This window comes from Telmatherina bonti (assembly GCF_933228915.1).
Source record: "Telmatherina bonti genome assembly, chromosome: 1".
Lineage (NCBI taxonomy): Eukaryota > Metazoa > Chordata > Actinopteri > Atheriniformes > Telmatherinidae > Telmatherina > Telmatherina bonti.
The window spans coordinates 15,034,855-15,106,943 of record NC_136619.1 but is presented as its reverse complement, the minus strand read 5'-3'; the positions used below and the strand labels follow the sequence as shown (position 1 = coordinate 15,106,943).

Below are 72,089 nucleotides of genomic sequence, written 5' to 3'. Positions count from 1 at the left end.
TAAAAATGAGCCCTGATTTTATTGTGATAATGGAAAAGTAGACTGCAAAAGTGGATTTGTAATTGGTTTGCACAAAATATCTTGTGAAATAAAAATGAGATTTGCAGCCATAGGGGAAAACAAATCAAGATCCTTTCTTCAGTTATTGGACCATGGAAGAGAAAATGCAGCTATTTTAATGTAGCTGGAAAATGATGCTGTGTTCATAGTGCTCATGCACTGTGTCCATCTAGATGCTCGGAGTAGGATGTGATTGCCAGGCAACAAATGTGTCTGTGCAAAGATGGTCATAAAAAAAAAGAAAAAATAGCCTGTCAATTTCCATTCTGCATATACATTTACTTAAACGTAAATCCAACCCAGAAGAAGGAAAAGTACATTTCTCCTCGGTTTACTTAACTCATAATCCAAATAGCCTGGTATCCTAAACATGAAACATACTAGCAGTTCATAGCCAGAAGCCTCCTGCAGGTTCAAGTCTGTTGCAGTATTATTTGTATGCAGTGGGCAATATGTAGATTTAGATTTGTGTCTCAGGGCAAACAACCCTCAAGCGGAGCAGTATTTCATTTCATGCTGAGCATTCAGTTGCATGGGGAGCATAAATATTCATGATTCTCCAAACTCATGATATAAACATAAGAATATGGCCAGTGACAGGCATTACAGAGTGGTCACACTGGATCAAACAGAATAACCTGTCTTTGATGCTGTGAAAGTATCAGGATTATTAATACGATTAGAGGACATGCTATGTTGTATGTGAGGCAGAGAATGAGTTGTTAAAAATGTTTGCCTCTCTGTGGCCTTTTTTGTTGTTTTGTAAATAAGTTTTGCAATAAGGAAGTTTACGTGTCTTTAGATGATTAAAGTCTACAGTCAGCAAATTGAATACATCAATTATAATACAGTAAGGGTTTTTCTTTTCTGGACTTGTCAAAATGTGTGTATTATATGATTTTAAACATCCGCAAACATAAATACTACGAGTAAAACTCCTAAATAGTTATTTCAGGCAGGCAATGCTTTCCTGCTGATGCTGAAACTGGAAGTAATGTGGTCAGAAAATATTGTGCCAATGCAGTTTTAAACATGAGATGTGTTACATCACACTGTGAGAAAGATGTTGAAGAAACCAGAGGAATTAGGTTTTTTTTTTCTCCTTCTAGAAATATGGATATTATTCTGAATCTGATAGAAAGTCAACATTTTGTCAAGGTTTTTCACTTCAAGGCAGAAAGTCATCTATAACTAGAGGGAGCCGCTGAACGGCATCAATACAATTCATCCACTGACCATGAATGTCTGTACAAAATGTGCCAATTAAGCATCAGTTACTTTCACATTTCAACGCGGAGAGCCGCTCTGCGAAGAAAACTTCAGCTAAGAGTCGACTTCCTGAAGCATTACAGAGTGAAGTTTTACTTTTTATTGTTTTGTTTCAGGGAAATGCCAAAGCCACAACGCTTTGCTGCATCAATATTAAATGAGTGTGGACCTCTCAACCTTATTTCCTTTGCCAGCATGCAGCGCCACTGCACAAAGTAGGATGCCATTTATCTTGGGAGGTGGAGAGAAAATGTGAGGATCCTGTACAGCGTTGTGTATTTGTTGACTAGATATGCAGTAAACACAAAGGAAAGTTAGTTCTGCAGTTCTACGGTTTCATATACGAAATCAGGATATGTGGATGAATCGATGAATCGTGGCCTTCCCTGATCTTAAAATGAACTTTGAGTCAAAATCACAGGGAGTTCTTCTATTTTGCAACAAGTAAACCAGCCCAAAAAGACTGCTGGGATAGACTCCAGCTTCCCCGCGACCCTTCAGTGGAGTAAGCGGTTAGGATAATAATTGAATGAATGAATGAATGAATAAACCAGCATGCAGAGGTAATCAGCTAAATAAAGTGCATCACATCATTCAGCAGCTTGTAAAACCAACTGCAGCTGCAGTAACATCAAGTAGACTTGTTGCTGTGTTTATGACACAATCAGTCTTCTATCCTTGGCCCTGAATGTTTCTTCACTGTGAGGATTACAATCTTCAAGTTACACACAGACCTCGTCATTTCCCACATCAGCGTCTCCATCAGGTTCATGTCTGGACTGTAACATCTTGAGTCTTTTCTTTTCATCCATTCTCTTGTGGTTCTGCTACCATATTTGGCATCATTGTTCTGTATGACGACCTAATTTAAACCCAACTTTTGCTTTCACACCTCATATTTGACTCTCGAGCTGACAGCAGGATTTATTCAGAAGAGTTCATTGTTGACTTGATGCTGCAAGATGTCCAGATCTTGTGGCCAGAAGAGAAGCCAGACGTCATCACCCCCTCCACCAGCAGGCTTTGTAGTTTGTATAAGGTGTTTGTGCTGATATGCTGTTTGGTTTCATCCACTAAGCTGTGCGTTATGCTCGCACAACTCTACTTTGGGCTTATTTGTAGCACATGGTCCAAGAGGTGTTTAGATGCAACTTTGCAAATTGATGCCGTACTTGCCTTGTCTTTTGAGAAAAGAGGATTTCTCCTGACAACCCTTCCAAACAAGTCCGACTGGGTCAGTCTTGTTCTGATTGTCATGTCATGAACTTTGACATCTAATATGCTGCGAGATGTAGTTTTCTTTTCCTTTTCTGTTTCATTTTAGCTTAAGATTTCGCTGAGCATTCACCCCTCACCTCGAGGTGAACTTGCAAGAAAATTCTCTGCTGCAAACACTGGAAACTGGCTTGAATGTTTTCTACATGTAAAATAGTCTTTCTCACAGCACAGTGGACTGTAAAGTAGTTTGGAAATGGCCTTAAAACTGTTCCAAGACTGATTATTACCAGCATTTGCTGTTGTTTTCCGTTTTAGACATTTTTTTTAGCACACACCTTTCCGATAATTGATTGATCAAGTACCATTGATCAGCAATCTCTCTTATGGAAACAGTTCAGGTGGATTCAGATTTATCTTACAGTACTGGCAACGTCTCTGTTAGTAGGTATGGAACATGGTGCAATATGCCATGTATTTTTTTTTATCTCAGCTTATGTTGATTTAAATTAATTCATTTAGCAGAAGCTTTTATCCAAATCAAAATTAAAACCTGGTAAAAAAAAAAAAAAAAAAACAGATTAGTCTTTTATCACATTCTTAACTGTAAAGCTTTATTATTGAAAAAACACAAACAAACATGCTTTATTTGACATGTATTTAAGAATTTAACAGATGTGTCTCCAAAAGCAAGATTTCTTATGTTCTTTTAATCTTTATCACATGCATGTTTACACAGAAAATGTATTTTTTTACTATTCCGTTACTAAAAACAGTCAAACCTCTGCAGCAGAACCCCAAACTGCACCACTCAGAATAATATTCAGCTGTTCAAGTCACAAATGAAACCATGTGATGAATCTGGTACTGTTTCTGTTTCTGCTATTCTATATGTTGATATTCTAATAACAGCCCTTTGTATCTGGTGTATTGATACATCACTGATCAGTAAGGTGACTCTGAGTTTTAAACAACTTAAAAAATGCTCAGCCATTATTGTAATGAGCATCATGAGTCCCAGCCTATATATTAAATCAGATTCTCTTTTTCCATTTCCTTGTTCATTCCTGACCTTCATCGTGTCATAACACCTAAAATCTGCATGCCAGTTTGTCTTTTCATTACATGATCAGGTGACAAACATTCTATTATAGTTGTGATTTACATGTGAAACAAAACAGAGAAAAAAAAAACTCCTTCTGTCTAAAGACTACAAGACAAACAAAGAAAAAGAGACTATTAAAGAGCACAATGCAAAATAACAGCTAACAGGGCTATAAATCATCTAGCATGAAACATTCATTACAAAAATCTCATTACAGTGGACCATTTAAAATGTGTATAGCAGCACTATGGGATCCATTTATAACACTTTTTACGAGCAAGTCTTTCGGCGGTAACAGATGTTCTCTTGAAACACAGTGATGAACATTTTTGTGGCATCTTTTTTTTTTTTTTTTTTTTTTTTTTGCATCAAAGTAAAAATTTGAAGCACCAAAGCCGGAAGACTTGCATGCACAAAGTTATGGTTATCATTTCACCATATGAAGTAAAACAGAAAAGAAAATGCACCTTGTGTTATGACATATCACTGGCATACTAATGAGAATGACTTGTTTGCATATTCAGTAGTTCATTTCAACTATGTCTCAGCTGATGAAAGGTGTTTATATGATGCTTTACTCTCCACATTCCCAACTCAAAGGGAGCCACAGTAAACATGACATTATAAAAATAAATGTGACAGAAATATATAAATAAATAAGCCATATATGTATTAGTACTTATGTGCACATTTCTTGCCTTGTTTTTCTTTCCTGACTAGAACCAACTGAATGCTGCTGACAGAGAGCAACAAACAGAAATGCTCTACCAGCTCAAGCTAAAGATGCATTTAGGCTTTTTGTGAAGCTTTAAATTGACATGTGAATAAATGAAGTGAAACATTGACTTCACACTGGAAAAATAACAGACAGACAAACTCGTTCCAAAGTCACGACGGCTAAATTATTGTATTTTTCTCCCCAGTTTTGGCTTTTTCTAATTACTTTTCAAGTAGTGCAGTGTAACGTTCAAAGGCTTTTCTCATTAATTGATTCAGTGTGCTTCGGTGTCTTGTATTTTCTCTCTGATGCAGTGTTGATGTGAATAAATCGAACAAAATATTGAAAAAAAACCAAAAGAAATCTGAAATTATTAAAAGAAAGCAGAGGCATATAATGTAATTACATAGCAGCTTTAAGAAAATGTCAATCAAGGGCATATCTTGGAATCACTTAATGGGATAAAGAAATATCCCCATCCAGCATGTGGCACAGAAGGAAGTGCTAATTAGTATAAATGAAGAGTGCTAAGATGACTAATGCTGCTGAGGACAGCTTTTAATTGAGAGTAATATCATGAAGTGCCCTGTAGATTTTCCTGTATGTAGCTCTTGGTACCCAGTGGTCCACATAGGCTAAAAGCCACAACAAAACAGCAAGTCTAGAGTCCTGCGGCATGTTTCGTCCTTGTATTTTAATGTTTATTTTATGTTTCCACATGTTTAAAACATTACTAATTCATGCAGAGCAGAGTGCATATCATTTAATTTTATATGCAACTGATTAAACAGTCTTACCCTGCCATGGATGTCACAGTATAATGTGTATTAGGTTCAGCAGAAAGGGGGGACTAGAGTTCAGAACATTGCACAATATGCACCAGTTGTTGTTTACTCGTAACACTTGGTTTTATAAGCCTGTCAGAATGCAACAAACAATATATTATAAAACATAAATTGCTAAACTGTTTTGCTCTTCATCCGTCTATTAAATTCACATGCATATTTAAGCAGTGATTTAAAAAAAGAAAAGCTCATTTATCACTCTATCAGGGCTGACTGGACTTGTTTGGATGTTGTTTTACTATATCAGCATATTCCTTTGGCTTTTTAATAGTTTCTTACTTCATCCATTCCTCACTATACATGCTAAGTAGATGTAAAGTCTCTCCCTGCAGGATTTAGGACTTGCTCCAACAGTGCAATGACTAATTTGGTTGTCCTAAGAAAATCTGAAAACTATGTGATATAGACCAGGTTGTTAATTAAAAGTAAGAAATTTCCTGCACACAATAATGTGAGACTGCTGGTTAAAGAGAATAATAACAATGATGTATTATTAGGATAAGTAAAACAGCCTTCTCTTGCTACTGGTCAAAAAAGTGGCTAACAGTCATCGCTACCATCATAGTTGCAATGTTAAAAAAAACTTTAGCTGACATTCAGCCATTTGTTCATTTTTTTATACCATTTAGTCCAGTTGAGGGTTCTTAGGAAGCTGGAACCTATCCCAGTCATCATCAGGCGAGAGGCAGGATGCATCCTGGACAGGTCGCCAGTGTAGTACAGAAACTAACATTCAGTCCTGAGTAAATAACAACAAAAAACATGACTGAATTTAGCTCCTTCCAGCCTCAATGGGAACATAACACCCAGGATGCAGGATGCTACAATTAAAGCAACATGCATGCCAGATTCTCTTCCAGATTGTGGAACCACTGGCGAAACTCTTTATATGTTGAACATTGACCATTGTGGACTACCTGTTGTGTTTTCTTTTTTCATGTGTTTTTTTTGTTGTTGTTGTTGTTGTTTTTGTGATTTGGATCATTCTGGGTCTGAAATAAAGAATAAAGTATATAATTAACAGAGTGTCATGATTTAATTACCAGAGTTATTGAGGCCGTAGGTGTAATCTTGACGCTGGGTGTGTGTGTTTTATTGTATCAACATTTATTTTGCAATGCCGTGTGAAATTCAGTAAAATTTTATTTTATTTTCAATATTGACATAATGGGCTGCACAGTGGCAAAGAGCTTAGCGCTACAGTCTCACAGCAAGAAGTTCGCTGGTTCGAGCTTCAGCCTTTCTGTGAGGAGTTTGCATGTTCTCATATCTGAGTGGGTTCTCTCCGGGTACTCTGGCTTCCTCCCACCATCCAAAGATATGCATGTTGGGTTAATTGATCACTCTAAATTCTCCCTAGGAATGAATGTGAGTGTGAAAGGCCCTGCTGTGGATTGGGCTTGTCATGGGTGTACCCTGCCTCTCGCCTGATGATTGCTGGGATAGGTTCCAGCTTCCCTGCGTCCCTTAATTGGACTAAGAGGCATAGAAAACGAATGAACTTCTGTAATTTTGTGAGTTAAACATATCTGTTGGGACAATTGTTTCACATTAATGTTGTACAGACAAGAAATCCATTTGCACTACAGCGCAATCATTACAACTGCAGAAATACAACTTAATCACACAGTACAGAAAATCAACTACTTCAACTCAAAAACTAAATGAAGGAAAATGTAGCCATTAAAATATATAATTGCTACCACAGTGACAAACTGTTCTTATAGCTGTAATAAATCTCTTAAAAAAAGGAAATGTATGTGATCACTTTGACGCATTGTAATGTAATAGAATCTGCTATATTTGAGGGAATAATTTTACTTTAAAAGAAAAAAATATTTAAATGATTTTTTTCCCCTTAATTTGATCTTTACCAAAGAAAGATGAATTTTTCAGTGACAGTCAGGTAAACACTCGCCATATAATGATGCCATATAATGATGCCATATAATGACACTATATAATGACTTTTGAATGTTTTTCAGTTAGATAAGCAGCCCAAGTCACAACACTGAAAATATAAGCTAGACGTCTCTCCTCCTGTCTCAGTGTCTTTCCTCTCTGGCATCTTTGACTCTGTCACCTGATAGAACAACACATTTATTCACATAAAAGAATCAGCTTTTTTCTTACTCTGTAGCTCCTATTGGAAAACAATTTCTTTATGCCTCAAGCGTTCATGATGACTCATTTTATAATAACTCACTTGTCTTTTCTTTGCTCATGAAGTTCTAGCTGATGACACAACCATCATTAGGACCGTTGTCTGCCGGCAGCCAGAAGCACTGCATCTTCTAACAGACTGAGGGACAGTAAGGACAGCCAGTTATGGTGGCATGAAATGGAAGCACACATCCAATCATATCAGTTTAAAAAAGGGTTATAAGGCAAGTTTTATAACAGGAACCTTAAACAGACCACACAGATCCATGAGTTCTTCTGGGTGTTGGAAAATATAAAGGACATCTCAGACTATGCTGGACTTTGCAAGGCAAATGTCACTACCATTCCTGCCTTCCTCCTACCTCCCACTAAAGCCACGCATGTTGGGTTAAATTGGTTAATCTAACATGTCCCTTGGAGTGCGTGATTGTTCGTCTCTCTGTGTTGGCCCTGTGATGGACTGGCGACCTGTCCAGGGTGTACCCTGCCTCTTGCCCAAAGACAGCTGGGATAGGCTCCAGCTACGCTGCGGCCCTTAATCGGACTAAGAGGTTTGGATAATGAATGAATGAATGAATAATGATAATAATAATAGACTGGATTAGTAATTGGTTTTCCTGCTGATGGCATTTAAAATGCTTTATCTCAGAAAGTTACACCGAGCCTTCAGGATGAAAAATAAAGCCATCCCTTCATGGTAATGACGTGCCTGTTCTCTGAGAGGTAGCAGTATACCAGATAAATGCTCCCTTTTGGGAAAAAAAAGGTAGAAATGCGAAAAACTGCTGATTATTATTATTATTATAATTTTCCCAGCCTTTCCCCATTTTGACCTTGCATCCTTTTAACATTGTTAACAAAGTGTAGATGGCGACTGAAGAGCACTGTTATTATCATATTTTATATGGGGCATGTTTTCAGAGCAGCAATGACAGTTGTGAGTTTTCTATTGATTTACTATGAGGGTTGGAGTGTTTCCCCCCTTATCATTCCTGTGTTTAGCTGCAGGCCACTGTCTATCACTGTGGGTGTCAGACTTAAATTTGTCAGTGATGAGTGCGCTTGTGTTTGCAAGTCTCAGTGGAGAAACTATGTAGAAAATACTCCTCAAAAGTGACTGTGTCAAGTAGCCACTTCGCTCCTCCGGTGGCATGTATATTTGTCTATGAGGAGGACTCTTGTTTCTGGTTTCAGTGTGCCGTGCTACTTGTATTGCAAGCTGCACACTCTAGCTAATATTAAAAAAAACAACAACTTTTAATACCCATGAAAGGAATAAATGGCATTCTAGCTAGCTCTTGTGTGATCGAAGCCTCTGACTGTTCTTTCAGTGGGAAAGCTCTGAGACTGGTTTTCATTGCTCCCACTTCAAAAGTCATTTTAACAGTTTTTATGACAACATTTCAGCCGACATTGCAACCATGTCTTACTTTTCTGATAATTCTGCTGCTTTCAGCCTTAACCAGGAAACTAATTTATCTTTAATTAACAGTGGGAAGTCCAAAGGATAGAATACAGAAAACGACACCCGGCTTGTTAGTTACACAGGTGATAAACTGGCATGTTGGTTGATCACACAAAATTTTACCACTGAATGTTTGAGCATAAATACTTTTTAGTTGACAGCAAGCTTACCGGTACTTCCTTTGCTTGATTCCAGTATTGAAGGTCTTTTCAAAGGGCTTGAACTTTGACTCTTTGGTTGATTTGTCTGCAAGTTTTTTGGGCAGTATTGCTTTTTATTTCACAGTACTTGAAGGAAACATGGGAAGAGAAAAAGACAAAAGGATTTCATCCAGTAAAGGGCCACAGGTTGGGATTTGAAACTAGGCTGGAACTTCAAGTATCTCTTTGTGGGGGATCCTAGCTCAGTCAGATGAACTGCTAAGTCTCTTTTGGATTTTTATTGCACCTTCATTGCAGTTTATCATACCGTAAATTCATAATATTTGTCACTGTAGAGGTTTTTATTAGCAGTTTTTGGGCCGTATTTTGTATTAAAAACAAAAAAGAAAAAAAGGAAACTAACACAATAAAATGCTGTCAATTTGCTCTAAACCAAATAATTGAAATATAACCTAAATATATGTTTGCCAAAAAAAAATCTCTTTTACTGCACTACATCTCTGTCTTATCCTGATGCATCAGAAGAAGCTCACCTTCGAGAAAAAGCAGCTTCCTTCCAGAACGAGTTGAGGGAGACTCTATTTTGAGATAATGATGTTTTCTCAACTCAACAAACAATTTTCAATTTCTAAACTTTAAACTGTGTGTGCCAAAACCTCAAGAGAGAGAAAAATGATACCACAAGTGGGTTAAAAATATATTTGAAACAAATTAAACATGAAAATAATTGGGTCAGTGAGGACATAAGGCCCACCCCCCCCTTTCCCCCATACCCTCGAGCTTTGAAATATGGACATTTTTTAGTCTCTTAAAGGTTTCACAAACTGCTGAGAGGCAGCTGAAATTAAAGCAAAGCATCTTGAGTCCAGTCTCACTATAAGAATGATGTAGCTATGTGATATTTCCAGAAAACCAGACTTATGGATTGAATGACAGTACCTCAGCTGAAGTTTCAGGCACCAAGTGACATTCAGTAGTTATGATTTGTGTTGAATGAGCAGGTGCTGTCAGTGCTGTAATAAAAGTAACGTCTCTTTTTCCCCTCCTATGTTTTACCAGGTATTTATTGGTCTAAGTAAAGATGTGGCTTTGGTCCAAATAAAGTATGTATACAAAGAAAATCTTAGTAAAGAACAGCTTGGAGCCTTAAAATCCAAACACCTTGGTCTGTGCCGAAAAAACAACATGACCAACAAGTTAGTCGTGCATTTGCCCCCACATTTACACACATAGATAAATAATGAACACTCCAAGGTTTCTCAATATTGTGTGTTTTTTTAAACAATGTAGAGAACCAAAAAAAATCCAAGTAAAATAGCTGCATAAAGACAGAAGAAATTAAAGGTTTTCTAAAAATTTTACACGCCAACGTTTTCTTCTGGCAGCAGGAAAGGCATCAGAATTATTATGTGGGATGTTCATCTGGCTGTTTTGGTTCACAAGCTCCGTACTGATACATATAATGGTTTCCCAAATTGTGTTCTGGTGACTTTGCAGCTTTAAATATGATTAAAAAGAACAAGTGAGCATGCGAATGAGGTTTTTTGTAACACCCAAAACCAAACCTCAGTGAAGCCTTGCCCAGAGACGACAGTTGTTTCGTGGAGGTGTCGCACGCTGACGCAGTCACACACTTTACATGAAGGGGGGTTGTGCAATGCATAAAGATTATTAGGTTAATTAATTATTTTTGCATTATTACTCTTTTGTAGCTCCGTATAATTACTCTGCACTGCCTTAATTGAATCTGAGCAGAAGCCAGCAGAAGATAATTTGTTTTCATGTTACCAAATGGCTCCAGTGTTGCCAGGCTGAGAGGAAATGACATATAGCAACAAAAAAAAAAGAAGAAAAAAAAAAAGCATGATTCATCTGGCTGAGACACTGACACCCAGCCATCAGAAAGGAAATTAATTCCATTCCCTGGCTGCACAGGCAAACAACATTAAGAACAGGAGTAAATAACAAAAGCAACCACGCTGAATTGGGAATGAAGTGGAGCTTGCTTATCTGATATGTGGTGTGTGGGTGACTGTGTGGGTTTCATTCTATGTGTCTGTATATGCATGAGTGAATGAGATTTGATTGGTGGGCGTTTCGGCGTGTGTAGTATGTGAAGGCATAGTCTGGTTATGCATGTAGGAGGCTGTATCAAACAGGAACATGATGAAAAATGGTTTGCATATTCAATCAATGTGTCCATATTACAGACTAGATTTCCTGGCGCCCATCACGGATTGTTGACCATCTCTAAGCGAGCTCTGGAGAGCACTCAAATGAGGATTATCTCCAGCAGCACAGCATGGCAGAGTTTAGCACTGAATGTCATTGATTAAGCTTCATGTATATTACATGCCAACGTGCCTCCCACTTCCACGCTTTTCTCCTCCGTCGCATGACCAGGGCTTGAACACGCCCTACCGAAGAAATACAAACAGGGAAATTATCTGAGAATTGCAAGAAATGAATCATAAAATCAGAAGGGCAGACATGCAAGTGATGGTTGCTCCACTGAACCTCCAAAAAGTTGTTAACAGTGTTGCAGAGCATGAAGTAAAACTGCCATGTAAACACCGCATACGAGACTGAACGATGGGAGAATGGCCAGCAGCGAAAAGAAACTAATGTTCACATAAAACGGGTCGTGAAAACAAAACAGACTGTGACGCATTGTATAGTAAATATTTTATAATAAATAAAGAAAATCTGACATTTGCAGACAAACAAGGCTTAACAGCAGAACCTGGCCTATGTATTCTCATGGCTGTTAGCATTGATTTTCATGTTTATTCTGACCTCTTCCCTCCACTCTGGAGCCGAATGTGACAAGTGAATGAAAAGACGTTTTTTTTTTTTTTTTTTTATGTGCACTTACTGCACAAGCAGGGTCACTGCTAGCAGAAAGTCTCCAAATCTTCTATTCATTTCTGTATTTACTGTGGATATTCTGGTTGCTTCCACCATTAATAACCTGACAGTTCATGTGAGGTCGTTTTTTTGCTTTACATTTGTTCTGAAATATCTTAGAAGAGAAGGCAGATTGGTCATTAATTACATTAATATAGCCTGGGTGTCATCCAGGTAGGTATGTTCCAACACACTGGTATCATGCATCATTTAGATGACTTACTGGACAAATTTGAATGTCCTGAATTATGCCACAAAAGAGAACTATGTCGCCTTTTCCAAAATGTATCAAATATCTGCTGCCCTATTTAATTTTGGTCAAAAAGTTTCCAATTAGAGCAAAGTTCTGCTGCAATCCGTAACATATTTCATTCAGCGTTATTTTTGCCTTTTCTTTCTATTTTTCCCTCCACATGCAGCTTTCCTTCACACCCACTACAGTTACACGTAAACATTATCACATAGTCTCTCGGTAGGTGGGCCTCCCTGATCCCCGGTGCACACGTATTTTCCCTTTAATGCTGCGAGATTCTTCTATTCAAAAATAATACCTGTGATCTGATTGTCTGAAAATAACACTTACAAAAAGCGACTTCAAAGTAACACTTGTACAATCGTATGTTATTTCTCTTGCAGAAACAGAGTTGGGAGAATACACAACACAGACTGTGAGTGTATAAACTACAACTCTTCGGTGGTTTGATCTTCCAGCAATGCTGCACACGATTACCAAACCAGCTCTTTCTGCTTTATATTACACGCATATCAACTGAGAGTCATTTAATTCCAGGTACTTTCAGGGAATGAGTGAGATTTGGGAATGTTTTACTCGAGCCAAAACCATTTTGTCAGTCATTCAAAAACAGAAAAATGAGCCATAAAAGGCTTAAAATATGAGGAAATGACAAACGAGATGTGGATGACTATTTCTACACATTTGCATTTTGCTGGATTAGATACTGAAACATTGTTAGCAGCAGGGATAGGACTGTGTTTGGAGAGATCATCGCTGAAATTAGCAGCTGGAGTAAAAACATCCCTGCTTTAGATTAGAAGTCAGATGTGAATTTCTATGGACGAGGAATTTCAGGAATGTAACATTTTGTTTGGTGAAATAAGACGTTTTTGTTCTGTAAACATCAGGCTGCAATCAGGAATCTCTTGCTGTTTGTGTTTCTATTTGCCTTCATGTTGAGAAAATGAGAAATCCCATTTCCAGCTTTCAGATACTGACTTTGAGGCTGTGCTTAATTATTATTTTTTGGTTACTAGTGGGTTTGATAAACTTCTTTCATCCATAAGAATGCAGTGGATTCAATCAATTTTACGCTGCATGTTGATCCCTTCGTAGGGCTGATATAGTTTGCTAGTTTAAATGAATGTCTCTGCGAGCAGAATTTATAGTATCATCTCCAAGATCCTGTATATCAAAGATGGAAAACGAAAATATTTTTGCACCACATGTTGACAAGATAACCAAAAACCTGATTGCCCAGCAATTTAATAGCACTTTGAAGAGCTAATAAGATGAACACGTTTTAAACAGAAGTGGATTTGTCATGAATTTGTGACCCAGACACACAAAACTCGTAGTTTCATGACTAAACACACAAAGGCCAAATTATGCATACACCTTTTATAAACAAAGCATACATGGGTCTTTGAAAATCTTAATCATCATGAGAACAGGCATGTGTAATTTGCATATGATAACACTGTTCTCACACCAACTAAAGCAACAATATGATGAAAGGAACAGGAATGAAGAAACACTTTCTTAAAAATTTAAAGACAAAGTTCTTCTAGGTAGAGAGAAAAAATCTGCTTTTTTGTGGTTTCAGTTTGAGACAATCACGAGAATTATATTAATAATAATAATAATAATAATAATAATAATAATAATAATAATAATAATAATAATAATAATAATAATAATAATAAAAAAATTGAAAACAGGAGGGATATTTAAAAAGAGCTTTATGCAGACTAGCATTCTGGATAGCTGCCATTATTTATAGCATCCATGACTAAATCAAAGTATAGACCTGATGACATTTTAAAAACAGATAAGGACAGATAAGTCACAATCCCGTTTTAATGCAATTCATTCAAATTTACAACATAATCTTGGTTAGTCCAATTTGCAACAATTGTTTCATGTAAAGCAAATCAAATAAAAAAAACAAACAAACAAACAAAAGAAAGCTAGCTAGGAAGTCATCTCTTTCATTCAGTCTCCTGTACTGAGCATGCATGGTCCTGCAGGTGAAGGGGACAAACAGAGCAGAACCAGACTCACTGTGTCACTTGCTTCTGTCCCTCATATGTAAGATTAATCAAACCTAACTTTATTAATCTGTTATGCAGGCAGCCTTTAGATTGATTACCTGCATGTTCAGCCCAACAACAAACTTACCTGCACATCCAAGACACAATTTCATGTACAACTTATTAGTATACCATGATCCACCGTAGCTTGTTGTAAAGATGATGATGCTCTGAAAGAGGCTGTTTGGTTTAGCCCATGTTTCTCCAAAACTTCTGCTTCCCTATATTAATAAAGTATGTTTTATATGCGTCTACTGGATATAATCCTGTGCAAAATGTACAACAATGGACGTTTTTCATGATAAGGTTGTTACCTTACTAGCAGCTCACACTGAGAATTGACAGTTTGGGTTCTTTGAATCTGTAAAAACACATTTTAAAATTTCCTACCCATCGAAATCCATTAACAACAAAATCACTGGCAGTGTTGTGCTGGTGACTAAAAAAAGTAACTAATTATAGTTACTTCATTCAAAAGGTAATGCAGTTATAGTAAATTACTTACACCAAAAAGTAATGTCACTGTTAAAAGAAACTTCTGCATGGTGAGCCCACTCTTTCTCCTACTCTTTAGTGTTTATGTTTTAATTTACATTTTTCCTTAGTTGTTCGTGCATGTCTCTCTGCCAAGTGGAGTTGTGTGTGTGTGTGTGTGTGTCTAGAGTGTAAGTTTCTTTGAAGAACATGCCGGCATAAAACTTGATCTAGAGGGATTACATTTGTATCATGTGTCATTTATAAATTGCAGTCTGCTTTAAAGGGAAAATAAAGCTGTGTTTCGGGCATATCAAGTAAAAGGAAAGGAAGACAACAAAAATATACAAAGTTTAAATATAAACATAGATGTTGTAGCTCTTTGAGGTTAACAAACCCAATAAATATATTTTCTGTTGTGGGAAACAATCAGGACAGAGTTAAAAAGAAAAGAAAAAACTGATGTTTTCTCAGCCAAATTAATGGCAGCAACCTGTTTTTTTTAATTTATTTATTAGCATTTGTGACACGAAGAGTTTGAATCGGAACAAGAATAATGCAGATTGAAATAATAATTAAGGAAGACATGATGATGATGTGTGTGGGTGTGTGATGAATCTCTGTGCCAGCATGTCACATGGACTTAAATGCAGTGTTTTCATGGGAGTGGCTTGGTGTGTTTGGGGAGTGGCTGGCTTGTTCGCACATTTGCCTTGTTCATCAGCAGGACAGGCAGGCAGAGCCGAGGGCTGAACGGAGGAAAGTCAGTGTAGCACACGTTCACTAATTGCACCATCTGTGGAGTGTTGTTCTGCTTGTTTTACTGTCGCCGTGTTTGGCAGAGGAGCTCGCGCGGCTACTACTCTCCAGCTCCTTCACACCGCTTCACCAGCTAGTTTTATAAGTTGGAGAAATAAACTTCTTCGGAGAAGCGGCGGAGGAAACGCACCCATTTCTGAACTCGCATCCCGTTTTGACGTGAGGACTTCGCGGTTATCGGTTTCCTCTGTATTGTTGTGTCCTCTCTTCTTCTTCGTTTTTTTTTCTTTTTACTCTTTTTTTTTTTCTCCTGCGTCCGGAGGAGGAGGAGGAACGGGAGGTGGACCCGCGCGCTCAGTCGCCGGTCTCGTGGCTTCTTTGTATACAGCAGCAGCTGTGTGTAAATGCATGGACACACAGCGTCTGCTCCTCTGTGAGGGACAGCTTCTTGGGCAGCCTCCAACCTTCACGCAGGCTTCCTCAGAAATGAAGCAGGTGTAGAAGAGGAATACCGTAACTTTTACCTGTCCCCAACCCCACCCTCCCCCACCCCCCTCCCCGCCACCGTAGCCTACTAGCTTCCCCTTGCCGAGCTTGGGTGAGTTTCAGAGCGCTTTTTTTTTTTTTTTTTTTTTTTGCTCCATCCATCTCTGAGCGCCTGGATTGTCAGCAGCAGAAGCAAATTGTGCTCCTTTCAGAGCAAGCTTCAGCTACAGCTGCTCGGCTCTCCCCCCCACCTCATCCACACACACACACACACACACACACACACACCATGGATGTAAGATTTTATCCGACTGCTGGTGGGAATTCTATCCCAGGAGATCCAGCAACCCTGGACTTCGCCCACTGTTTGGGCTACTACAACTTCAACAAGGTGAGAAATTGCCCTGCTGTTGTACTGTTTGGTGTTTGCACGCTGGAGTTAAACTCTGCACAAGGCTGCTATGTGGATCCTGACTCTCTTAAGAAGTTCCCCAATGATCACCCTCCCTTGTCAGAAACTTTTTGGCTTGTGCATTAGTAAATGGGAATACTGGACAAGTGTGGTATCACTTTTGCTTCAGCCTTGTTTAAAAAAAAAAAAAAAAGTCTGACCAGAGTGAGGTGATACCCAGGCACGATCGCTGTTGCTTTTATGGTTTCATGTTCCTCAACATTACCGGAGGATCATTGCATCAGCACCCTGCACCAGTTACAATATGATGAAAAGGGGGGGGGGGGGGGGGGGGGGAGAAATGGCATCAAGTGTCAAATAAACCACGCTTCCCCACGAACCTCTTCACATGATGCAATTTAATTGCATGTTATGCAAATATCTTTTTGCCCTTTAGTTAATTACAGGGTATTTAAGTTTATTTTTAGTGTTTAACTGGCCTGAATTTGCAGTTTGATAGGTTTTGCAGACACTGCTTGAAATGACAGTAGTGATTATCGAGTTTCAGCTGAACAGGTTTAATTAGAGAAATATGTGCATGTAGACTGGGGAAAAGTTGGCTCTTTCTGCCACACATGGCATCAGTTACTACCACCCTTCACTGTCATTTTCTGCAACACAGTTTCAACTACTTATTTTTTATTTGCCATAGCATTCATGTATTCATTTTCCGAACTGTTTATTCTACAGCATTATTATTTTCTAATGTTTCATTGTTTAAAAGTTGTTTCCCTTTCTCTATATTCATACAGTTTTGTGTTTGTTAGTTCAAACTAGTATTAGGTAGAATACAACTGTGGAAAAAGTTTATTAGCACTCAACTCCAAGGTACATGTCAAGCTCAGTTTATGGCTTTGGGGGTATTTTTATTTTTTTATTTTTTTTTTATCAGTGATGCAACATTTAAACAGCTTGACCCATGATCCATCAGCAGCATGACGTCTATGTAGCCCAGCAAGAGGGAACAATTATGACAACAAAAATCACACAGCTGCTGTGAGTTTTCTTTCTTTTTTTTTTTATTAAGTCTAAACAATGGCACCGCCTTCATCCAACCCGTCCTGCAACACCCCGACCCCTCACCCCCCATCCAATTCATTCAACCTTATAGTGCAGCTCTGTTTGCGGTCTGATACGGCTCAAAACAGTTACCAGGTTTGTCTGACTGTTTCATCAGCTCCTTTGTCATGTGGCCAAGTTGTCATATGTGCCCAATTTCATCATGTCTTCATCAGCCTAGAAAAACTTTAACTGCATTTCTTTGAATTGGTGCGAGAGCTGAAGAGCGATTTTTACCCCTGCTCATAAATTCCCCAGGTCAAGTGAAATTTTCCATATGTAACAGTAATTGGCCTGAATGCAAGGAGAGGCAAAAAGAGAGGGGGGGGGGGGGGGGAAGCAGAAGCGAGAGGGAGGGTGGTGAGAAGGTGCTTATCCAGTATCTCTACCAGTTATGTTGGAGAGAGGGAGGGAGGGAGAGTACAAAGCATGCATTTCATGCTAATTACAATGCCTTTCTACTGTGAACAAGTAGGTTCTTTTGCATGCATCTTTCAAATAACCCTCCAATTTATTTGAATCCGCTTGCTGAAAGGCAGCACAATGCAGAGTGGTTTTTCATCCAAAAGATGTTGCACGCTTTCAGGTTACACAGAGATTAAGCGTTACTACTTCAAACTGTTTATAAGGTGCCACAGAACATTTTGCAGCTGGCTAAACTTTCATTAGTTTTGCCGTTTTTAATTTACTAGTAAATGGTCGTCGAAAAACATAAGTGCAAGAAATGTTCAGTTTAATGTCAACACATACAAAAGAGACACTTTGAAACACAGATTCTTTTAAATAAGAAAAAAAAATCCAAACGAATGGCACAAACTTAATTAGGTGCTGCAGTCATGACTAATGAAGCTGGCGCTTCTTGGCGCTAAGATGAAGGAGAAAGAAGAGAAAGAAGTCAGCGCTGCTGAATAATGCTCATAAAATCTATTCAGCAAGAACAATCTGGTAGAATTGTACACAGTTTTTGTAACAATACTCCATGTTTTCAGGTAGCTAGAAGTGCCAACTGCAGTGCTTGGGTGGCTTATAGGGTTACTGTGGGGTCCATTTTTCATAACTACCTTTACTGTAGGTGGAGCATAAATATGCTCTGTAGAATACAGAGTTGTTACCCCCATCGTCTTTCCTTCACATCAGGTTTTTGGCTTGTGTGATTAGGATCTTTGCTTTTCTTGGCTCTTTGTCTTCGTAACACCTGCTTGTTGTCAGAAGATTTTATTAGCTGGTTTGGAAAACTCATACATGGTACAAACATGATTAAGCAATCTCCATTTAAAAAAAAAAAAATAGGAGGAGGAGGAGGACTCGTCAGTCATGCATTGCATCAATGACTGATAAGGAGCTGCTGGGATCTGACTGGGTTTGGTTAATGTAACAGTAAATATGATTGACTTTAATGGGTTCATGAAAGAGGCTCAGTGTTGTTCCCATATTTATGGCCATCTGTTTTTTTTTTTTCCTTTTTCTCCCAAGGTTTAATAGGGTTTCATACAATATCCATTTAGTGTAGGCTTTCATTACCTTAAGGCGCCTAGAAATCACCAACAGATGTTAATACAAACTCTTCACCTGCACTGGCGCTAAAATACTAAGTTTATTTGTAAAGCTAGTGCCAGCACTGCTGAGACACCAGAACTGTTTGGAGGTGGAAACTGGCCATACTTTACTTTTAATGGCACTGCTGCCCTGGTATGTAGATAAACACACCGGTAAGTTGCTTCATAGCATAAATGTGGCTGTTAGTGTGCAAACTGAGAGCATCTTAAGGGCATCCTCTGTGGGACTGAGATATCATTCAACTGTTGTGATTATTGAAGCACCAACATTGGATGGGAAAGGGTAGATCTGTCATTTTGTCTTTTTTCTTTTAAATGAATGATAGCTTAGGACTGTTTTAAGGTTTTTAACTCAAATATGTTTCCTTGAAAAACAGTTACAGTGTAAGTCTTTTTTTTAATGAAGGAGATTTTATTGGCAAAGTCCACATTGGCCAATCTCCAACTGAATTGAAGAAATGCAACATAACTTGCTCAAATTGAGTGGCATCAACTTGACAGCATAGTATTATGAAGCTTGTGCCATAAACTTGGTTGTTTTGTTATAAGCAGAATAGATGCTGTTTTTTGCTACGAATTCACAAGTCTTGAAGTAAATGTTGGATAAACAAACAAGTGTTCTTTGTCATGATTCATTTTCAACTAAAACTTTCTTTACATTAACATTGGTCATGTTTTTTGCCACAGAGGTGGAAATGTGACCAGTCCTGCCAGTTAACTGTGGTACCTCAAGATGTGTGTCATATTTTATTCACCGACTTGATTGTGTAAATAGGGGGGGAAAAAATCAATATTTTTTTTGCAAAAACTGATGTCTGTTTTTATAGTGCTGATTCCAGTAGTTTCTTCCATGCAATGTTTTAAAATGTGCCTTAAACATTAAGATGAGCACTATGGTAAGTTAAGCTACTTTGCTCTGTGGTTATCGTTGGTCAACTCCTTATTAAAACATTACAACAGTTTGGATGGTTGTGCTGCAAACAGATCCGACGGTTACTCCTCTGACAAAGCAGCTGCTCAAGCTGTGTATCTGTAGCATTAAACCAGGCGTTAGTAACAGCGGACACAACCAAGTCAGAACTAAAATCATAAGGAGTGCACCTCTGATTTCTTCATAAAAACGTCTGTCTTTCGCTCCAAATGTTCAACTTTTTTTTTTTGTTTGTTTAGCTGTAGATAATATGCTCTAGGGGATTTGTTCATGAGCTATTTTGTATTTTTACCATCCATTCACCTGTAAAATATAAAACAAACTGGGCTTCAAAACGACACAAAAGTTATCAAGAGTAGTTATTGAGACTCAGACTCATGCATACGTAAAGACACAAAAACAACAAAGATTTAAGAACCTTGGGGGTGTGGAAGTTTTAGTAAGTTACTGTACTTCCCCAGCAGCAAACCCCTGGGCTATAAGCTCTTATTGCGTCTATGGCTTCTATTGTCTTTGCAGTCCTTTCTGCTTTTTGGGAAGGGGTTAACACTCAGCTCAACCAGCGGGCTATGTGCGTCTCTCCAGTGTACACAGCTGGTGCCATTTCATCACACACATTCTAAACATATCCAAACACAACTTCAGATATGTGTGTGTGTGTGTGTGTGTGTGTGTGTATGTGGTAATGAAAGTGTGTGTATTTGTTAGGGAGGAGGGGTGTAACCTTAGAGGCCTTCTGCTTTGTCAAACTCAGCAGTTGATGGATATGACTCCAAGGTGCGTATTAAATGTTTAAATGTCCAAGAAGTGAATAGCTGATGTGTTTTGCTGAGTCTTTTAATTGTAGCTTGTCAGGAGATGTAGTTCAGCAGATTTATTAAACACCTAATTTTCCCACTGAGACCACAGAGTGTTATTTTTAGTCTGCCTGCTCGAAGAAACACACTGTACTCGGAGTTCTTGCCTTTAAGAATGACTGCTCTGTGTGACAGACCACACTATAAGCATGTCTACATAGGGTAGATGTTCACATTTTGTTCATGCAAAGCTCTCCATTTCCTGGACGGTGTTTCTTCAGAACTGATTGATGATTATTGAGCTCCAACAAGGATGCAGCTGTGGTCGGGGCACATAAGCCTCACAGTAACAGTGTTATTGCCTCTTATCAAAGCATCAGCCTGTCAGATTCTGATTTGTGCAGCATCGTATTATTGCAGCTGTCATTCTTTGTTGATCATAGTGAAGGATATGCAACAGTTTTTTTTGTGTGCATTGTTTTGATTTATTTCAGTTTCTAATACAAAACGGTCTGATGATGTAGACCAAAAGTCCAGTCCTGTGGGAAACATAAGACCTGGTTGTCTGGTCTGTTTGTGAGGTGGATGTGACAAAAGCTTGGAAATCTCAGACATACATAGACCATTTCCCAGATCAGCACTCGTAAAGACCTTCTGTAATCCTGCCATCACTGCTCATAAATCCACTTCATTACATCTTCCTCATGCATTGCTCAGCTTGGTTCATTTAGGAAAACCTCACACTTTGAAGTTGTTTCTCAACTGGTGGGCTGTGGAGCCAGTGGGGCACCACTAAGGTGTCTGACTTGGCAGATGAGAGAGGTCAACTGGGTTTCCTGAAGCGATCTTATCTTATGATTTCATGACCCATAAAATCTAGAGGCCATATAGTTAAACCCATTAGATAATCCATACTATGCTGATTGATATTATACAGTCAGACTACAGTAATTTTGTGTTTTTCCACGACAAAAAAAAGAAAATCTCTTTCAATGGCATCAATAGGACAAATATTATCACAAGGGGCAGAATTTACAAGATTTTTTTTTTTTCTATTTCTGATCCACTTTACTGGACCAAATAAGAAATACTATATTTATGACATGCGAAACAGATAAAGTGTTATCAATAAAAGTGTTTACCAGTTGGGACAGTGGTGTAAATGACGTTTGGTTTCCAGCAACCTTTATCCCTTTACTTGCTGTACTTTTGCATTTTTCTGTACTACTTGTGTCCATTTCCTATTTATGATCCCACCAGTGTATAAATGGTTTTCTATGTGGCTTTTAGTCATTCAAATTATGTCAGAATATAGTGAATGTCTTTTATGAGCCCACAAAGGTAACATTCAGTTCAGACTTCATAGATCTGGTCAGACACGTAACTCATCTATGAGATAGTTGTTAACCTGTCTGTAGCGCTCTGAAAAGTAGGAAAAGATTTTGTCCAGGGTAGTAACGAAGGGTTGAGGTTTTAGGATTTGATGATATTTAGATAAAACGGAGATTCTACTTAACACAAGCGCCAGAAACACTTGGCTAAGAAGAGTTATGCTTTGCTGTATAGACTGCATGCCACTCTCATGAGGAAAGTAAATCTGCAGTTCAGGTTAGTTTATCTTGTAAGGTCAAAAGTAAATAACCTCCAGGAGCAATTTCCAAGGAGCCATTTGATATGTTTGTGAAGACGGTGCCCAGTTAAATGAAAGCAGAGCTCACACAAGTTATATTTTTCAACTGTGATCAACTTGCTTTAATCTGGTTTTGGCTCACTACATCTTTGACAGGCTCACCCCTGCTGACTTTTAAAATGGACAAGGGTGGGGGAGACTCCAAATGCCCAAGAAAACTGCTTTTACTGTGAATTAAGCAGTTTTCTAAAGGAGCAGTCAATCACTTCTGCTTGGCTGATTCAATAAGTGTTGTGTCCCTTTAGTGGTTAACCTCGCTGTTAAGACACATTCATTTTTAAAGCTTTCCAGAGAGGCAGCCATTCCATGTTTCATAGATTCAATGTCCAATTCTCTTAATGGACTCACAAACTGTATCTAAACACTCTTCTGTTTTCCTCTTGGCTCTTTTCACGAAGCAAACATAACTGACAAACGCCCACCTTCTCACACTATCAAGGGTAATATTTTAAAGCTAGGACCAGCTGAATGTGTAGCTTCTAACTTTAATATGAGATTACCTCCTTCTAGCTGTTCCTGCTTTTTTATTGCTTTACTTTGCTCTAAGTGAGGTCTCCAGCTGAGTAAATGTAGAGTGTTTTTTTTAGATTTAAGATATTCTTTCTAAGAAGCATGCATCATCCTAATTTCGTCTGGGAAAATGATTTAGAATTTACACTCTACTTCAGCTGTGAAGGGTCCAAACTGAAGCAGCCTGCTCATAGAGATGAAGCTCATTGTGTCAAAACTTCTCCTTGTATCAGGCTTATTTTAAATTTCCCAGTCATTACAATAGCATGGGCTGCAGGTGTGTAGTATTGCATGTTACACTGTGTGATTAATCCTCTTTCTCCTGCCCCCCTCCTACATCACACATTCCCATAATGCAGCCTGTTACCAGGTTGCACTAAAAGGACTGACAATAGTAGCAGGTGTGCAAATATCCCCTCAGACCCTTTGGACAAAGAGCTTAAATAATGCGGGTAAATAAAACTTTTATTTGAATAGTCAAATAGTTGGCTTGTGGGAGCAACCTGCTCTGGAGTTCAAGGAAGATTTTAAACAGCCTCTGTCTCTGACACAACAGAAAATCAGCAGGCATTACTTTAAAGTATATTTGTAAAAAAAAAAATAAATAAACAACCTTGGTTCTGTTTGTTAAATTTGTTGTGGGTGATTTCCAGTAACTCTCCTTTAAAAACAAAGTCTGTTGCAGTTGAATGTAAATGTCTGTCTGAGCAGTAACAACCAAAGCAATAATACAGCAGCCTATAAACCTGCTTCATCTCCTGAGCAGAGTTTAATAGTCTCCCAGAATTGGAAAACTGCCATTTCAAGCTGCAACACTGTGATTGGATCCCTTTATATACTCGCACTACACTTGATAAGAATCATTCAACACGAGCTCTTTCCTTTTCTTTTATCATAACTGTTCAGTTTGAATGATACAGAGATCTCAGCACACTGACAGATGTTTAGTCCTGGAGGAGAAGGAAACAGCTGTTCTTAGAAAAATATGTTTGCACGTAAGTGTTGCATCAATGCTGTGTTTTGTCAGAAATGTCTGTACTGTGTTTGGAACAACAGTAAGTCGTAACAGCAAGTTATATTCCTGTTCTCTAATTTCCCATCACCCCATCTTCTGTCCTCAGTCAGTAATTTATCCCCAGTTTTTACAACCTTTTGTGCCATTTCTCACCATAAAGAACTTTTGTGTTTATGCAGACTGTGCAAACGTGACCTGAGGCTTGAGGCACGACACGTTGAGCTTTTTCAATATTGATTTAAGATTGTAATCTATTCCTAACCCTCAACCAAGAGCTTTTTATGGTCGCCTTTACTCAACCATAAAGATGTTAATCATGGTTTAGTTGTCAGGACTGGATCCTGTAGAGACTAAAAATCAGAGATGCTCTGCTTTAAACAAAGAAAAAAAAAATAGAACAAAACAAATCCTAGTTTACTCATCAATCTTACATCATTCTTTTGGTGATAATTGCCCATCAGTCGCCTTTATTTAAATGAGCACAGCACTCAGCATGTTACTGAAATATCACTGCTTTCAGAATTCATCTGAGAGCTTTTCCATTTGATGAAAATCATGCAGTATTCATGAGCCTGTCTAGATTTTATTCAGTTACACAATCAAAAGGAACAATGCACATGGCCACAGTAAAAGCTCTTGCTATGTTAGAAAGGTCCGATCCCTAAAACCTCAACTGGGATGATCATTAAGGTCTGTGAAATTCTTGAGCCGACTTCTAATATTTTTTGGAGTTGAGGCTGCGTATCATTCACAGCATGCCCTTGTTTACTGTGATGTGTGTGTGTTTCTGCTGGCTTATAAACTCTCACATGTGGTCATACTGTGGGATGGCAAAAGTAGAAACAAGATCAAGGTCTGTGGGGCCTCGGCATTGGCAGGGTTTCCCTGGCTGGACAGCCGCTGACAATCCTTTCAAATGACATTCCTTCCAGGGAAACTGATCTACTTTCTCATCGCTGGAAGTTCTGACTCATTGTGCAATTTTTCAAATACCTGCACAACCTCGGGAAAGAATTTATTAGTATTTGTATTATTAGGAAAAAAAACAAACTCCATATTTTCTTGTCATCCCCTGCTGATAAACAAGAGTAGAAAATAAATGATTGTAGTTTTAAAGGCGTTACAGGCAGCTGATTAAAGAGTTGGGTTGGAGTTAGCCAAGGTTAACCGTCCATAATGAAACACTTTGAAAATAATGATACGCTGCATGGTTTTATGAAGGTTTGTGGCTGCTCAGCTCAGCAGTGCTGACCTTCAGCAGTTCCACAAGCTAATCGTAGCGATCCTTCTGCACCCCTGTAGTTTCCAGACTCCATTAGCTTCTGATGTGAATCCAGAAGAGCAGAGCTCACACAAGCTCTCTCTCCAACAGCCTCCTTGTATCTGAGGTTGCTGCCCATTTTCACTTTCAAGTGCCTTCATGAGATATGTCTTTTAGCTCCTGCTTTGATTTGTGAATGTGTATAATGTCGTGCAGCACATATAACGCTGCAGTCAGCTGAGACTCCTAAAGAATCATCGTACGAGCAGTTTTAACATCACTCCCGAGTAGTTGTCATCTCTTATTGCAGGACTTGTGGCCAGTTCTGAAAACAGCTGCGTATTTTATACCTGGATAGTTTTGATCAGATCCTTGCCATCATGCACTGAAAGCTGGCTCCTGTCCACACTGTACCATTACTGAATACATGAAGTGTAGAAAAAGAAACAATATTAGCCTTGGCTAACAGTCCTGTAAGATGTTAGATAACCTTGGAAACTGAACAGATTAAGTTGCAAGTTTGTATAAAATGATATATTTATCCTCTCATGATAAAGTGTTTGCCTAAGCAACTTTGTATGTGGATAATTTGTCCCATTTTTCTTCCTGTAGATTTTATGTTGCTATTTAAAAAAAAAAAAAAAAAAAAAAAAAGCTTTTCTTAATGTTTTATTTACTACTTTATTTGCTGATCTTTATTTGAACCATACTGTGTGTGTGGTGGGTATTAGACAGAGGTGGCAGACATGTGAGTGTTTGCACTTGTTGGCATACAAACAGAAATTCCTATCTTTACCTGAATTAGACATTTGTTTCCACCCGTTATTGACATACCCGACATGCAAACAGACAGCTGAGTGCTCTGCATCCATGGTGTAAGGTGTTGACATTTTTCTGAAGAATATGTCCCCAACAAGAACTAATTAACAAATACGAATAATTGCCAGGTTCTTTCATTCATCAACACAGTATCTCATCACAGGCAAGCTTCAAGCAGGAACAACAAAGTCGTACATAAATCAAAGTAGTTTCCTTTGCCAAGCCAGAACCCCCTGGGAGGCACCTTGGTGCTTAATTAAAATCCAGAAGGATCATGTTTTAAATGTAGGTGAGCGATCACTGAATAACAATGACAAACTATGCCCCAGAGCATTTGTGGTGTGTTTTGGAAAAGAATAACAATGTCTTTCTTTTTTTTTTCTTCCTTATACACAATAAATTATATTTAATGTGAAAGGGGTAAAATTTGTTTTCAGTGCATTGCAGCATGGGGACTGTTTTAGATACAGCCTTTACTGGCTCCAGAACCTGCCAAAACCAGGACTGATATATTAATCTCATAATTACCCATGCAGGATTAGAATGAAACAGCTCATTATTAGACATTATTTGATGGCTTACCCTTTCAGTGCACTGTTTATCAAGCCTTTTCTCAATCCAGTCTTTTCTTTTCTCAAGCATTGCAATCACTCACATGTAGAAGCCAGCTGCAGTATAGAACACTGTAATTGTCAAAATGTCACAGAGCATCACCCTTCAAACATATCTGGGCAGATCAGCAGGATTTGTGAGAGGAATTACAGAAATACAAGAGATGGTCATGGAAATGGTTTTCTTTTTTTTTTTTTTTTTTTTTTTACCTTTATGCCAAACAATAAGAGATAAGGCAACTGGCAATAGTCACAAACAGTAAATGCGCAATAAATGTTAACACTTGTTATAGGAATCAAAGAGAAGAAGTGGGATTTAGATGTAAAGTCATGTAAATCTTGTTAAAGTCGCCCAACGTGAGCCACCACAAGCCACTGGTCTTAACCAACAAAGCCAGGCTGTTTCAGCAAAAGCCCTGAGCATATTAGATTGTGCAATGATGCATTTAATTGCCTGCAAGTTTAAATTTAATTGATAAGAAGTTGTCTTTTTTTGGTGTCTTTTTTTACCCTGGTTTACAGCATTGTATCTTTTTAGAGCCAAAGTAATGATGCTTTTAGTGTAATGAGATTTTTTTTTTTGTTTTTTTTTGGCACATAAACGGTCTGAGAAAAACTCTCTTAAAACAAGCAAAAGGTGCCAAATGATGGAACTCATAAAATGATCGCAAAATACTGTTATACCTATAAAACTTCATATCCTATAACTAAATTAAAAGTGACACATATACATTTGTATTAGCATTATCTATATTGTGTGGGTTTCTGTGATGGAGACAGTCGTGGTCCCTGAGGCTATACTTGTCTCTGATGTTTGAGTTTCCAGATCTGACGTTTGTGCTCTGACTGGTCTCTGGGCTACAGCCAGTGATATGGTGGAAAATGATCAGATGAAAGACGATGTGGAGTCACATTTTCTACAGAGGGCAATTGGGATATAAACTGTCCTACATTCTGCTGTTTCTGCAAGTGTCAGAATTCTGATGTGCTCTGGCTTTTAAAAAAGCAAAAAAAGAAAAAAGCAAAAGCATTATTTATTTTATTTTTTTTTTTTTTATATAAAAATGGAAGATGTGTAATTATCAGCAGGACGAAGAAAAGAAAACCTTTCCCAAGTCAAATCTGCTCAATTACAACGCTCTGGAGAGCTATCCCGATGCAAGGCCTTCCGTTGGCTAATCAGTAACAGCAAATTACAGTGGTGAATATCTCAGACTTGAAATAAAGACATGATTATTTCACTGTTGTACTGTACACTCCAGTAATTCTTGAGGCCGTCAGCTGGAACCTGTATAAACTGCGTAACTCCTGATTTAAGATGTGAGGGAGAAAAGTCAGGGGAGAACAGCAAACACAAGGGCTGTCAGTCAATGTGGCGAGCTAATTGGGTCAATCTCTTTAGTGAAGATGAATGAAGAGATTAACTCTCCCTATGTGTCCAGTGAATCTCCCCCTCTGGCTGCAGGTAAATTAGCCGATGACAAGTTGACAGTGGGAATTCTGTTCCTCACTCTGACTTAAAGCTGCAGTCAGTGTTTTACAGCATGGCTCCCCCTGCTGAAGTCTCGTGTTTTTTTTTTTTGTTTTTTTTTTGTTTTTTTTTTCTCATCACAGTTTTTTATTTATCTATTGATTAATTGAATAAGTGACCATTTTTCAGAGTTTCTTGACTTAAATGACCCACCAGGAAAACTCTTTTACATGTTTTTTTTTTCTGACCAATAAAAGATGCGGTTTCAGTCATTCATATTTTGTTGCTAATCTGTGCATGCAAAGAGCATCATGCCTCCAGACACAGCACATAGCGATGCTTTCTGCAGACTGTATATAGTGGCAAGGTATTGAAGAATCGGGTCAAACAAACCTAATGAAGACAGATTAGGAGTGATAGGAGAACATGTACACGGGAAAGTGCGGGTGCAGAGCAAACTGTGCCCTGCTCTCATTTACTGTAGTAAAGAAACTCACAGCATGGTCCTAAAATAGAGGTCAAGGCTCAAATACAGAAAATGTCAATGACCTCCTTTTTTTAGCAGCTTGCACTGGAGAAATGGGCTTAAAGTGCTTGAAGGGAGCTTTGATCAAAGGAGGAAATCCATAAAGCTACAGATGTACAGATACAAAGAATGTGATTATTTCCAGTTGTATGAAAAGAATAGTGTTATAATTATTTGTACACGTTTGCACACCTGTACTCTCTTTCCATGCGCTCAGCAGCTTTGTGGAAATAATCAAGTGGAAGATTTTTGAGAAAATTTGAAAAGATTTGTACTGTACTGATACAGAACTGATTGGCCACACACCGGCAGTGTCTTCAAACAGAAATAATTTTGGCATCAAGGATTTTTTTTTATGCTTCCCCCCCCCCCACACACGACTACTTTGCTAGCTCACACCCTTCAAAAAAGTGCTGCTGTAGCACACAGCAGGCCTGAGGTTTTCATGTTCCTTTGATCTACAGACCTGTCGTATTACACAGTGGAAAGACACGATTTTGCATAACGACTAAATGATGTGTATTATCTCTTTGTTCCCAATCTCTATAACTGTCATTGCAATGATATGGAATCAAAGTTGAAGCTTAGTGTTTGTAATTACTCAAAGCTAGCATCTTAATCTCCAACTGCTTTTGAAACAGGAAATGTTAAAGTGACGTTTTAAGTTTAAATACAGTTAAAACACTCATGAAGCACTTAGCCTGATGGTGGCTGTCACAGGAAAAACAATGTCTGCGACTCAGCAGCTGTCAGGTTTGCTAATGATGTCCTGGTGTGCTGTCAATCTAGCAGATGAACGGACAATAGTATGCCAAGGAGAAAATGCCTGAAACAGCTAATTGCTTCTAAGAGCTCACTCAAGCATTTGGTAACTACTATGTGTTCACAGATGTCTTTTCCAGCTGCTATTTCATTATAAACCTTAAAGACATTACACAAACCGTGCATTGGATCTTTTTTTTACGAGCCTACGTTGTTGCACATTAAGGCTTTATGATTATAGGTACATTATTGCAACCGCATTTGGGGAAAAAAAAGAGGTGTGGAAAGGGCACAAGGCACAGCATCTATATCTGTGCATTGTCATTATTTCACCTAATTTGCTCCGTTGTTCCGTTAATCTCTGCCAACTTGTTGATTGTCAGTTTTGGAGACACATTTCTGGAGAGGAGCCCGAGAGTATTTGCAGCCGGACCTCTGTCAGTAGCGCCAAGCAACACAGCCACAAATTGGAATGTGGTACAGTTCTGGGAAAGCAGCCAAGATTTAAATTAGACAATAACCTCTGCTCTCTCTATATTGCCTCTCTTTTCCAGCTGCAGGCTTAGCTATTTGTTTAATACAGTCAGCCCTGTAGTATATAATAGACTGATATATGAGTCACCGCTCAGCAGTTTGTGCTTTTCAGATTTATAGAGATTGAACAACCGGCTGGTTTGTGCTTACTGTGGTCCTCTGGTAAGAATAACAGGAAAGACACAGGTTGCACATTTGTTTGGAAAGTGTGGCTACAATACACACAGGAAGGTTTGGAAAATCTGCAACAAGGCTATATAACTTTGATTAGAAAGTATGAAGAAATTAAATGACTTCCAGCTGAAAGCAATCGTACATTTCACTTTTGGTGAAAAATAATTAGATTTTTTTTTCTTTATACAATATAACCTAGTTTCTCACTTAACGTTGTCCAGATGTTGATGCTGTTGTTTCTTGCCATTGTGTGGTTCGCTGCAGAAGAGGAATGGTTCCTTAGTGGCTTCTTGTTCTGTCAACATTAAATGTGTAACATAAATTATCATTTTATTTAAAGTCAAATATGGTCATCTTCTGACTCTACTAGGTAAGAAATAGATGACTGCTTTGAGTCCATCACTAAAAGCTCTTGACTGTGCACTTTCCCAAAGCCATTTATAATTAGAGTATTATCCAGTAATGGCACGAGGGGAATAGAAAAATGCATCAGAGCAATAAGAGAGGACTTCACTCCCTGCAGCTTTCAATGGAGCTTTATGTGAATCCAAGTCCCAAGGTTCATAGCCAGCTGACAAACCAGGAGAAGTAGCTCAACCATCACCATTACTACCACCCAAAACAGACGTGTTTCTCGTAGTAGAAAGCGGTTCTCCTCCCGCTTGACGTTTAACCATGTAAGTTTTAGTTCTTAGCTTCCCTAACCACACAGCAGCCTGCTGATCTGCTGTGGAAGAATGGCAAGCAGAGCAGAGTATGCTTCGGTTAAAATCCACACCTCCGATACCATCTTGAGTTGGAGTTGCATCAAAGCTGCTGAGAGTAAACAGCCTTGAGACATGGCTTAACAGTAAAAGCAAGACAACACCAGCAAGCCAAGCCTTTCTCATGTTGCTTCCTCAAGAGCTGCGTGTCCATGCAACAGCAGTCTTTGTGAGAAAGCTACACCATGTTTCTGAGGCCCTCTCCTTTGCTTAAGCTCCTTTGTGGCTGTGGGCCAATGGCATTGCACCCCACCAGATCAAAGATGGAACCCCATTTAGCTTGTGCTTTCTTTTAGGATTTGCTCTTAAGAGTAAAGAGGAGTTTTAACAGCTTGGGGAAAAATAGCGGCATGTTGGATGTTGACCTGCATAGTATTGAGACAGCTTGGCTCAGAGTATTGGTCCCTTATGACAAATGTGGAGACCATCTTTGTTTTGGCAGTTTTTGCAGGGCTTAAGCCTCACAGGAAAAACAGTAGCTATGGGGAACGTCTGTGTAATTGAGTGTGTTGTGCAACATGGTGGTGTTGGTTGTGGCTCTTTGTCAAAATGAGATTTTTACCTTGACTGTAACTCAATATGTTTGTTGTTAAAAATGATGATCCAAACTTTCAACCAGTGTGAAGAAGCTATAGGTATCTTCATGTGTTGGACTTTAGTATAACTTAATATAAACATATTATTTGAAGTCACACAGGCATTATGGTCTAGTGTTAGTAATGTTCTGCTGTTGAAGAGTCAATCCACTCATTTGGCCTTGACTGAATTAGTCCGACTGTGGAATGGATTGCTATGGAATGGTTTTTTTTTTTTGTACATGTGGATGGTATCCAATGAATGAATCCCAATGAGTGACAGGTTTTCAGTACTGTTGGACTGATGATGCATTTTTGTACATTTCTGTTTCCATTAGGGTACATCGTTAAAAACCAAATCAGCATAATCATCAAGACAATTTTTATTTTTTGCATTCAATACTCCAATACTTTACTTTATCACCAATTTCTTGTTTAAGCTTGAATTTCAGCACTTGAAATGGTACATTCTAACATCATGCCTGCACAGAGGCATGTTTTCTTTATTAAACTGATAGCTTGCAGATTTGAGCCCTTAAAACAAATCAATGCCTGGATGCCCAAATGCACCTTGCCTGACTGGCATGCCTATTGGGAGAACCATTATTAAATGTCCATTTTAAAGTCCATAAACGCTTATATGTGTCAGTCATTGCAATACCCACTGAAGTGGAACTCCACTGTAGTCAAATGTGTTCGTACAGAAACGATTACCAAAACAAATTTAGTGTGTTAAAAGTTTACTTTTTCCTGATTGGCATTTCTGCCTGAACTAACGCATGAACTGAAGCAGGAAACTCAATCTATCATTTTCAGAAATACTTGAAAAGATATGCAAACATTTCACAAATGCTTTTTCACCGTGGTCTAGTTGTGTCTGTGTGTTATCACTCTCGTACACCGAGTCTGTGCTGAATATAAATTTAGCCCTGAGGAATATGCTGAAAGCCCAAACTATAGTTTGCCTTTTACTGTCTTTCAACGCTGCCATAATAGCGAGCAAGCCTGAAAAAACACAATGTGCATTTGCTGAGCTGTGAAATCGCTTGAGTTTTTTTTTCTCCTTTATTTTCATAGTTAAGCTTGTCATTTTAGTTGGATATGCAAACTTAAGTTCATATGCCGTGACGGAATTATAATCTTCGTGTACCATGAAGAGTAATTTGAGATATGGAGGCAGTGCTTTGGGGTTTGCACGTGACCACCTCAACTGTAACGTCTTAAGTTTTAGAGAGCTTTATGATTGTATCATTTAAATTTTGTGGGTTCAGATTTCACCTAAATAACCTGTCTAGTATTGTCTGATTACCATTTAATAAATGTAGTGGATTTGTTGAGGGGGTTCTTTGCAATGTGGTTGGCAGGAAAGTGTGGTAATTTTCTGGAAGCTGTGATTGCTCTGCAAGGATTTAAAGTGTTCCTCCAGATTCATGTGTACTAAAGTTTAGGCAAGCTGTGAAGATGCTATTTGAAGCTGCGGTGGTCAGTGTGGTGTATGAGAGGAGAGATCACCACACAGCTTGAACAACCCTGTCATCGGCTTGATTCTGATCCCACATAAGACTTTTTTCTCCCCTGCACTTCTGTACTTGTACTACTATTGAGAGGGAGATGCTTACAGTGAACTTCCCTCAGTGCTATCTAATGTAGTTGAGGACTAGCAGTCTTAATGCTGGAAGACAGTGCTGGGCTATGGGAGTAATGATTTTTAAGCTTTAAACTGAATTACCAATCGATCGGCCCGCAGATCAGAACACAGCTTGTGAACTGACTGTGTGGACACGCTGTGTTGTGGAGTCACTTTACAAATTGACTGCTGCACACATAGGCGGGAATATATCTATATATGTCAGCTTGGCGCTGCATGCGCAGTGGCGTGCTGGGTGTGAACAGGCCTTGTGATCACCAGAGAGAGGCCACTGCTGAGTGTTGATGCTGAACTGGGTTGTAAATATTTAGTGAGGAGGACTTCAAGAATCATAAGAACTTTCTCAACAGAGCTCAACCAGGATGGCAAGAAAGAGGGAAAACTGCTCTTTGAAGACTTAATTCCTTTTCATTCAAAGATGAAGCGCAAACCTGGCGCCAGGCTGAGCTTTGGAGGAAATTGCATAAAATAATATAGAGCAAATTACTGCAGGTTTCTCAGGATTGGAGGTTGAGTTTTAACTGGGGTGTTTTCAGTCTTTTATGGCGACCACTGGAGAACGTATTAGCACAAGTGTCATGTTCCAGAGAACACATGCTAGGCTGTGATTACTGAGCTCAAGCTGAACTGTAAAATCACTTGTCAGCAGTTGATTTGTTTCTGGAAAAGCCTGGCCTCTTGACTGAATTAGTTTGGTGGTTTTCAGTGGGGAACAAGAATGTGTCCAATTGGGTTACTCGCTGACAGACAGCACTGATATTGTGACTTTAAGATTGGACTGTAAAACCAACGATTGCTTTGATGAAACTTGTTCAAAAATCCAAAATGAAAAACGGGTTATTAACAATTATCTTGTACTCTTGTTGTTTAAGTTCTAATGAAAAAGTGGGGTTTAATGTTCAAATAAGAGAGTTTTCTAGTAGTTTTTGTATTTTTATGCATGCAAAGGTAGTAGCGATCAGAAGCTCCTCCGACATTGGTTGTACAGCTTTTTGTTGTCCAGTTCATGTTTGCTGATAGGATCTGTGCGGTTACTCCATCATATTGGAGGTGAAGCAGGGTCACGTTGGTGCAATATTGTGTTCGCCCTGAGGTTGAAATAATTTTGTTTGCTGTAATAGCTGTAAAACACCTTATTTCCCACTGGATGTACTCCCATACAAATACTTCTTCAGTGGCATTGAAAATGTGGGAAAGAAAAAGGAAAAAAAAAAAAAAGGGGGGGGGGGATAAATCAAGCATTAAAATTATACTGGCTTTGGTTGAGAACAAACAGATAAATGTGTTGGTACTGTCTTGATTAAAATGAAAAGCTGTGTTTTGCATTTAAAGAAAAACCTTTAATTCATTACTTGGTATTTCTGTCTGCCTGTGATCATGCGCACATTGAAGCCTTTTCACATCAGGATCAGCGTCCATGTAAGCTCTTAATTCTCTCCTGTTAAACAGTTTTTGAAGAAATGTGCTGCTGGTGCAGAAAGAGAAATAAAAACACTGAGAGCCCAGCATTTGCTCTGCCATGCAGCCATGTCTGGCTCTCAGTGCAGCTCATATTACAGAGAACCTTTTAACAGTGAATTCACTCCGTTAATAAAAAACCTCCAAACCCACAGCTGTCTTAAAGCACCTCTTTATATGGCTTCACCATGAATCCCTCATGCCGGAACAGGCAACTCAAACCAAGTATGCGTTTCAGTAGCATTTCTGTTGTAAGAGTCCAGCGACACTTCCCCTCATATTTCCCCAAGTCTGCATCTGTGTCACATCTCCATCACTATAAAGCGTCTGGATTTGAGCATGCATAGTTGTTGGGCCCCTCACATGGCAGCCACAGCTCATCTAGCTCGTCACATCATTTTAATTACAGAGCCTTCATTGTCTGCGCTGACCCATTTTAACACACTCCCTTACCGTCAGCTGCGTGGTACCTCCAATCATACTTAATTTCATCTGGCATTTGACTCAATCGGCAGTGCCGCAAACATGAGTGCAGAACCCCCTCCCCAACACACACACACACACACACACATCAGAACAGAATTGGGAATTCCAATAACAATCTCCACTCCCTGCTCTGGCTGTCCACTGAGGCCTCCGGCCCGACGTTGTACAGCTTTTAATGGTGAAGATTGATATCTGTGGCAAGGGACATTTTCTTAGGATGTTAGTCACAGTTCTCTGTGGAGATTTAGAACTACTCTTTGAGGACTCCTAGAAACACAATAAAATCTGACTCTGACACAGAGCCCTGGAAGTTTCGCACCACTAATTGGCACTTGGACTTTACATGGCTGTCGTTTATCTATGAAGTTCATATAATTTACAAAGTTCATCTTAGAGACATATTTGTTTTTGTGACTCATTACTTTCTGATTGCCTAACATACACATTTGTACCATTATCATCTGCATAAGCCAGAGATGCAGAACATGGTAATGGAGTTGAAAATCTGTGATTATTAATGCTCTGGAGACGTTTATATGAACTCTGAAGCAAAAGCTTCACTCCATTTAGAAATTTTCCACGGCTTTTTGAATTTTAATGTAACAGGCAGAACATTTTGCATTTTGAATCTCTTTGTTTTCATGCAGTATCCCCAAATTCTTTGGAAACAACAACCACCATCAACTCATTTAGCTGCATTCACATCTTCCTGACAAAGGGAGAGAAGAAACAGAGCCAGAGCTGCGTTCAGCCTTATCTCCCTCCATAATCAGAACAATGTTGCTAGTACTTGAAGAGGGAGGGATATCTCTGAGACTTCAATTTATTATCTAAAAGAAGAAGGGGGACAAAGTAACACTTCCAAGATAAGGCCACCATAAGGTTAATTACTAGCCGAGTGGCTAATGTAACCTAGCCATGTCATGTCTCAAAGTTACAGAGCTGAGAAGTGAACAAATGCTGGTAGTCGGCAGGTGTTACTGCAGTGTTTATACATGTATACGACCATTACTGTATGTAAACTTTATAAAGTCAGCGCTTTATAAAGCGGGGCAGCTCCAGGTTAAGATGGGACCGCAGGCTCAGACAGCTCAAACCACCTGCTTCAGCAACCGCTTGCAGAGCTTGTGGCTCCCCTTCTCATTGGCGCGTAACTCTGTTAACATTGCTGCTGACTCCCCGCTCTCTCTCCAGGGCATAGACTAATTAATGGATACCATTCGCAGTTGATTAGCAGCAGTTCTTTCGGTAATTACATTCGCATACTAACCACTCAGAAGAAAAGGAGAAGAGGGGAAAAAAAAAAAAATCCACAAAGGGCTAGAAAATATATTAATACATTTCTCGCTTCACTCTGATCTTAATTTGTTTCCTCTATTGTTTGGTTTCTACTCTGATAAGAAGCATCTTTTTAAAATCTTTTATTTTATTCTCTCTGTCTCATGGTGTTTTAAGAGAGTGACTTTGTAATAAACACACAAAAGAGATTACCGCAGAGCTTTGTTGAAAATGGGTAGAGTTCTCAGTGGAACCTCATGAAGATGCAAACCTACCGTGAGTCTTTCTCTTCTGAGCTGTGTAGGCTGGGTTTTGCTCTCCTCGCTCACACAGAGGTGCATTGTGCTCCTGGGCCCAGCTGCTAGCCCATAATTCTTCATTCTATGTCCCATTGTTCCTACCTGTCAGCGTGGTTGTGTCTCCAAAGAAAGGAAATGGCTGCCATTTTGCCAGCAGGCTGTGTGTCGGTTGGGAGGGGTGGGGGCATGTTGTGGAAACATGTTATTTCTTACCAAAGTGCAGGGTGTTAATAGCTTATCAGTTGCCTTAAATACTGATCTATATTTACAATGTGACACTCGCAAAGTCTTCATTGTTGCCTTTGTTTTCACATTCATCTCATGGTTCTTTGTTGGAGTAGAAAAGTGTTTTTCATTGCAATAAAACAAAGTGAAGTGATTCATGAAGTGCGTACCATGAACATGAAGTTACATGAAACATTGAGCCCATCTCTCATTGACCCACCATGTACTCCACCCACATTAAAAACACCCTCCACCTTCTTATTTCCTCCCAGTATCACTCCTCTCCCTTAGGTTATTTGAAGTTAATAACCTGCCACTGCATCGTGATACTTGGCTTTGTGATGCAAACATATTCTTAATTGCCATCCCATAAGAGCTGAATAGCCAGACCAGATTCTCATTACCCTGATTTGAATTGGCCAGGGCCTCTCACATGCCTCTCATCATGCAACAATAATGGCAGAGTGGCAGAATGCGGCTGCACATGTAGAGAAAAGGGTTAACTCAATGTGCAAACATTCAGAACCAAGTGTGACAATCTGTTTGAGTGATGGCTGTCTGGGGGAAAAAAGAGGAGCTGCTAAAGTTACCAGATGTCTTACGGACATTTGGACACTGGCTGATTGCATTTTTTTTTTTGTCTCTTTTCAGTTCCAGAATAACAACAACTACATGAACATGGCTGAGGCAAATGGCGCCCTTCTTGCAGCTGGAGATGTGAGTACACTAAACTTTACGTACATTTAAGTTTCTTCAACAGAGGCAACCAGGAGCGTTGCTGGGCAAAAACCTCCTTGTTATAAAGGCACAGGCCCCCAGTGATCAAATCCTCTTTTCGTTGTGATGGCCTGTGAGGAAACAGAGCAATATGTTAGATGAGTTTCTCTTGTAGAGCTAGTTATTACTAATACACACATGCTGAAACTGAAAAGAAAGGTTGGAAAGCTTAGCATGCATGTTAATATTTGTATGAAAAAGCATCTCCATTCAAATTCTGACTAACCTTTTAAAGTGTAAAAGCTGCACAAACAGAATTAAGTAACCATGTTTTGTTGTGCATTTATTTTTACTTCACCTACACAGTTTGGCATTTGGCAGAGTAAAAAAAAAAAAATATCTGCTCTCTCTCTGCTGCTATCATTTTAAATGAGCCAAACCTGACAGCTTATTTGATCTTCTGCAAAAGATTTTACTGGTGCACAGCTGATCAATACTGGAGCACAAGCCCCAGTAAAGAGGGTCCAACAGCGCTGATGCAAGAAGGCCAGTTATCACAGAATGTATAGAGCATACAGTTGAATTGGTACTCTCTCTTTATTTATTTAAAACTTCACTTTTTCTACATGTAAAACTCATTTGTTTTATTGGAATGTGAAATGATAAAATTGACCACAGACAAACGAATATGGCCAACGATAAGAATAAGTACAATACTGTGCAAAAGTCTTGATCCACAATTCATTTCTGATTATTGACACTAAAATGTGGATTTAGGCCCTTGGATTAGATGTAGGGATGCACCAGTATCGGTATCGGCTCAATATAAAGCGTGTGTGCTCGTACTTGGTATTCCTGAAAGTGTACAGATACCACAACTGATACACGATACCAAACTAGTCAAGCTATCGCAGATGTGTTTGATGACATGCTTCAGACATGTTTTAAAAGAAATGAATGCCTTGATTGTTAAAATGTGACATTTTTTCCACACTGAAAGCTACATCTTTGTTTCAAAACCACACATTTATAGTTGTATTTCGGTAAAATGTGCCAAATCCAAATAAAACTAGTTGAAATTATTAGGTCTGTAATGATATCGATATTTCAGATATCTGTATCGGATCGGAACTCCCAAAAAGTGGATTGTGCATCCCGAGTTAGATGACTTTAATATATCAATAACTCATAAATATGTGTTAACTGGATTAACAAATAAAAAGGAAAAAAAATACTTTTATTTGTAAATGTAGTGAAAATGTTTTGTAAAGCAGCCAAAGCAACTATTCAATAGTTCTCCAGAGAGTCTGGAGAATCGTCGCTCAGTCATGCTTTAAAAGATCGATTCTGGCTTCTTGTAGGCAAAATATTAAGACATGATGGGTGGCTCAAGACTTTCTCACCCATTTTAAAAGTGAATTATTACTGCACATTCATTGGTAACGTGTCTAATGTCTGAAATGCTCCTCATTGATCTAAATGATCATAGAGAAGCATGATTTGTGTTGTTGCACAGCACATTCAGAGAGCTGAATTTAATGTGATCCGACTATTGGACTGCATCTTGGACGGTGAGACGATATCTTAATCATCTTTGGATGTAAACACCTGTTTTCCTCCTCTTTTAAAGACGCAATGAAGAAGCATTAAGAGGCTTTACAACTGTGTCACTCTCTGAGCAGCTCCTTCTGCTAGTGCTTACAAAGAACTGAAATGTCACCAACATGACTTTGCTTTGGACCTGCAGGATTAAATGCACCAATAGAATTATAATAAAAGCAAGAATGAAGTAGTCGTTACTCTGGAGGTATAGAAGTGCCTCTGTGAGCCATAGTAGTCCTAACACTGAGCTAAATTTACTCATTTTATTCCCCCTCCACCCACTCTGCTGCCCTGTCATTAGAGGCAAGTGTACCAAAAATACCAGCCGTCCTCTGTGGTTCAAACTGTCCAATCTCATTCAGAGATTGATCTGGCTTCAAAACCCACAGCAAAGCGTCACTGCACAGCTCCAAAATGCGGAGATGTCATTGTTAACCTCATTGTTTTCATTCATGTCAGCTGGACAGCAGGGATGCAACTGTGACATACGAGCTCAGGCAGCTACACACAAGTATGTGACCTTGTGTTCATGAAGTGGCCACCTCACAAAGCCACAGAGTATTACAGAAGAAGTCTAATTTTCCCCCACATTTACGCTGAGTGGGTGCATCCTCTGTATCCACGGGCTGCTGAGGCCCACTGCAGCGAGGACCACATCGACACAGGCTGCTTGGAGAGCGTTCAGCCCCCAGCTGTGAGGGCCCACTGTAGCAGTAAAGAAAAGGGAGGATGAGGAGAGGGGCTTTTTTGGAGGAAAAAAAAACAAAACAAACCAGTCCAGCTCATTTACATTTAATCAAAAGGAACAACTGTTTCCAGTGTTAGGGCACAGATGGTATTGTGCTTAAAAGGACAAAGAGAAAAAGGGGGTGAAGTCTTAAAACATAAATTTGATGTTAGTGTCCTGAGTTGTGTTCACTGCAACATGAGCTAAAATGAGAATAAAGTAGCTTCACCTTTTAAGCCATAAGAATTCACACCATGTGCATCTGCTTGATGGTTCATATCATGGGGAAATGAAAGGGGGTGTCATTTTACAAAGGCTAAAATTATGGTTCAGTTAATTCCACCACATCTGATCATTGTTTCCAAATAAAATTATATGGGTGCTGTTTAAAACACACAACATCCAGCTGCTGTTTACCTTATGCATAGCAGGAATCTCACGCTGTCTGTATTTCTGTATTTCTCAGACAGAAGGCTTCTACATGAAAACAGCAGACCTGTATTTGCTGTGTTTGGATGGCTCGTGTATCATTTATCTTCTGCACTTAGAGGATGAGATAAGATGACCTTGGTGCGCCTGCTAAAGCAAACATCCTCGCAGGGAAAGCTTGACTGCCTTCTTCAGAGAAAGAGATACTATACAGTGAGATTGTGTTCCACTTAGATGTATCACTTTACTCTCCCAATCAAATTAGCGCCATGTAATGAGCTATAAATATGTAGAAATGGACTACAAATGATCCAAATTTGAAATGATGCTGATTAGGGGTGCCGTGGTGGATGCTGTCATCTGAGTAGCTGCACTCTGCCTGTCAAGATATTTGAAACTGGATCCTCAATCCAGCATCTATTGATTCCTAGGCCTATTATATGCAGTAATTGCATGCTGCTGCCTTTAACAAGTCTTGGTTATTGCATCTGTGAATTGCATTAGTATGTTTATTGAGGGACTGGGACTATTGCCTGAAAAGCTTATTATTGCTCTTTGTCCTGGTATTGAAAAAGTGTCATGGCATTGCAGAGATGAAACGCATGGGAATGGACTGTTTACTGCTTTACATCAGTTTTTTTTCCTAAGAAACATTGTTAAAATGTGTACTAAAATAAGATTAATATACATTTTTTTTAAGAACATTATTCTGTTTGCTTTAGGACTTTGTAAAGGGATGTCGTGCATGTCAACAGCACAACCAGAGGGACTCATCATGCTTCTTAGAAATGACTGTTCTGGTTTATTTATAGTAAGATCAGGTATAATCTCTGTGGCATTTGGAAGAATAAATTATTTCCATGATCCTCTGGATTTTATCAAGACACACCAGTATATGATTTATCTAATCCGGTAAAATATAATATTATTCACTAATTGGATTGGCACCAAATGTTGTCATGGCAGTTATAGCTCTAATACATATTTGATGCTGATAAAGTCCCTTGACTGTACATAATTTCAGATTACAACAAAAGAATATTTACATGCTGCATATACCTTATATTCTAAATGAATTTCTTGGGAATTTGAACGTCACTGCAATGCATGCTGGATGTGTCCTTGTAAGTATGTGGAAACTAAAAATGCACGAGAGTACCATCCTATAAGAATCACTCTCGTCTTCAGGATAAGAACCAGATAACTAATGAGCTGATGCATTACCTCTGTTTGCATTCTTGCATGTTTTAAACATTTCTTTTGTACAATGTGAGGACACTGTGTGAGTTCAGAAGTTCAAGCAATCCCAGAGCCGTGCAGTGTTAGAGTACAGTCTGCTTATTAGCAAAGCAACATTGTGTTGGAATCAGGTTTCCTGTTGCGTCTTACTCAGTAGAAATGAGCTAAAAGAAATTTTCGAGGCGTGTCCTGAAAGATGCTCCATCATGGAAGTAGCTGGTTGTTAGTGGGAATATTACAATATGCGGCATAAACCAGCTCAATCACAGATTTAACAACACATGATGATTAGAGTGACGTAAACAGGGTCCTATATATTTAATAAGTTGCGTAAACTTGAGACAGATTTAGTAATGGAATTCATAGTTGCAGAAAGTTTAAAGCAACGTTAAATGCTTTATTTTGTTAATGTGATAAACAGTGTGTTTGACTAAAACAACAAGTAAACTTGTTAAACACTTTGTTTTTTCAGCCAGGACACATTTTTGTGTTTGCTGGGTTACTTTTCTCACTTCCAGTAAGAGCTGAGACTTTCCCACAACCTGCTCAGGATGCTGTTGCTGGGGTAATCGGGCCTCTCCGTTACAAGTCCCTGTTCAGCACTTTTACCACTGAACCTTGTGACGGGAAACACACACATACATGCATCGCTTTGCTTTGTCAGTTGTTCTCTCCTGCCCACAACTTAACATCTACATGGCTGCACATCCTAAGCCAGCATCTGGCTTGGCACTTGGCTCTGCTGAGCCTTTCAGAACAATTTAAATGGATAATCAGGCTGGTGATGCAGAGAAAGTGGATTGTGCATCTCTTAATCTCCAAACAGAGCCCCCCCCTAAGCTGCTCCTGGTGCAGAATTAGACTGGCTTTATGTGAAATGACACCAGACAGTGTGCAACACCGTAGCACTCTGTGGGTTCCAGTAAAATCTGGCACCTCTTCCCCAGGGAGAAGGTCTTCTCTACACAGACAGCTGACATCCTCCATAACCCCGGTATGAGACACAAACTCCATGTCTCTATTATCAGCGCCCCTAGTGTAGATGTTAATTTGCATCATCATTAAAGAGACACAATGCACACAAGCAGTCTTTGATACTGATCTTGCTCCGTCCATCCTCCCTCCCCCACTGCAATCCTTTCTCTTTCTATCTTCCACTTCCACACAGTTTAGCTCAGAGTAAAGCCCAAAATTCCTCTGCACCGAGTACATTTGTATTTCACTTAAAGGTCGCAGTCATGCTTGCACTTTTCTTCAAAAGTAGAGCTGACCTCCACCAGCCTTCATCTTTGACATTTTGTCTCAAACTTCAAGGTTGGCTGTGTAATTCAGGTCACAGTGCATGAGAATATTGACTCCAGTGTCCTATATAGTCCTGCCCTGATTTACCTTAACGCAATGTAACACCACAGGAAGCCGACTCACTTCAGCAAATAGTTTCCATTGTCAAGTAAAAGCACAAAATGTAAGAGATGTTTCCTTCCTGCGAGGGCTTGTGATGCAAAAAGATCAGAGCCAGAGCTACGAAGCTGACTGTAGTGGGCACAGCAAGACCAAAACGGGGCAGATAAGTGTTTTCTTTTTTTTTTTTTTTTAGGTGGTTGTACGTGTGCCAGTGTCTTCAAATTGCTGCATGATACGATTAAAAAAAGACTGGAAATGGATCAGAGAGCAGGCAGGGGAAGCTGAACAAGGTGATCATGGATGATCTCTGATCCATGTGCAGCTGAAACATGAAATTCAGGACTCATTACAGCTGTAAATGATAACTTTTCCAGACGCTGGCTTTAGATTCAGAAGTTACTGGACATGATTGTTGGGAACTACTGTAAGTTCTTGAGGTTTATGTCAACAGATGAGTGAAACCAAATGGTTCCTACTAAAGTTGCTCATTATTTAAGTTATACTCTGCATGCCAAAGGTCTGAACAGTGATTAATGTGGACTTCGCTCCTTCTGGAAGCAGAACCGATTCTCTACAGAAAGGAGAAAGTGAAAAGTGAAAGTGTGTTCGGGAAAGGGAGGAGAGAAAGGGAAAATGGAGACTATAAACCCTATTAGCTTTCCCTGCCATGGAATTCATCAGTGCTTGTCAAGACGGCTACCCTGAGTATGCAATGAATTAGTTTCAAGTGTTTGTGTGCTCACACAAGTTAGGGTAACATTAATACTCCCTCATCAAGGTATGTGTTGGCACATTTCCTCCGTTGTCTCCATCTTAGTTCAAAGAAGCAGCAGATGAAGACGAGGTTGTTCGTGGAGGTGTTGAGTCAACTGCTGAAAGATTTGGGGACTTTTGGTGGCATGACTGCACCTCGGCATCAATTCAAGTTTTATTTTATATTTTCATCTTGCAAAGGAACAGCATGATGCTTTACATGAGAGTCAATGCAGTGATGTTAACTTGGTTTTGTGAGAGTGAGTGAAAAGAGAGTGGAAAAACATTACCATCTCTCAGGATTGAATGCAGGTGTCTGAGAAGGTGAATTAGACTCATCCATGCTGGTGCAAATTGGCATAAATGCTTATTTACTTCCAGCCAGGCATTTTCACGACAGAGCTGCCATTTAATTTTAGCTAGCTAATGTAGCTACTGGAAGCAAAACCGCTTGTGACAGAGTGACTGAGGGCCAAGAACGCCGCATTTGAGCTCAAACTGATTCACGATTCAGAGTGAAATTCTTTTAGTTACTTTTCACTTGTTTAATATTTCCACACATGCAGAGACCTAAACTTGATTTTAGCTCGACACCACTGTGTGAAAGCGTGAGCTGTAGGACAGCCACACTTTGAAGAGGTTCTCTGTAACTTAGCAGCAGCAGTCAAGCGCAGGACCTCAGATTGCATGCTGTTCAGCCCTGCAGTTATCTGGACCTGCAGCGCGGTCATTGTGAGAGTAAGAATATTTGGGCTTTCTGGAGGCTTAATGCAATGTGCAGATGAAAACAAGACCCAAGTAGGTGAACAGTCCCATCTCCAAGAAGGCACATAAGCAAATTAAGTGTGACCAAAAGCTTTAATTCGAAAGGCAGAAGGATTAGGCTGTTTGATGAGCAGATTTAAGGGTGCAGGCGAGGGGAACAAAAAGAAACACTTCTGGCCAAGCGTAATAATCTTTGAAAATATTCTTTAAACCCATCTCCCTGTGACGTGTATTTTCACTGCGCTTCAACCCAACATCTTCCATCCCTAAGATTAAGGGCTTTTATCGTGTATCCTCTCTCTCCCGTGATTGCTGCTTGATATTTTTGCTTTTGACATCTTCTTCCACACTCGTCTTTTCTTGTATATATATATATATATATATATATATATATATATATTTTTTTTTTTTTTTTTTTTTTTTGCCTCAAAGTGGACTGCAGTACATTCAGAAACTGTTACATCTTAGTGCACTTACAGACGAGTGTATTACCGCTCAACTAAAACGTTCTCTCTTAAGCAAAGTTGTCTGATTTAATCCCTGAAGGTTTACTTCCGGAGTGTTGAATGAGGCTCACCTCAGCAGATACTTCTTTGCCTTTTCGTGTTTGTGAATTTCATCATTTTTCATGTTTTTTTTTTTTTTCCCCTCTCCTTGCAGACTTTTCACACGCCCAGCTTGGGGGACGAGGAGTTTGAGATTCCTCCTATCACACCTCCACCTGAGACGGAGTCTGGTTTGGAACCAGAGGTGGACTCTCCATTCCCAGGAATGCCAGAGCCCCCAGCGCCAAACAGGGGTCACATAATCCCTCAGTTCCCTCCACAGAGCCTGGATCTGCCCTCGATTACCATCTCACGCAACATGATGGACCAAGAAGGGGTATCTGTGAACAATGGCCAGCCTGTGGTGAGCTATACTTGTTTTAATCACAAAGTCTTTTGGCGCTCTCATTTGTCACTGAGTTCCAGTTCCAGATGTGCTCCTGGAGCTTTCCCTACATGCAGCTGCTGATCCAGATGACACATCTAAGATGTAGAATATGATTTACGAGCAAATATTGCTAGAAACCTCTGATTACAGTTTTTAAATTAGTCATTTTGCCAAATCATAATGTCACCTTCAGTTTTTGAACACTTTAGCACATCTGGCACAGCATCTATCCTTGTTTACAGCACAGAATGTGTATGATCACAATGAGTAAATGTCATGATATTGTGTTACTAAGTGTGTAGAATAAAAAAACAAAAAAAAAGCACCCAGAGCATGGATGATCCCCCCTCTGTGAGCAGATGTAAAAAGATCACAGGTGTTGCAGTACAAAGCACATTCATCCCCAGAAGGACGGTAAAAATGGCACCCAAAAGTGCCACAGTTTCACATGCTCATATATAATTCATGTTCCCACTACAAGCCCCCTTTTTTTTTCCCCTGCTGTAAATGCTGATCCACGCCTGATCCTACTGTCACACGAGGTCTCTAAAAGCAGCACATGGCAGGCTGGGAGTTTAGGGTCAGATTTGTCTTTTATTTAGCCTCCTGGCAAAGGTCTCAATGAACATTTTCAGCCAATCTAGTATCTAAATTATAAAGCTTGCCCATTGTGGAAGTGTGGAGGGAAATAATCACGTTCTTAATGTTGACCGTGCTGTAAGATTGTGAGATTGTTTTCTCAGGGTGGAAAGGTATTTTCAAATGCCACAATCATAGAAGCACTGAGGAGGAAAAATGGAAATGTCACTGGCTGACTGTCTTACACAAATGGAAGATTAATTTAGAAGAGAAGAAATAAAAAGGACAAAGGCACGAGCGGGGACATTAAGATATTGATGCTGCGTTTGCTTTGTGAGCCACATTGCATTGAGAAGAGGAACCATTATCATTAGAACTGTATGAATAAGTGAAGTGTGCATTACCTCCCCACCCCCCCTCCCTCCCTCTCTTTCACCATGACACATTTGTTGAATCACACTGATATTAAAGATATTTATTTACATCCCAAATGGGAAGGGGCTATAAAATTTAACAGCTCTTTCTCCTGCTTCCATGCTCCTGGCATATAAAATAATTGCAGCTTTTAAAATATCTCTGCCTCATACAGTAAGTGAGCCCCAGAAGGCTTTTTGCCTAAAGAATTTTCATTTCATGGTCAGTTAAGCTTTCTGCATCTGGAAGAAACGGAACCTTGACACAATTACATTCCTGACTGTTCTCACGACTTGCTGGAGGATTAGATTTGATTCTCAAACATTATTCCTCTTTAACACCATTTGCATGGCTCATGTCTCTGATTGTGCAGAGACTCTATTAAAAACTGAAGGGAGAATGTGGGTCTCTGCTCCTTTGCCTAGTGGCATTGTCACCGATGCACCACTCGCTCGTTATCAGTCATCGCACATTGTCGCGCGGGAAGGCTCGTGGTGGCCCTTCATTTTTCCTGCAAATGGGATTGATCCCCAAAAGTCTTGTGACAACGCCTTTTTGGGAACTCTATTCATCTGTGGTTTTTATCTTTAGCTTTGTGACGAGAACGTAACTTCTAAATGAGATAAGTAACGCGGCGTTTGCTGTGCATTCTATACACACAGACGATGATTTACGAAGGCCCTGTGAGGGGTGTTTTGTCATTTTGTCAGCACACTGATAAAGCAATGACAACCTTATATACATGATTACATTCTGTGTTATTGTTATGGCTGCGGGGGCAAACAAATAAACCGTGCACTACTGCAATTACATTTCTCATCAAACCACTATGCTCATATACCCCAACATTTTTGGTTTTCATTCTCTGTGCTAGCTTACCGGTGCAGAATACTTGGTGTGTGCGGAAGCCTGTCTCTTATCGCAACTTAATAAGAAACCCAACCAGCAAATATACCTGCCTTTTTTTTAATATTTCCAAAAGCCTCTTCCATGTCAATGCATTGGCAAGTGTTCTGCTAATTCCTCTCTCCTTAATGTTCAGCGTATGTCTCGCATATTGGCCACAGATGCCAGGCTTCTACTAAAGAGAAATACATTTTCTCAGCAGCAATGTGCCTGGCAAGCCCTGAATCTGAAGTCATTATTTATTTAATCTGCTCTCCTAACAAGCTTCTGACTCTCATTTTTGTCTCCCAGCATGTGTCCTCCTGATTTGTGATTGAGTCTCAATAGTGCCAAATAGTACTGGAGTTAGAGCTGCCAGTATTGCTTTATTCACAATTTCTTCTCGATTTTTCTCCCTGCTGCACAGCAAGGGTCTGTGGGTTCCATTTCGAAAAACACCTGGTGCCTTCACCACATTTTAGGTTTTTCTTGACACATGTAAGCGTGTACTGAAATGGGCTCTGTGTCCTCTGTGATTGGATTCGAAGCCTACAGTTGTCAACTGGTTGTATTGGATGTTAAAATCAATATTCAGGAGATACGAGTCACACTGTCTTATTACATTTACCACTTTGTGGCAATACATTATATATTTTTTTTTCATTACCAACTAGCTGTTTCACACACCATTAGCTTTTCAAAGATATGCTAATATTTAATAGTTGTGCGTTTGAGTCACACACATCACGCCAGATGAAAGTGAAGCTGGAAAAAAAGACATTCATAGTTTGTTATTCACATGATTTGAAATGGCTTGATGCTGTGTAGATATCCAGTGAGTACAATACCCTCAGTTCTGACTGGAGAAAACCCACTATATCCTGAATGAAATGGAAAATGGGAGCATTGTTGCAGAAAGCATGTTTTTCTACACATCCCTCTTATCTCCCTTTCAAGCCAAGAAGCACTGACATGAGTTCTACATCAATTTAAGAGAGTGGATTTTTTTTTTTTTTTTCCTTCTTCTTCCTTCGTGTCTTTTTTTTTCTATCTCAACAGACTGCTATTGTGACATATTGGGTCAGTCAGAAATGAAAGATATTCATGCAGGCATGCAATACTTGTAATGAAGTCTCAGCTTGACCTTCTGCATGATTGATTCTGTAATTTACTTTTCTCGTACGGCTCTCAAACTGAAATGATGTCATGTTGGACAAGTTTTAAATACACATAATGCATCAGTAGAAATGGTGGACAGGGGCATGGGTCAGTGGCTGTACCTGACCAAGGGGAAGGAACCTAGGGACCTTTAGAGTGAAAAGAGGGGGAGGAGAACGAGGGGAGACTTGTTTTAAAGTGGGGGTTAGAGGTTGGTAAGATAGATCGACTGAGTGTGCACACCAAAAAGAGAGAGAGAGAACGAAGTGTGTTTGACTGAGACAGGGCAGAGGGAAGAAAAACAATTTATCTTCATGCTATTATAGCCTTTACCAGAATTCAGAATTCCATTTTTTCTCATTTGGCTTAAGCATAGACTTCAGCAGTTTGCTGAAAACGGAAGAAAAAAAAAATAAAATGATGTACCCGTTTAGAAGCCGAGTAAAGGAATATGTGCAAAGCACTGATAAACTATCTTTAATAGGACTGACCTTTCATGCTGGCGAAAGTTACTGGAGGATTCATCCTTATAATTACCATATAGATGATTTTACCCCTCTCCTGCCATGGAACATTTCCAAGAGCTCTGGCATTGATTGAATGGAAATTGAACTTGTTAACATTCTTTTCAGCCTGTTACAGCTTGGTGCCACTGTTCATAAATTCTCTCCAAATTCTGATTTCCAATATCTTAAAGTACAGACTGGAAGCTGTTTTCATTGACATCAGTGCAGAGATTTCTATCACTAGATGAATGCATAATGTTGCATTTGAGCCCCGCCGCTGTGTTTATTGCTCTGTGTTTATTGCTCTGTGTTTATTGTGGAAAGGGTTTCACACATCGCCAGTAGTAAGCTTTTTTTGTTTTGTTTTGTTGTTGTTTTTGTCTTGTTTCCTCATCTGTTAGTTCTCACAGTGCGGCTCGGTGTGGAGCATTTGCTGTGTTAAATGTGGCCGAGGCCAGCAATAATGCACAAAACAAGCTATTTCTTCCTCTTTGTGCAGAATATTGTTGGCAGCATTATCCTGCAGCTTTCACATTTAAAAACAGCACAATGGGAATATTACAAATAGCATTTACATTCAAAAACCCTTTAATGATTAGAAAGTACATTTCCACTTGTTAGTATCACCCATGAAAACACACAAAGAACACACCCACACACACACACACACACACACACACACACATCAGACTAAGGAGGGCACATCTGGCCACTGTGTACTCAAGATAAAGGCTTATTTGCCCATTCATGATGACTATCAAAATATCCCGCTAGATGTCTGCTGTGACGGCTGGCAATACTGCAATCAAAATGCAAATGAGGGGGAGCAAGTAAACATCCAAGTATCAGATTCATATTCGCAATCAAGACATCTGTTACTTAATATCTCTTATTTGACTGGCTTGTTTATAGCCGTTATGTTTCCCATTCAAATCAGCCAAGCTAATGCTGGCATTTAAACATGACTGTAGTGAGCAGTGCTAAAAGCTAAATCATTACTGCAACATCAGAGGAAAACAACACATTTAGCTCAGAGTGTGAGATAAAGCATCAAACTGTGGTCAGTAGTGCATGTTTTCAAAAAATGCACAATACTCACTTTAATTTGAAAAATTTCATCACATTTCAAGCAAATGGCAAAATAAGCCATTGCTCTAAGTCATAACTGCTCCATAAGGATTGGGTAAAAGTGTTATTACTGTATACAGATGGCCACGACTAATGAGCTCAGTGTGCGCATCTTTGATGTTCACAGCAAGCAAAAAGCAAATGGCAAGCCATCATGTTCCCAGTAATGGCGATGACAATGGCACTTGATGGCATTTCAGCAAGGCAACACGAAGCCTTGCTGAAACGGGAATTAGTCATTTGGACGCCAGTTCGTTTGTTGCAGCTTTTATTCTCAACATTTGGGGTTTTTTTTTTTTTTTTTGGTTTTTTTTAAAAATCACAATATATCTCCCGAATTTCTTCCCCCTCTTCAACTTTTGCCTCACCTCTAGCACAAACCTGCTCGCACATGTAAATATAAATCTGTTCCCACTTCGTAGATTGTATTTATGATAAGCAGCCGACATGGCATATGAGAAAGAAATGGATTGTAGATCCAATATGTGCCTGTCTGAAATGGTGTTACAATATTGTTTTTGAAGACAGGCATTCATAAGGTTCTTTCAATAAAGCCAGGTGCATTGGTTTATGATGTGTTGATGTTGGGAGAGATTGAGTTTGTGCTGCTGAATACCAGATGGATGTACTGAGGGAGAACAAATCACCTTTTCTGTTCTGTTCACGTCCTCCTCTCTGTTCCATGTCAGCTCTGCTGGCTCGCTGATCAGTCTTCCCTCTGGAGAGCTGGCAAACCTTGTAATTTCATCCTCGCCACAATCAATGCAAACATGTTGCCTGTAACTTCTTTAAGACTCTTTCAAGAGCTGAATGTTTTATTTGGAAATAAGTGAAAGAGACTTTGAGAATAGTATTACGTTAAAGTCTGGATGGTGGAGCAGGCAGGACCTGTCCAAAGCTCTTAAGGTTTATGCCTTCAGCAGATTGATTTATGGCGTTGATTGCACTAAACACACACACATGCTTTTTCAAGCAAACGTGAGGTGCTAAAGCTGCCTCTTTCACAGAGTTGTAGCTTTAAATAAAGAATACAGACTTGTAGCTAGCTCGAACTGAACTGGCATGTTGGTGAATGCACACAAAGTGCTTTTATTGTTGCATTTGAAGTTGCGTGCAGCAGTTCCAGTGATTCCCTTCAGGGACGAGGCAGCGTAACCTGTGTCAGAGATTTCCATACATCGGCGTTATGAAAGAAGTCACCTGAGCTGCGGCTGTCCACTGCTGGCTCAGGAAGTCGGTTACTCATGTGTCAAGATAATTTATCATTTCTTGCAAGAGACATTTTAGAGGCAGGACATCTTGACATGTGATCTGCTGTATAACAATCCACAGAATCCCAATGACCCAAATTTCTGGTGTGGCACAGAGAGATGGGTTCATGAGCTCAGGCTGCAGGATAAAACTTTTAGAGACAGATGTCTCTGAGCTGAGAAAATAAGTTGCAAGTCCGTGCAGCTAGAAGAAGAAAAGGCATCAGTCACATGATGAGTGAAAAGACGTACTCATGTTAAGTTATTCTTTTCTTATTTGACATTTCTTTTATGTGATGAATTTTTTCTTTTATAGAATGTTGGACCGGGTCATCTGCGTCAGTACCAAACCAACCCATCCATGGTGATGAAATCCATCATTAACATGAACGGCCCCAATGGCATGATGCCACGGAACCAGCTGTCCACCATTAACCAGTCCCAGCTCAACACACAGCTGAGTTTAAACATGCCAGGACCCAACATCACTCACACTTCCCCGTCACCACCTGCCAGCAAGTCAGCCACACCATCTCCATCCAGCTCCATCAACGAGGATGACCAGGATGACGGCAACAGGGTGAGCAGAGTCAGGAGAACATTTCAGTGATTGTATCAAAGAACTGCAGGAAATAGACTTAGGACTAAAAAATCTCTCATGGTTTCAGGTTGTTGGGGAGAAGCGACCGGCACCAATAGATCCCACAAAGAAGCCCAAAACTCCCAAGAAGAAAAAGAAGAAGGATCCCAATGAGCCTCAGAAGCCCGTGTCTGCTTATGCCCTGTTCTTCAGAGACACCCAGGCTGCCATCAAGGGCCAGAATCCCAACGCCACCTTTGGAGAAGTGTCCAAGATTGTGGCCTCTATGTGGGACGGTCTGGGAGAGGAACAGAAGCAGGTATTGCAGGAGTCGTTGCAGGAATCACAAATGTGATTTATTCTAAACTGCCTTACATTATTTGTGTCTTTCTAGAAGTCGTAGCTGTCCACTCAGACATATTTCTGTCTCTGCAGGTTTATAAAAGCAAAACAGAGGCTGCCAAGAAAGAATATTTAAAAGCCCTCGCTGCGTACCGTGCTAGTCTGGTTTCCAAGGTGAGAAAGTGCTGCCCTCTTTTCACCTGAACAACATGTGAATTCAGCATAGAAGTGAGATATATTATTCTGATTTGAAGTTGTAGAAGTGTTTTAGAAGTGAAATTTTTGACATTTTAAATAGATATGCTTTTTTTTTTCTTTTTTTTTTTTTTTTTAACAATTTTTCTTATTTCAGGCTGCAGCAGAGTCAGCTGAGGCCCAGACCATCCGAACAGTGCAGCAGACCCTGGCTTCCACTAGCCTGACCCCCGGCCTGGTGCTGCCCTCACCCCTCAACCAGCACCCGTCCATGCCATCAGCTTCCCAGGCCCTGCAACAAGCCCTGCCACGGGCCATTGCTCCAAAACCTTTGCAGATGAGACTAGGGGGCAGCCAGATCGTGACCTCTGTTACAGTTTCCCACCAGAACATGTCCTCCGGGATGCCACAGCAGCTGCTGGGTCAGATGGGTGCTGGAGGAGCCATGGTGGTGGGTGCACAGTCCACAGCAGTGTCTCAAATGAGTCCACCCATGCAACCGGTGCAGCAACATGCCATGCAACAGCTCCAGCAGCAACAGCAGCAGCAGCAACAACAACAACAACAACAACAGCAGATGCAACAGCACCTTCAGCACCATCAGATGCAGCAGCAGCAGATGCATCACCAGCAGATCCAGCAGCAGATGCAACATCAGCATTTTCAGCACCACCTCCAGCAGCAGCTGCAGCAACACCACATGCAGCAGCAGCAGCAGCAGCAACAACAACAACAACAACAACAACAACAACAGCAGCAGCAGCAACAGCAGATGCAGCTGCAGCACATGCAAATGCAGCATCAGCTACATCAGCAGCAGATTCAACATCTCCAGCAGCAGCAGCAGCAGCAGCACCAGTCCCAGTGTTCCCCACCCCAACACTCTCCTGGCACGCCCCATTCAGTGGGAGGTTCTGGATCTCTCGGCAGCCCCCAGCCAGCCCCACAGCAGCAACCACACCCCTCCCAAATCCAGGCCCATGCCCAGGTTCTGTCCCAGGTCAGCATTTACTGAGCCAAATGGAAATCCAATGTCAAAGAACAGGAATAGAAGAAAAAAAAAAGCATCATTCCACGTTGCTTTTATAAGTTGCACTTAAGAAGTGTGTAAGATTTAGAATGTTATACAAAGAACTTGTCCATTGTTCTAGACAGATATGCACATAAATGTACAGGGGGGTAAACATGTTAGCTGGGTTTTTGTCTATAAAACAGGCAGAGCTGTGTCAGAAGCCTGTTTATGGTGAGCACCCAGTGATTGTTTGTTTGTGTGTAAGGTCTTTCAGTTGTTCATTTTAACTGACTGGGCACACAATGTGCTGAAAGACTTGTATCTTTCGCCGTTTTATTTAACAATAAAGCTTTATTTATGTGGCCAGCGCGGTCAGTTCAGCGCAGTGTAAGGGTATTTGGAATGCTCTCCAACAAAAGCGTATTTTTATCGCCCCTTTGCTTGGATTGAATGACTCGCTGGAAACCAATACCCCACACACCAGTCTCCGTTTCTACACTGGCCAGTATATAACAGACTTTCTTTCCTTCATCATTCTCGCAGACGTAACTGCTCAAATCATCACACGGCAGAGGCTCAGCGGTATTTGGAGACACGGTTAAGTCACAGCGTCTCTGCAGAATGAGGGGAAGTAGGAAGGTGTTGGGGTGCAGCTTTGGGGAAGAATGACTGAACAGACTGAGACGGAATCGCTATATATCATTCATGTCGTCACATCATCAAAGTGTAGCTGTAATCTGCTGTACATGTTTTATATAGAGGGGACCGACAAGATCTCCTTTATCCAGTAAATCGACTCTCCAGATAATTTGCCCAAGAGTGTGTAACTGGCAACCCCCCCCTCAACGCCCCACCTTCCTTGCCCTTATAGAAAACAAACATCCTTCTTTAATCTATGTGGTTTTTATGTCAGATGTTTAACAATTAAATTATGTTTTTATTTTGTGTAACAAATGGGATATTTTATGGTAAATACAAATTTCTGGATCAGGGCAGATGGTTTGGGGATTGATGTATTTTTACTCTGCTCCTTGATACTGTTATTGTTTTAAAAAAAAAAAAAAAAAAAGAGGAACGAAAACTAGCAGAGCCAGTTTGTTGCACTGCCAAAGCCAACTAAAAAGGCATCGGAGGTATTTTTGCCAGTTGTACAGAAGTCCCAGAGGAAAAACAAACATGAAACAAAAAAAAGAAGACAAGCAAAAAAGAGGAAATGTACATTTTTCATATCACCTGTTGTAAAGTTTTAATATGTGAGGCTTTAATTAAAACATTGTTAAACGACCTGTGGATTGATATATCACATAGTGCATTTCTGCTCTTTTCTACTTTTTTATGAGTTATAATAGCAGCGATTAATTTTCTTTGTATCTTGCTTACAAACCAACTGCATTTGAAACTGTCAGTAGAATAAACGCATTTCCGTATGAAGTCCTTGAAAAGTTGTTTGCAGCTCACAATAGGAAACGTTATTTAATGTTTTTTTTGGGTTTTTTTTTTTTTCTCTCAGCCATGAAGACAAATCCAGAGACATTCCATCACTAATATGATCGTAGCCATAATTTTGTATGAAGTATATATTTCTTTGTGTCTCTGTTCAAAATTAAACTATAAATCACAAATATTTATTTGGAGGAATCGATTTCTTTTGAGAAGTGATAGTAGCCATAATTTCTGTGAGGTATTTCTTCACATCTCCTTGTTAGCGTTTGAAAAGAAATAGAAATATCCATCGCACTCGGTTCTTTACGGAGTATGAAAAGAATGAAATTCGTATGTTTTCTATAGATTATAAGATGGAAAAAAAACAAACTTTGCAGGGATATTTGAGCATTCATGTTGGCTTTATTATAGTGTGTGCTGTTTTCCAGTGATTTGAATGGAAGTCCATTGTAACTGTGTGTAAAAACAGTGGACAAGGTCAGCGTGTAACTGGTACTTGTCTCAATAACAGTCCCCCTTCTCACACACCAGTGCATTGGATTCTGCCTCTTTCTTATTCCCTTCAAAATCGCTTCATTTCCAAGACATCCCCAGGGGTTTGCTGAGCTGCCTTGAATAATATGGGGAGTGGGGGAGGGAAGGCAGGCAAACAATAATTATCATATCTTCACAATAGGCTGTGAATCCACTGGCCTAAAGAAGCCCCCCCCCCCCTCAGTGGCAGTGGAAACATTTTAAAAAAACAGCTTTACCTTGGTTACAAATCAGCAGGACAAATTTGCTCAAGTTTTTATTTTTTTATTTTTTTGTGATAGCGACTTGAAAATTTAGTTTGTTTTCAATTAGTTAAGTTTTAGGAAAGCATTTGTAATTTGGAGCTGAGGCCTGACTGTTGCCTGTGCAGTGATAGGCTCCTCAGCTCGACATGGAAATGATGCCCATTTCTCTGCCGTGATTAATTGCAGCATCTGTCCTGTCAGAAGCCTGAGTGAAGAGGTCTGCAGGAAAAAAAAAAACTGCAAATAAGCGCTGGCAACAGTCTTAAAGTGCTTATGATGAAATGAAAATTAAAAACAGCAAGTGCCGTGCATGACCTGAATCTCAATAAAGGTGGGGGGAGAAGAGGAGAATGTGAGAGCGGGTGTCCATGGATACCAAACACATGCTTTAAAAACACACAGTAATGAGGCTCTGGGAAATCGCTGTTATTATTCTGAACAGATTCACAGCAGAGCCCATTAATAATGCATGGAGCTCCTTGTTATTCCATAACCCCTCAGTACTGCGGTCACTGTGTGTACAAATATCTCACAGCCAGGGTTGGAGTTATGGGACTGTGCAATAAAAAGGTTACATATATTTTCAAAACACTGTTATCCACACACATCATTTACAAGAATAATACACTGCTCCTCCTATAATGGAGCCAGGTGTAATTTGAATAGGTGAACAAATAAATTCTTTGTGCTTTATGAGGCAGACAGAGAGAGATTTTTTTTTTTTTTTTTTCTGCACAGGGTGATATGATCATAGAAACATGAAGCAATCAATATCCTCCGCTCTCCTTTCTTCCTGTCCTCATCATTAACTAACGCTGATGAAACGCATGAAGGGCACTGTGACATTAATATGTCATTTGAGTAATGCAATCATGAGGTGACCTAATTGTCCCCCTCCTCCCTGCTGAGGTCAGTTGCTCGGCACTGTGCCGAGGATGACTAAGGAGTCAGATGTGGATGCTGAGGGATTCTGTATTTTAATGATTTATTTGGCTCCTTTTGTTGTTTTCCCGTTCACTGCACAAATACAATGGTGGCGTAACAAAAGCCCTGCTGACACTGACCATCTGACCGTCAGACCCACGCTGCAGCCACTCTCACAGTCTGCTCGCAGATGCTGAGACGGCCGCTCCGGTCTGACCAAAACTTAGTCTTCTCCAGAAGAAAAGAAAACTGGACAAAACCCATTGGTTTGTTTGTTTTTTTTATTTATTCCTTCCTGATAAGACCCGGTCCAGAAGGTTGTGAAAGTCCACCATTCAAGTCCAAAGCTGTGTGTTATTCACAAGGAGAAACTGAACCTTCAGTAAAAAATGGCGGAAAATGTTTTAAGGAATTTCTTGACCTCTTGTTGAGGAGCTTCACAGAGAGAACTATTGACCTCTGAGATGAATGGTGAACTTTGTTTGGAGGGGCGGCTGTTGGCGGCTCTGCTGGCTGGCTGGAGTGTTGACATCCCTGACCAATGCTAACACTTGTTTAGAGAACTTTTGACCCGCCTGGCTGAAGGAGCGCCATGGTTGATGCCTTGGAGCTAAGCTGATAACATACTTCGCGGGGTCAGGATAAATATTATGACGGCTGTGCACAACCTTTCTGATAATGTCTGGGATGTTAATTCTTATAGTTAAATTGAATAATGCAGCTCTTCCAAATAAAAACACAAAAGATTTTCATGAATTTGACAAAAAAATATAGTGATTATTTGCAGCACTGCAGAAAATATCCAAACTAGCATAGAACATACATATTGTTTGTTTATTTTCCAGCCTCTACAACCTCATATTTGCAAACACAGCCTGCATGTGAATACATTTTCCATCCTTGGATTTCTGTTCAATGATGTTGCCTTGGCGACAGAGTGATTTCGCCATTAGGCTTATCCCCCCTCTATTTTGTTGAATTCTGTTAAGGTAAGTCTGATGTTGTCAGTGTGGTGGCCTCGGTCAGACACAGATTCTGCTACATCCTCTCTAATGTGCAGCATGTGCTGCACTGGTCCATACTCAGGTAACCGGTGCCACTATTAATGTCTAATCCTCCCTGGTGACAGGAGTAAATGATTAACTGCATGTAGCCATCAGCATGGAGAACAAACAGGTGATGTTCGATCTGCTACTATTTGGTGAAAAAGTCTTCATTTTCATTTCTAAAGATCTTAAAATGAAAGATTTTCTCTGCATATTTCTGCAGCTGAAACACTGTGTCAGTGAGCGTGAGCTAGACCAGGAGCAGATAAGCAAATCTCTATTATCCTGCTGTCACAGTCATAAAGGTCATGGAATAAACATCTAAAGCCAAAAGAAAATCAGTTTATTAGACGCAGCAGTCGCCATAACAATAACACCAGTAAGGAGCTGGTTTGTTTCAGATTATTATGGTTAGCTTAGTTTGTTTTTGCACATCTGGAGCATTTAATCACAGTTGTGTTATACAGTTGCTCAAAAAGAAAAGAAGAGGGGAAAAAAGTGCTCAGCAAGCTGTCAGTGATTTGAGAAAGCTTTCTTTATTGTGACAGATCATCATGCCCCAGAGGTTGACAGATGTCCGTGTATTGCATGGAAACGATAGCAGTTTCTTTTTATTTGGACTTTGTTTGGTTTAAGAAGGCAAAAGCCCACCCCCCCACATGCTACTTTCCTATTTCTTTCATCAGTATTTTATAGTCTTTGTGTTCAGCAGATGATCCCAACTCTGAAATTGCCTTTTATTGCAACTTACTTAGGCTGTTAATATAGTCTATTATAGAGCCAACATGTTTCTATGGCAACAAAACTGATAAAGTGTACCAGGAGACTGGAGTGATAGATTACATGTGCACGCTGTGTCACATCCAATTAACTCAAACTGACTGTACACCACATTATGCCACGACTTTGCAGGGAAATCAATAAATATGGACGGTACCCAACGAGGTTCCCCCTCTGTTTCTTTCTTTCATCCCTCACGACGGCAGCGAAGCCAAGACAGATCATGCCACTAGGATGTCCCTGCTGCTACAAGAGGCAGGTGCTGTGTAGACACCATTCAAAACTTAGCCTATTGAGTCCAACTCCTCTAACGCTCCATTCATGCATAGCAAAACACCATCTGCTCCTGTTTTGCCTGGAGCAATCACAGCTGACCAAAAGAAAAAAAAAAAAAAAAAAAAAAAAAAGACTGAAAAAAAAAAAAGAAATCCATGATAACAGCTGTTGCCAAACAAAAGCCAAACAAAAGGGTGTAGGAAAAGGTTAGAGACAAGTTCGACACCAAGAATGACTCATTGGAGGGGGCGAAGGAAAACATTTACTCTTGTTAACAGTTGGGGAAATGGGATGCCATTCAGATCCAGCAGAGAGATGGGGGCGGGGGGGTTAAACGTGAGGTGTTATGTTTTGCAGGCCTGCAGACTAGTAACAGTACATGCAGGATCAGGTGATAATAGTTTCAAGCTGAGGATGATTCTTTTACACAGCCAGCTCTCGGGGTGCAGGGGCAGAGGCAAATGAGCCGTAGCGTCCTCTCACAGTGTATGAATAAGCTCTCCGAAGCAGATGCAGGTACACACAGCACATCCAGGAGCTGCATCCTGCTGTTATTCCTTCCCTTCTCTGTTTCCATGGACTGATTACTGTTTAAAAGTGATAACCAAAAATTATTTAAAATAATAAATAATCTGCTGACTTTCCTTGATCATAAAAATGGAAGGAAATGCAAAGTATGCATTATTTAATACAACATACAAGGAGTTTCTTTTCACTGTTTATTCATTGTTATTTAAACCTGATTGCACCCTTTGAAAAAATAGATTAGTTTTGCTTATAAATTATTCATTTAGGGTTGATTATATAAGGGAGTATTTGAAATAAAAATCAATAATCAGTTCATAAGGGATTGTGTCTGTCACGAGAGAAACACGGTTAACAACAAGGGAAAAAGAAATGCACCAATGAAAGTCATATTTTCTGTGGAGTCAGTCTTGCAACACTGTTGCATTGTGGTCTGATTGGCACCAGTTCCGCGACCCTGCGAGGCCCGTCTTGATCTAATGCATGTCCGCTGACCTGGGGGAGGGGCCGCGAGCGAAGGTGAAAGACCGAACAGCTTGCATGCCTCCAGACTTCTGCTGCCCATGCAGACGGGGAGGCTGTGAAACCACTGTTTGAGCAGCAGAAATATACAAATCTGACGGGAGTTCAATGCACCTGAGAGGCCATTCAGCCGTTAAAATGTGGTTTGAACAGGACTGAAGTTAAAGCAGACGAAGAGGAGACAGACATCGGCTCAAGATGATAATCTTACTCATGGCCCTTTGGATATAATTAAGTTTCATCTTATCATGCCTTATGCTGACTGTGAACAGACCTGAATGTAATTGCATTTGCGCATAATTTAGGACATAAAAATAATTCCTTAATGCAACAGCGCCAGATGTTTGGGTGTGTTTAGCACCCATAAAACAACTAGAAATGTGCAGGAAAGTTCACACACAGACAGGAAACAGTTGAAAATATTCCTCATGTCTATGTGGTGTGATTTATTACCTGTCAGATGCTCTGAACCTCCCGGAGAAAGGGCAACAACAAATTCTGGAGACGATTTGCAAACGTATTTTTCACTAATTTGATTATGAAACATGCAAATATTTGTCTGGCAGCCTGCTGTTGTGAAACATGTTATAGGTGGAGCTTTTTATATTTATAAACAGAGGTTCTTGTGGCAGTTGATCAGTGGATTTGCCTAACAAAATAACTCCCCAACACATTTCCAGATCACCACATACTTCGGCCTCTTTGTTCACAACACCATCTCAAGCAACCTTGAATCAAAACACAAACCTAAACGCACATAAAAATGAGCAAGGCCCTGAGAGAGTGTGGACATCTGCTCTTTAAGGTCACGTCCTGAGCTATGAAGTCTGCAGAGCCTGTGTGGATGCCTGGACAGTGTACAGTAAACTTGTAATGAAGAGGGGAGAGACAGGACGGAGGACAGGCTCCAGCCTCATGCCATTAGAACTGATTTGTCTGCCAAAATGATTCCAGTCCCAGTAGTTTTATCAGTTTAATGCCCAGGCAGCATTCATTATTTCTTTGCCGCGAGGGTCAGCCTCTCTTCAGCAGAACAAGCGTGGGTTGTGTTTCTGTCAAAGAGGGAGGAGGGGGGAGGTTGGTGCTTGACCCGCAAAGCCATTCAGCTCGAAGAGTGATCCATTGTTTGGGTCCTCTCTTTGTTCAGCCCCTGCAGAGAGCCAAGGGGCCACCTAAAGGGGAGGGAAGGTGCAGAGCTGGGGTCTTGCCCGGTGCCAGGGGTCTACACTTACCCTCAACACATTATCACCTACGGTCCTTTTTAGTCCTAAAGACCTACACTGCCAAATGTTTATGTTGTGCATTGTGTGAGAGACGCCGAAGACACTCCACTTTAAGGCGTACTATGGCTAGATCTAAGTGGAATTTTTGTTGTTTTAAGTTCTCATCCAATGTTTTGAGCATTTTATAAGCAAAGAGTGAAATGACAGAACAAAATAAAATACTGAAATGCAAATTAAAGTATTCATCATGTTAACTTGTGGTTATTGTGTAAATATGAGAAATATAGACATTGACAAAGAGCTGTACACAATTTTTTTTTCATATAGACGTGTGCTCTTAGGGGATGGTGGTCAGTTTGAACTATATTAGGACTTTAAAAAAGTGATTGTTCAGTCCAATTTCTATGGACTGCAGCAGTCTACATAACATGTGGTGAAGGGGCCAGACATGGGCACAGAAAGAGGTAAAAAGTGTCCCATGTAAAGGGTTCAGATCATAGTGATCATCACAACTAAAGTAGTCATGTGACATGAAAAGTACAACATAATTTGTAAAAGTAAACAGCAATGACTTTTTTTTTTGGATTATTCAGCATTAAATTAAAGACTTGGACTTCACTGAGAAGCACAAAAATAGCTTTGAGACAAATCACTAGTTTCATCAGTGTTTCATTAACTTATCTGACCATTTTATTTTGTACAGTTGTCCCTTCTGGTATAAATTTTACTTTCTCTTCATAGAAATTAGGAGAGATATTATCATCCACATACACAGCATGCAAGATGATCCTGCATAACATGTAGAACATTTCATGGTTTCTTCAGTTGTGTGTTTTACAATCTGCAGTTATAAAGCTGAGTTTACACTGAATATGTCTTAGAATGTGATTGTCTATACTTGAAGGTGGAATTTGAGGGGCCAGCCAGATTCCAGACATGACTGTGCTGAAGCAAGAGGAAATATGACCAATTAAAATGTGAAACAAAGTTTTGTCTTGTTTTACGAAACCAAGCTAATTCACATGAAGAAGACAGTTTGTATAAATAACACAGAAATTACCTAAATAGAAACGGAACTTTAATGGTTAAACTGACTTGCTTATTAAAGGCAGATTTATACAGATATGCTTTAAAATTATCTCAACCTTGAAAAGCTTCATTTATAACACCTACAATAACAGGTTTTAAATAACATGTTTAATAAAAAAAAATGTTAGCCATAGTTGTAAAATATAAAATGGGTAATAAAAAGCAAGGGTTCAAAAGTTGCTCATGCTTGGCTGCACTTTAATTAAACCTTTTTCTAGCTGTGTTGCAGGTGTCAGTGACAAGTGTGGGTGCTCAGCCAGTTGTATGTAGTGAAGAAAGCCCTCATTACGCTCATAAATTCTTTTCAGCATTTTGTCTTTTTAATGTTGTTATTTTATTAAAGTTATGACTCATTTACTCAAGGATATTAATAACAATAGTGTTTCTATTATACCAATAGCACACCATACTTTCACAGGTACTTCAAATTATTACCAGCTATTGGGTAAGAGTCCATCTAACCACCCACACATGAAAGTGCTTTCAATGCATATGAATTGGCATGCAGTATTCATAAAAAATATTAATAGTACATATGTGTCAGAGTTGACACTATGTTTTGACCAAATTCTGATTGGCTGAAAGTTTGTTTGAGCCCGGAGGAACTGACAGCAACTACTTTATTTTTTTTTTAAATTGATTTATTTATTTTTTTTAAAGGGGGTTGGGGGTGGATAAATGGCAAAAATGAAAAATAGAAAAGAAGTACAGGTGGAAATATAAGACTTTAGCTGTGCAGGGCAATCGTCATGACAGAACATTTAGTTTCACTCCTTCTCAAAGCAGATCTTTGTTAGCTTTAAAATCTGTCTCCTAAGCTAACGCGCCAATAACAGCAGCTAAACAATCAAGTTCAGACCACAGCTCAGTCTACTCCCCCTTTTTCTGATGCTGCCCCAAACGGTTGCACAATGCTGCAGCATGTAGACATGGGTTTCTGAAGCCCCAACATGCCGAGCCCAAAGACATATATTCAGGCCTGATGATGTTAGCTTGCTAGCAGGTGACAGTGCAGCAGGTGATGTTAGCTTGCTAGCAGGTGAAGGTGCAGACAATAATGTAGATAATATAATGCAACAACAAGTTTCTAAAAAGAAGAGGTTGTAACAGTGAACCGGATACTGTGTAAGTTTTGGCCACTAGGGGCGCTAAACCTGTAACTTTCCACAGGCCACATGACATTGTCCCAAATTAAACAATCTCTTCTAGAAATGATTGTTTTGAGTATCAAATGAAGCAGCAGCTTTGGCACAGCTCTTGACAATAGCTAATCGTTATGGTTTTAATTAGTTTAATATAATTTATGATATTATTGTGATTTTGCGATTTGTGTTTTCCTTTATGCTATTTTTCTGTAATGCTTTTATTGTATCATGTAAAGCACTTCGAATTGTCTTGAACATGAAAGGTGCTATACAAAGAAACTTGTCTTGCCTTGCCTTATGAAAATGTCAGCAGTAGCATTTAGCTTCAGGAACAGTACAGGAGAGCTGCTTACTATTGAACAGTGTATGAAAACCATAAAAAATAAACCTGGCCAGTTTATGGTGTATTTTCTGGGCTACAAATTGCTACTTTTTATTTTTTAATCCTGCAATTTAAAAAATAGCATGACTAATGTATGAATTTTTACAAGCTAATAGGTCATTTTTGCTACATGCACACACTCTCATCATGGAAAACAAAAAACAAACAAAAGATCCTGGAAAAAAACACAAAGAAATACATATGATGCAGCCTTCAAGTTAAAGGCAATCAATGTGGCTGTTAAACCTGCACCTGCACTCGCACCTGCAATTCCACTTGCAGCTGCGCTCCAGGTCACATGATCCAATGACGGATCCACTCCTACAAAGTTACACTGTCTAGTTTCTAAAGAGGGTAACCCCCCCCCCCCCCCCCCCCGAGCACCATTTAAACAAAAGTCTCACTGTTTTCTGGGACATTGAGTGTTCTAATGAAAGATGGACTGAAAACAAAGGTAATTGTAACTTTGGAATTATATTACTGTTCTTGATATATAACTAGACATTTTTTTCTGAAGACAACATGAATGCAAAAATGAAGATATAAAATCTGGCGCTAGAGCTTTACAGCAAAGCTCTGCTGTGTCAACTTTTGCCTTCACTTTGACCTAATCTAATCAGTGGATTCATCCCAGCAATTTGAAAAACTATGCAAACAATGGTCACTGAAATCAGTTTATGTTTTGGGTGCATTTGGTTTGTCTAACAGCTCTTTGAGATGCTGGGGGACTGGTTGCTGGTTGGTCTATTTATCACACAAGTCCTAATGTGCTAATCCTGTGTTCATAATCAGAGACAGCATCATCGATCAACATCGGTTTGACAGGCCCCACCCCTGCCTTTCTTCAAAGAGGCTGTTCACATGTGTAAAGGGGTCATTTCTTCACAATGTCCTGGTTTCAGTTTTGCACCTTGGAACAATACAAATGAGCTCACTCTGCCATTGTTGATTAATGGAAAAATCACATCCTCTCATTCTTTTTGGTTATGAAATGAGTGTCTGTGTTGGATAAATAGGGTTTCTGCTGGAGATGAACCACTCTGCAGAGGTTTTATGTCTGTTTTAGTCAATGAAAGAGATGGAGAGGGGCACTGAAGAATTGTTGGTATTAACTAACTGCAAGCTGCAGATATTAAATGTCTTACTTAAATACACAGCTAAAGCCTTTCAAAGATCTTTTAAAAAGAGAAAAACAAATTCTTGGAACTTCTTGATAAAACATTTTTGTAAACATTTATTTTCAACTTGAAGCAAGTTTTCTAAGCTTATAATAAGATGGATACTGAGCATACACAGTCAAATAGGAACTGTCAGAAATTCTGGAGAAATTAAAGGTGACACAACTAATTCAGTAGGCAGACATCAGACATGATTGCTGGGTTTGACCTTTTCTATGACTAAGGAACAGAGTTACTCACATGGGGAACTATATTAGAAAATAAATGAAAGGTCTTGGTGGAAAGGTCAGGACACATGTTTCTGTGATGTGGAATAAAGTCTGTTTATAGCAAGGTATGGCTGGCTGCACCTCAACAGAAAGAACCCCCAACAAATCAGGTTGAATCTCAGTGGAACGCCCTCTGCAGACACTGTATGGTGCAATCACGTTGCAGGAATTTGTAAGGCATTATGTGTTTAATAAGCTGCGGCTGCCTCTACTGACCTACATAACCAAAATACTTGAAGCACTGGCTCTTGAGTTTATTTAACGTGTCATCAGATATAACTAACATCTGTGGTTTCATAATAGTCAAAGATTGCAGAAAAGCTGTGTTTATACCTGTACTGTTTACATTTCACTCTTAACATTGGTATTGGTTGATGAGATGAGAAAGAATAGAGCACACATGCCAAGACCAGATGTTACTGGAATGTCAGCAGAGCTTTACTCCAATACTTCAAACAGTGTTGGGTCAGCATTTCTTTTAGTCTTTGAAGAGGCAAATTTAGATCATATAGTTTACATTTAGTGGCATAAAACAGTTGAAAATCAGCATTTAAATCTTCAATGTTAAATTTTTGAAGGTCAAATGTCAATTCAAAACAAAGTTTTACTGTAAAGTTTGCTTATACACTCATCAGCTGCTTTGTTTCATTCACCTGTTTTATTGCTTGTTGGCAGATAAACAGCTAATCACATGGCAGCAACACAGTGCATTTAAGGATGCAGACATCATCAAGATAACTTACTGAAGTTCAAACTGAGCATCAGTACTGGGAAGATATGGGATTTAAGTGACGTTGAACATGGTGTGGTTATTGGTGCCAGGCAGCCTGGTCTAAGCATGTCAGAGATGGCTGATCCACTAGGATTTTCACACACTACCATCTCTAGGGCTTACAGAAAATAGTCTGAAATACAACAAGTAGGTGAGCAACAGTTGTCTGTATGAAAATACCTTGTTGATGTCAGAGGTCAGAGAGGAATCAACGGATTGGTTGGCGATAACAGAAAGGCAACACTTGTTAAAACAAGGGTATGCAGAATACCATTTAAAAACAAGCAACACATTGAACTTTGTAACAACATGAACAGAAAAAACAACACACTGAATGCCACTTGTTGACAGGTTATGATTCACACACCTCACCAAAATTGGGCACTTGGGGATTGGAAACATATTGTTTGGTCTGATTCAACTTGGTATCAGCAGCAACATTAAGATAGTAGGATCTAACGAGTGTTATATCAACTGTTCAAGCTTGGCACTGTTTGGGCCACTTAAGGCCCATTTATGCTGCCTTTGTGTACATAAGATATATCTGTTTCAAACATCACAGCAGCCACATACATCTCTTATGTTAGCATGGTGGTCAGCCAATATATCCACCAAGGGGCAGAGCAGAGTTCAGAGTTCACTTCCAGGTTTCAATGTCAATTTCAGACAATAACAAACATACTTTATGTTCTAGGAAAGAAACGTAACAGGAATTAGGACAGTAAATGGTCATGGTCAACGCGGCCTCTAATGCGGAAGCTTCTTCTTTGTTACATTCGGTTTGCACATCGCTACCATTGCCATTGGTACTACCTCATCAGCTCTACAAGGGCCCCAAAAACAGAGCAACCTGCACACATAATGGATGTGTGCACATCCATCTTTCGCATAGAGCTTCAATGGGCCTGTATTACCAACCGAGCATTATTTAAGTACCGCAGCCTACCTGAGTACTGTTGCTGACCATGTCCATGCATTTATGATCCTGACATACTGATGGCTACATCCAGCAGGATAGTGCACCATGTCACAAAGCTTAAATCATCTCCAACTGCTTTATTTATTTATTTTTTATTGTACTCCAATGGCCTCAATATCCCAATCCAATAGTGCAGCTTCGGGATGTGGTGGAACGGGAGATTTTCATCACGGATGTGCAGTTGTCAAATTGGCAGCTGTTTGATGCTATGGTGTCAATATGGAGCAAGATCTCTGAGGAATGTTTTCTTCACCTTGTTAAATCTTCCATTAAATAGGCTCTAAAGGCACAAGGAGGGTCCAACTTGGTACTAGCAAGGAAAATCAAATAAAGTAACCAGTGATTCAGTTTATAACTAAACTTCATATTTTTTCAGGAGTTGTATTTCTTTAGGAACTTACAGCAAAACTGATCTTAAAAAACTTGTGATAATGATAGGTGCACTGATGGACCTCCTTTAGCTGAGTTTGCATATAACGACCTATCAATAAAGAGTGCTCATTGGCCCGGCGGTGCATACCAAGGAGGGCAGTGCAGACTTGTCACTCAGTGGTGTGAAGCTTGATTCTTTTAACTACTACCGCCTCAGACAGAACTAAATCGATTTATGCTTGCCTCATTTGATTCATCTATGTATAAGTGACAATTCTTCAGACAACCGTCGCTTAGGACTAAACCACCACAGGCTACGAGCTACAGCTATATTTTCAATGATGTATCTTTTTAAAAGTGTTTTCAATTATTTTGTATTAAAAAATTGCATATGCAGATATTGTTGCTGTGAAATAGTTACATAAAGTTGGGAGAATACAAGTACGTGTGTGTTCATGGGTTTAAGGAAAGGTAAACCTTGTTTGCTGTATTAAATTAACTCTCAAAAGATAACATTTTGTTTGAGTTTTGTAATTATTTCAAAGTTATGTCATGCATAAAGACATTTGAGAGGCTTGGAGTCAAACCATTTATGAAGAGCACTGAGAAAAACAACACCATATGCTTGTTGAATGTGTTTGAACCGTAGCAGCAGTTAACATCACTACTGCAGACTGTCAGGCACATATGGAAAGTGGAGACTGTCTTGTGGGTTGACGTACAAAGAATGGGGATAAAAATAACAGTCCAGTATACAGTGCAAGAAAAACTAAGCTTTAAAGGAAAGGTTCTACATCTATATATGCTTTTAAGCTACTAAAACACTCCAATAGAGTCATTAAATGCAGCAGCACAGTTTAACAAGCTTCAGGCCTATAAATGACTGCATGCTGCACCTATATAACCAGTAGGAGCTAAAGCAGAGCTATATGAATGAATGAAATAAAATAAAAAATACTCTATTAATCCTCAAAATGGTAATTCAATAATAAATAAATAAATAAATAAAAACAGAATAAGTTTTAAATAAATAATATTAAAGTATATGAGCCCAAACTCTGCATATTTGTCTACATGTAACTATGTCCCAGTAAAGACAAAGTAGAAAAAAGGGAAAGCCAGTTTGGGTCTCAGTTTCTTACATAAGCAAACATAGTTTTCAGAGAAGTTGTGAATTATTATCAAAATATATTAAATAACATTCATATCATCTTTCATTTGTTTCTGTTTTTCAAAGTAAGCAAAACTGAAATCTAATGGCAGCAGCACAGTCAAAGTTTAGAGAGCAGCAAAGATAGAAAAGTTTTCAGAATATACAAGTAAAATGTCTTTCAGCATCTGCAGAGTACAACGTTGTGAAAGGATCATGTGTTATACAACCGTGTTATGCAAGAAGGAAGTCAAATGTCACCGTGCAGAGACGCTGCTCAGCTCTCTGGACAAGCTCATCTCAGACGAGACAGCGAGACAGTTTGGAAAAATACACCAGGATGACAATCCTAATCCCAAATATCTTCTGAGATTAGATAAGATTAAAGGAAACAAAGATATTAATTAATTAAACATGTTCGTAGTAACACTGGACTTTTTCTGTTAGTGTGTACCTGATCAAAAATCCTGCACCTTTCCGTCTACTGTTTCTCAATCAGATCAGGTTTATTACTGCAGTGTATTATTGAGAGATGGTCTCATTGTGTTATACACTACCAGTCAAAAGTTTGGACACGCTTTCCTCTTAACCCTTTCATGCAGTGGCTCTGTAGAGAACACCTATTTACAAGCTTTTTTAATTTTTTTTTTTTTTTTATTGCATATTCATGTATGAGGATGGCTTTTTTTTTTGTAAATAAACCACTTCAGTGGATGTGAATCATCCAATGTGTTTCCACTCACTGGAGAATAAATACATTTACTGTATAATTGAACATAATGTAATTAGGCAAGTTTGCCTTTGAGATAAATAGGAAAAGAAAGTGATACAGCTATATTTTATGAAACATTTGCAGAATGTAGTTATGATTATATATTATTTTTATAAGGTTTTATAGAAAACAATAAAATAAATAATAAATTATGATAAATTCTAAATATCACTAATAAACAAAAAAGGTATTGCATATGTCTGTAGAGGTAAAAATACTGTATTTAAAAAAAAAAAAAAAAAGTTGCTTTTTTTTTTTTTTTTCATTAATTCACACATGAAAGGGTTAAATCCAATGGGAAAGTGTGTCCAAACCTTTGACTGGTACTGTAAGTCAAATCACTGAGTAATGAGTTCTTCTATTTATGTACAAGAATAATTTGTAACTATCATGAGAAATAAAAGCATTTTTGCTTCTTGATTAGATGCTTAATCCATACATTTGAAACTGACCACTTATTTTAGTTTCATATTCACTCAGTGACTTCTTAAAATCTATTCACTAAGCTAACAGAAATAATTTGCTAATTTAGCGCATCTAGTGCAATGTTGTACACGCTATGGATGAGTGCAGAGCAACGAATCTATAGAGAAGAAAAGGTCATGTAAACTACAAACCTATTGCTACAGTAATATGAAACGGCTTCCTGCAATTGTTGTCCAGTCTCTCCGATTTGTGTCTTCATCTTCTTTTGCTGAGCCGTAAATGGTGATTCACAGCTCCGACTCTGACCGAGCTGATGATTTTAATTTTCTGTTTTCAGAGTAATAAACATTGACATGAGAATGAGCCTCGGGCAGAGACTTCTAATGAGAAAATGAAATTAGTTTTTCAGCTGACTGATCAGAAACATTTCATACATTATAATCAAGCATTTATTTGATGTGATTTGTTTTTGCGTGTGTGTGTGCATGCACGTGCGTTCTGTACTTTAAGCGCGTTTGTGGAGGAGGCATGTGAGCGCACATGTAAATACATTATTCATGCTCATGTTTGTGCTCTGCTAGTGATTTTTATTGCAACACAAGATGCAGCTTATGACATTTTCCAACCTTTTGTTCCAGAACTTGCAGGGTTGTCCTGGTGTGTGTAATTTTATGCCTCATCCTTCATTGTTGCATCCATCACAGTCCATCTCGGATAAACTATGCTGGTCAAATGACCAATTATAACTGGCTCTCCTGTTACAGGGACTGGGGTGAGAAGCAAGAGCTTAGTTCATTGTGATGATGGAAAAAACTCTGACACTTTACATCAGGAAAACCAGATGTAGATGAATACGTAACAGCGCTTTCATGTGCCGATTTAAAGACATTCTTTGTTTCATCCACAAGACTTCAAAAACCACGACTGCCTGTGCCATGCCGTACTCAAAGAAGTTTAAAAGAGAGAGGAAAAAAAAGAGAAGTAAAGCATAACATTTGAATTGGATCAGTGCAAAAACAAAATAGAGCAAGTGTTCATGAGAACAGATAATAACGACAATTATGTTCTTGGCAAAGCTAACCAGGCACAGTATGAGTCATCATCACTTCAGTAACTTCATCTTCATCCTTTACTCATGTGGAGATGGTTTTCTCCTTACTTCCCTTTAAATTGTTTTAATCCTGTTGCCAGAGGCCTGAATTAGAACATCATGTTCATTAGCATCTTTTTGCTGTTCCTGCAGACTTCAAAGTGGTTCTTTTTCCTCTCGTTATATGTGGATGAAAGCTTGAGTTACTGCAACAGTACATCAAGTCTTTTCTCGTTCCGTTGCACAGAAGTAGGGCAGCAGAGGAGACAAATGGTGGGCAACACCTTTATTGTCATGTTACATCACTCATTTGATCCTTTGTAAGAATTTCTACTGTGATCTGGTTAGGTTGTTAGAGGGATGAGCTCAGCTCTTCAGACCTTAGGAAGGCATTTTAAAAGAGAAAAAGGCCATGTGCATTTTGTCATTGAATAAACCACTTAAAGCGTTTTCTTTGATGGAAACTTCATCATAACAATTTGTTAATGAATAGCCTCAGCATCCATGTTCTGTGTCCTTCTCTAAAGTAATTATCATTGATATGTTGTTATGGTACTCTGTTTAAAACACACACACACACACACACACACACACACACATATATATATATATATATATATATATATATATATATATATATATATATATATATATATATATATATATATATATATATATATATATATATATATATATATGTATTCATGTATACACACACATACATACATATGTAAATATACATACATACATACTTTGAATTTCCCCTCGGGGATAAATAAGGTATATTTGATTTGATACACATATACACCATTAACAGAAATTTATATATATATAATGCATCCGCATTGTCCATTAATTTCTAACAATGGACACCTCATAAGGCATTATCTCTTGCATACATATAAACTTGACTTTAACATATGAGACAGGTTTTGTTTATTCTACCTCTCTACATATACAGTATATATAAGTTCATTAATATGTTGAATACCCTGAAGGTGGGTGGTTTTCATATTACCAACCCTCATTACTGTCAGTGGACCTCTTGTAGGTGTAGTTGTATGTAGTTCTAGCTCAGTTACCCTCTCAGTCAATTCATCTCACACTTCCACCTGAGCAAATGCTATTTTATTTCAGCACTGCCATTCAGTCTGATCCGACTGATCTGACTGAAACTTGATCTCAGTTGTAAAATTGTGCATATTTAGGCTGAAGATTTGGTTTCACAGCGCAAATGTCTTGTTGATGTGTAACAACAAGTGAGAGAACTTATCACAGAGGTAGTCCTGTACAGTTCAGGTTTTCTCTGCAAAGCTTACCCCAACAAAAACAGCAACTATAACAAAAGAAACAAAAAAAGAGCATAAACAGTCTTTATCTCAAACTGAGAATCTACAGTGAGCTGAACTGTGGTGATAAACAGCTGTTGTTTGTGTGTGTATGTGCGTGTATGTGTGAGTGAATGTGCTGAGAA

At 39.3% G+C, this 72,089-nt stretch overlaps 1 protein-coding gene across 1 annotated transcript; it reads left to right on the top strand.

Moving 5' to 3' along the window:
- Positions 1 to 16,244: 16,244 nt before the first annotated feature.
- tox3 (TOX high mobility group box family member 3) lies at positions 16,245 to 53,476 on the top strand (the record flags this gene model as incomplete). The annotated part of the gene is made up of 7 exons (XM_079265075.1): positions 16,245 to 16,346; positions 37,507 to 37,572; positions 45,152 to 45,400; positions 51,661 to 51,924; positions 52,013 to 52,243; positions 52,360 to 52,440; positions 52,619 to 53,476. 7 exons carry the CDS (start codon positions 16,245 to 16,247, stop codon positions 53,474 to 53,476), a joined length of 1,851 nt encoding a protein of 616 aa, XP_079121201.1.
- Positions 53,477 to 72,089: the final 18,613 nt, after the last annotated feature.